This window comes from Corapipo altera, unplaced genomic scaffold (genome assembly GCF_003945725.1).
Source record: "Corapipo altera isolate COAL_440 unplaced genomic scaffold, ASM394572v1 2c, whole genome shotgun sequence".
Classification (NCBI taxonomy): domain Eukaryota; kingdom Metazoa; phylum Chordata; class Aves; order Passeriformes; family Pipridae; genus Corapipo; species Corapipo altera.
Genome location: NW_020884923.1, coordinates 4,832,902 through 4,904,990, shown reverse-complemented (window position 1 = coordinate 4,904,990; position 72,089 = coordinate 4,832,902). Strand labels below are relative to the sequence as shown.

At 40.2% G+C, this 72,089-nt stretch overlaps 3 protein-coding genes across 17 annotated transcripts in view; all 3 read left to right on the top strand.

Moving 5' to 3' along the window:
- PLD5 (phospholipase D family member 5) overlaps positions 1-6,373 on the top strand; it is a 171,920-nt gene extending 165,547 nt beyond the window's left edge. For all 5 annotated transcript variants that reach the window (XM_027657223.1, XM_027657225.1, XM_027657226.1 and 2 more), the window contains exons 9-10: positions 3,940-4,054; positions 6,051-6,373. In XM_027657223.1, the coding sequence (XP_027513024.1) occupies positions 3,940-4,054; positions 6,051-6,286 (351 nt within the window). In that variant the 3' untranslated portion in view covers positions 6,287-6,373. The remainder of the gene's footprint in view (positions 1-3,939; positions 4,055-6,050) is intronic.
- A 23,151-nt stretch (positions 6,374-29,524) lies between these two features.
- Positions 29,525-54,052, top strand: LOC113953735. Of its 11 annotated transcripts, none has more exons than XM_027657230.1 (5): positions 29,525-29,614; positions 36,845-37,053; positions 43,302-43,423; positions 44,367-45,637; positions 46,270-47,947. In XM_027657230.1, the coding sequence occupies exons 4-5, from the start codon at positions 44,540-44,542 to the stop codon at positions 46,480-46,482; spliced, it is 1,311 nt and encodes a 436-aa protein (XP_027513031.1). In that variant the 5' UTR covers positions 29,525-29,614; positions 36,845-37,053; positions 43,302-43,423; positions 44,367-44,539; the 3' UTR covers positions 46,483-47,947. The 11 variants fall into 11 exon arrangements, with proteins under 11 accessions (XP_027513031.1, XP_027513035.1, XP_027513033.1 ...); XM_027657232.1 differs by having other exon boundaries at positions 29,598-29,618; XM_027657237.1 differs by lacking the exons at positions 29,525-29,614; positions 36,845-37,053 and adding exons at positions 38,918-39,195; positions 52,234-52,296 and having other exon boundaries at positions 46,270-46,380.
- Positions 54,053-64,836: 10,784 nt separating this feature from the next.
- Positions 64,837-66,816, top strand: MAP1LC3C (microtubule associated protein 1 light chain 3 gamma). Its single transcript, XM_027657348.1, has 4 exons — positions 64,837-64,950; positions 65,041-65,096; positions 65,221-65,327; positions 66,308-66,816. The coding sequence occupies exons 1-4, from the start codon at positions 64,893-64,895 to the stop codon at positions 66,516-66,518; spliced, it is 432 nt and encodes a 143-aa protein (XP_027513149.1). The 5' UTR covers positions 64,837-64,892; the 3' UTR covers positions 66,519-66,816.
- The last annotated feature ends 5,273 nt before the right edge of the window (positions 66,817-72,089 follow it).

Sequence of the window (72,089 nt, the reverse complement as noted above, 5' to 3'; positions counted from 1 at the left end):
GAAGCCACAATGGAGTGGCATGGAATAGATGTGTATCTACAGCACAAGTTATTCTTGAACCTCCACATGAATCTATTTTTGAGTTGTGCAGGTGTATTCCCACTCAGGTAAGAGGAAGGTAAAACTGAACCTTTCACTAATTCTCAGAAAGACAGAAGTGCTCTATGAGTAAACAGTGTTATGAATTAACTATGAAACCTTTGCTCCTAAGCACTGATTTAATTTTAAAGCTCACAACTCCTAAAATCAGAATGGAAAATATTAATGAAATGTTAGCAGTAGGTAGTGTATTATTAACACAGTACTTTTGCTGAAGGTGTGTTGGAGAACGTTACACTGTGCTGCTTAATGCCAGTGCTGGTTCACTTGCTCATCTAAGTGACATTTGTGTGTTCTGTTTGTGAGGGCAGATGAGTTTTCCTAACGGTGTCCATATTCCCAAGGAGTTAATGCCTTCTCTGCTATTGCTGGAGAACACATTACATTTCCAAGGCTTCTGTCCTTTCCTGCCTGAAATTTTCTCTCTTACAAAGTTATTATACAAGCAACACAGTAATGTGTGATATCTCAATTCAGCACATCTGCTCAATCTATCTCAATTTGACACCTCTAAGCTTATGTTATTATTGTGCTTTGACTTATTTTTACATCAAGGTATGTAACTTTTTGCTAAGTCTCATAATACTGGCAAGAAGACAGCTTGTTATGTTTTGTTTCCTAGCATTGAATACTTTGCCCATTTGCCTGTTTTAGACTATTCCCTGCGATGTTAGTATTAGTCACACTGTATCATCTGCATCCCTGTGAAGAGGTACTGCAAGTACCCCTGATGGATACCCTATGGCTGCTGGCTGTTTCCATTCCAATTTTGTTGTGCTGGAAAAAACATGACCATTTTCTTCTGGCTTTATCCAAAAATTTAAGACCCTTTCATAAAGATTTAGACCCATTTCTGGCTTGCCAAGTACATACTTTCAGTGTGGGTGCATGTTTGTAAGAGCAGTTCCTCAGGCACACAGTTGCAGTCTGAATGTTGTCAAAGGACATAATATCTAGCAAACTTTCCTTTATGGCTGCTAAGGTGGTTTGTTCTAATATTTTAAGAAGTGTGATGCTGTAATTATTATTGATTATAAAAATCTGTAATTAAAGGTGTGATTTCTCCATGCAGCTGAGTTAGGTGTGAATATACAATATAAATCTAATTTAAAGAAAATATAATAGACTTCTGGATAGAATAATCTTTTTTTTAATGCCCTTTATAAAGTAATCACTCAAACCGTTTGCATTGCTGTGCTTAGTTTTTAAATTCAAAACACTATCTTTGGAATTTTGCTAGTATTTGAACTCATTACAAAAATTAAGTGTGGAACATAACAATGCCACATACAGGTAAGTAAGCATGGAGTGGCATACAAAATTCAGAAACTTTAAGGTAACAACTCTGTGATAGCTGTCAGTCACAAAACTGCATCCCACAGCTATCCAGTATTTCTGCTCTGAAAAAATACTGAATTTATTTCTCATGCACTAAAAGCATGCTTCAGTGCTGTTGAACAAATTTATTTGCCCTAGGTTTACCTCAGCAAAGTCTCACACAACATCTGATTCCAGGAAAAAATAATTTAATAATTGAGTGGTACGGCAATAGGAACACCTCAAGCCATGTGCCTCCAGAGAGGGACCCAAAACAAGGGAATCCCTGGGCTTTGATACCCTTACAGACTATGCATCCGTTCACATGCCTGGCACACACCTCTTGGTCCAATGGTGATTTTTGGTCTGGGGTCTTCTAATGCCTTATTGGATTTTTTCTCTGTGCCCAAGCAAGCAGGCTGCTAACTCTTCTTATCTTGTGGTACTGCAGCCTCCTTATCTTCTAGTTTATACTTCTTGTGCACTAGCTTAGTTGGCAGAGCACAGGAAACTGAAAAGTTCTCGATTTAGAGTAGGCTCTGCTTAGCAATAACTAAGACATCAGTGTTATCAGCATTATTCTCCTGCTAAATTCAAAACATAGCACTGTACCAGCTACTAGGAAAATTACTAAGAAAATTAACTCTATTCCAGCCAAAAGCATGTATCTAGGTGAAAGTTCACAGTTTGCAACCCAAGGCTTCAGCAGATCTTAGCTAAGCTACTCATACTAAGCAAGTAAAGCTTACTAAATCACACAATATTATAACTCTGACTTAGTTAAAACTTACTTATTAAACAAAACAACTAATATTTCTCAACAAGCCCTAATAAACTTCCATCAGGGCAGGTAGGGGGGATATGTGTCAGTCCAAGCACAGTGACTCTCCGTAGCGCTGAAATCAGCAGGAGCCTGGATTGGTCTTGGTATTTTAGACAGAGTCCTTCTAAGCAGTTTTGGTACAACCTCTGACAATATAAAATTTACCCCAGTATATTTTCCAATGGGAAGAGAGAGATTCTGATGGAGTCCACAGCACAAAGTGTTAGATAAACAGCAGCCTCTGGGCTACTCTACCTTTTGTCTGCAACTAAATCATTTTAGATAGCTTTGGTAGTACTAATTGCAGATAAATCTGGTCAGAACTTAAAACAGAGTTCTCCAAGGAAAACCAAACTGTAATGATCTTGACTCATGATTAAGAAGATTTTCTGAATGAGTATTTATATGCAGTTCTGAAGCAACCAGTGGTATAAAACATAAACCTGGTGTTGCTGTTAATTGGTAACAGCACATTTTGCAATAGTCAAGCAGTTTACTGCAAACAAGCTTGAAACCCACCTACATTATCAGCTGGGTAAAGAATGCTTTGTAAAACTGAGGACCCGTGTGCTGTGCGTACACCCACGTTTGGGTTAATTGAACTGATGATGTCGTGTACTGCAGAGACCACTACATTGCAATAATGAGTTTGGTGTTGGACAGTTGAGTTTTCCAATTTAGTAAGACTATTCTGAAAGACATCGCCGTAACCTAAAAGGATTTGTTCAAGGTTTGTATCAAACCCAGCACTGGTTTAAGAGATGAATTGTGGAAAACAGACCCATAAGAATGATTAAGGAGTTTTGGGATGGATTCTTTTCCACCCCAAAGTGTGTGCACTGTATAGTCAGTTACTTTCACCAGTAATCTATTGTGAATTAGGTTTGTTCTGAGGATCTCACCATCAGTTCAATCAAAGTTTTCCAGTCAGGCAGTAAATGTTTACCTTCACCTTCATCATGTTATTCTCTACTTCAGGTTTTGGAATCTAGATTTAGCTATTAGTTTTCTTGCTGAAATAAACATTACTTATATATTGTTACTGATCAGAAAAGGAATGCATATAGCTCCAAAATGAAAAATAAATAAATAAATAAATTACTAAATAAATAAATAAATAAATTTTGCTCTGACTTCACCCTCCAGGGTAAAACATGTATTTTCCTCTTGTTGCCCGGTAAATTTGATCTCTTCATATCAAATTTAATCCTGAGAAGCTTCTAAGTTTCTGAAATGGGCAAGTTTCCTGTTGGAAACTATGCAATGTGTGATGTAGAGGTATTAACTCACCTATTGCTGTGCCTGCCAATACGGATCCTGAAGCAGACTTCAAATCCCAATGTCCTTTGACAAATGAGGAAGCAAGCTAAAGAAAAGCTCCTGGCTCCATGCAGAACACAAAGATGGGCGTTTTTTGTTCATTTCACTGCCTTTACTACCTGGCACTGTATTTCTTTTGGCATGCAGTAGCCATATACTTTGCATAGTTTAGAATGCCAAGGCAAGAGTATCATAACCTGTGAGAATTTACTAAGAAATACAGTGTGCAGTGTTTTATAAAATTAACGGTTGGCTATAAAAACTCAAGCTGTTCTGTAGCACTAACTCATTTTCAATAAAAATTAGAGAACAAGCCATGCTTTTTCTGTCTCTTATAGAGCAATGCTCATTAACCTGTGCTCCATTCTATTTTATGGCAGAAATTCTTTGACCTTGAGGAAGAGAGTGCATGCTTTCTTAAAGAACAGAAGAACACTTCCCTTCCCAAATTAAATCGTAACAAATATATGGTGACTGATGGAGCTGCATATATCGGTACGTAACCACATCTCAAGAAATTCTAGTTAGTATCCAACAGCCTGAAATAACACCCCTTTGTAGATGAGCAATCCACAGCTGATATATTTGTTAACAGTTCATTTCTTTGGGAAGCTGGATGAAGACTGAGCTTTGGGCCTCTTCCCATTTAAAAACTTTTCTTCCCCTATGAATTAGTTTCTCAAAACCCACATTCTGCTTTCAGTATTTTAAAACAGACCGAAAACACAAATATAACACCATTTATGAAGCAGGAACAACTTGGATTATTAACATATTCTCTTGTTTCTGCAATCTAGTGAAGATGGACTGTTCTCCATTTCCCATGTTATTACTATGGTCAATGCTGGTAAATACTGTACAGATGCCTTTCATCCTCATCTTCTGAAGTCTTATTGCATTTTGCTATAATGGCATTTCAGACACCCTCCTAACATTAGGTACATGTGTAACTGGTATTTTGGGCTAAAGGTGTATTTAAGTAAAGTTGCTGTATGGCACCTAGTAAAAGTTCGTTACCAGTCAAATGCGCACTGAATGCAGGCTGAAAACTACCTTTTAAAAACTCTGAGTTGTACGTAAGCTCACAGGATGAGAAAACCATTATTGAATTACAAAGCAACTCATAACATTTTAAAAAACCAAGAGAGAAAACATGCATTCTGATATACTGCAGCTTGCTGCTTTAGGGATCTTACTGACCCACTGCAAAGCTCTCATAGCCCATGATGGCAGAGGCAGTGGGGAAGGGCAAAGGCTGCAACCCAGAAGCACGGCCCATGCACACACCAGCAAGTTGTACAGAGATACAACTAAAATCTACTCTGGAAGGCCCACCTTGATGGGCTTTAAACACATATACCTATCTTAAGCTATCCAAATCTTAATTTTGACTGCAAATACTGTAGCTCATTCCATTCTCATCTCCCAAAGGTTTTATGAGCTCTCCCAACATTATTTTTCCACTCCATTTTAAATCCCTTCACACAGACAGATCAAATCTCTGTACCTTGGAACTCATCTACACAGCATGAATTCTTAACCAACTTGTTTTTTTTCTTTCCCATTGTCCTTGGATTCTTAGCTGCAGATAAATAAAAAAAAGGAATTATCAAAGCTTTGTGAAAGTAGTACAAATGCATGCTAAGAACCTGATATATCTTTTACTTGAAATCACAGAAAAAAAGTCTCTTATGATGAGGTTTCAATTTACCAACCTTGACAACTTTAGAATTCTTAGCATTTTCTGCTGAAGTAGCTGAAATAATGCTGAAAAAAGGGTATAAATTTCTCAGATACCTTCATGTTTTATGTATGCTTAGACACTATTTTAAAATATGATCTCTAGTTAACAGCATTGTTTCTCCAAAATACTGCATGTGTTTTACATATATAATTTAAAATACTTACAGTTCTAATGAAATAAAAAGAAGTAACTGCAACAGTTAGTTTTCCATTAGTCCAATTATCCTCCTTGCCTTGCTATCACCAGGATTTGAAGTGCTCATTTGTTACCTTAGATTTCAACACAGGTGGTAATAACTGGCATAAAAATGTAACTCATATTTTTCTTTCCTGAAATAGTATCTATCAGTGGGTAACCTGTAAAAGATCTATTGGTTTGGAACTTTAAATTGTTTATACAGCAAAAAAAAATTTCATTCTTGGCACTGAAAAGGCTGATGAGGAAAGGAAATGGAGTAATAATACAATATATGCAAAAAGAAGAACAAATTAGTTTTGAATAAGTAGAGGAACCTGTTTTCTCTTATGAAGGCTTAAAGCTGTTAAACTTCCAGAAACGACCTTCACTATGAAAGGTATTGTAATGGAGTTTTTTCTTTCCTGTTAGTATAAAAAGCTCATTTCTGTCTCTGCCCTGGGGAACTGATAGTGTTTCATGCTGAATTGCCTTTAGGGAGATGGGGTTTTTCGTTTGGTTCTTTGTTTTTAATGTTAGAAACTCATTGTATATTCCTGCCTTTACTTGTAGGTAATTTTGATTGGGTAGGAAATGCTTTCACGCAGAATGCTGGAGCTGGCCTTGTTATCAACCAAGCAGACGCGGGGAACAGCACAAGCATCATTAAGCAACTCAAGGCTGTTTTTGAAAGGGACTGGTATTCACATTATGCCAAAAGTTTACAACCAACAAAAATCCCAAACTGCTTTAATCACAAACTTAATAAAGGAACTTCAAATAAGACTGCCATGAGCAGTGTGAATTAGAAAGACTATTTTACTGTTTAGTATGGCAATGAAGAATTACATTGGGGTGTAGCCTTCTTTCATATTTACAGACAAAAGACTTAAAAAGCAAAAAAAAAAAGTTTGATCGGGGGGGTGTTTTTAGGAAAAAGCACACTTATATTAAAACTGTCTAAACTATATTCTCTATATTGAATTATTTAAGACGTTCAAATTTGTTACTTCTGACACTGAATGTCATTTCCGCTTCCATGTTAATTTTAATGTTCTGCATTTGAATTTAACAGCATATATCAATGTTTCTGTTTTAGGACTTTCCCTAATTGCCATCCTGGCTAGAACAAACCTTGAGGCAAAATGAAGATTCAAGCTATGAAATGGCATTCTAAGATCAGTTATTATTGACATACAAATAGATGGTAGGTTTACTGTATTAGAAAATATAAAGGAATAAGCAGATTTTCACCCATTTAAATCATTCCTTTTAAATAACTACCTAGTCATGCAAATACTTCCTAGTCTCAAGCATTTAGTTTGAGTATCACTATTCCATGTCTTCTAACTAGCCTTAAAATACATTAGAGTTAGGACTGGTAATTCATTCATCTCCTAACAGAATGAGAAGGTTTTGAGGGATTGGGGTTGGCCTGATCAAATTTGTTACATTCCCTAAAGCCTCTCAGATAAATGGATTTTGTATCAAAATAATGTGGATTCCTTTCAGCATAATAGTTATTTCCAATTACATGCATTTCATCTAACAATGAAAATCTCTGGATTAATAGCAAAGACCTAGGACTGTTTTTTTTTATTTTTTTGTAATCTCAAGAAAATTTCTTCCCTAAATTAAAATGTGAGTCAGCAGTTGTGTGATGACTCATTATCAAACCAATGCACATCTAAAAATCAAATACTGCGTTTTTTAGAAAGGTCAAGGCTTATGCAAAATCACGCAATAATTGTTGTTAAATGATCATATAGAAATTTTGTTTGATTTTTACACCTGGAAGTGTCTTCTAACTTTTAGTTTAAAAAAAATAAAACTTGTGAAGTGGCTATTTTTGTTAAAATATCATCCATATAGATAAATACATCTGCGTGGACAGAAAAGCGATGCCTTCATTTAGGCCACAGTTTCAATTGATGTCAATAGTGTGCCTCTACAATCACAACTCACTTGCACCAAGAAGCAACTGAGAAGTTCTGTAAAAGTGTGACTTTGCTCTTTAAAGAAATACACATAAATGTTTGACAACAGATTTTTCTCCATTCAGAGATGTAATATCATAATTTCAGCATAAAAATGTTCATTCTGCTTCCATTGAAGAAATACAGCTATGAAAGCAAACTGCATTCTGCATTTTGTTAAATATTCACAGAACCTTTTCCAAAATGACAACTTTTCTTTCTCACCTACTGAAAGCACACTTTGAAAGCAGTGGGCAAAAAGAGAAGGAAAACCAACTATATTCCAATGTATTATTTTAATCTTAAGAAGAAGTTAAAAATCTACCTTGATTTTAAAAATATAGGTTTTACTTACAAGGTAAAAAATTCAAATTTATTTTATAGTGAGCACAGCTTAGGAAATTCTAATTAGGCAACATATGCAAATTCAGATTGTCAGCTGGAGAGACCCCACAAAACTAATTATGACCTCAAAAGGCACACTTTTGACAAAGAATGTTTGTTTCTTTTGCAATCACGAAGATTTACATCATCTTAATGAAAATAATGATAAAAGAAAAAAATTTTTGAAGTTGTCAACTTTTAGAGAAAATATTTTGCACAGCTGTAATACACAATAACATTTTCTAGTATTCAGATAAACACATGCCATATATTAGCCTAACACACCTAGAAAAGTGTATATTCTGGCATTCTTATAAGAAAGAAATATTTTAAATGAAAAGGTTTTCCTGAGTTGCTATGAGGAAAGATCTTTGTGAAGAGAAATTTCTGGATTTTCTTCCTTCTGTATATAACTTAAGAGTATGCATAGCATACTCTTATGCTATGGGAGAGAGATCCTCAGCACTTAACTTACTTGTTCTGGGGTTTTTTATTTGTTTAAGGAATTAATATTAGTCTAGATTAATTTATGGTGAAAATTTCAGCCAAGTTATACCACCAGTAAATTTAGTCTTATGAGTCAAAGGTGAAAAAAACAAAACAAAGTGAACAATGAAAAAGCCCACCACATTTTTAAAATCCAGTTGAGATAGTTGTACAGTTTCTGAGATGCCCATGGATGGGTTATTTTAAAGCTTCAGATAAACTTCGTACAACATCCTTACATAAAACAGAAAATAATTCAAGCAAACAAAAAACCCCACTGTCTGGAGTTGTTAATCGTAGCACCTAATGGCAATAATATACAGGAATGAATCAATGTAGGGTTTTTTCCCTCTTGCATTATGAATACTGGAAATGTGTTAAGTTTTTTAAATGACATCTTGTATAAATAACGAAGGATCTTAGTGGAACAGAAATTTGTCAGATGATAAAGCTAAGCTATATTTTTACAAAGCAGGATTTAGTAATGAAATCAGACTGTGGAGTTACCCCTGATTGATTTAGTATTCCAAATGAATGGTTCAGATATGGTAGTTTTACTGGATAGATCCTTGGGAAATACAATCATGAATACTAACAAGATCCATTAATTTACAAATGCATTCTTATTGGCTTGATAAACAAATTCTTGATGCTTCAATGACCCCCCTCAAAGAGATGATACATAAAAGTGGTAGTATGTTTTGGTTTTAGTAATGGAAGAGTTTGGGTGTTTTTGAACAACTTTTAATGCGAAATACCCGTTAGCCATCCTACAAGCAGACTGGCAGACTCGAATTGCATTTGATATAAAATATGGATTGATACTTTAGTAACTGTTTAGAATGGCATCACCTCCAAAGTAGTACAGAAATTTTTGTTCTATTACATTAGCCAAAAGACAAAGTGCATCCTTGGACTTCAGCAAATAGGAAACTTAAAATATCAGATTCTTTTTTGAAACTGTTTAAGGGGATTATAGCCAATTATTTGGTTTGTGTCAGTGCTGTTACTGCTTAACTAGATTTGCCACAACAGCCTCAATTCTGGCTTCAGATCCTTCTACCACTGTAATAAATCTGGAGCAAATCTATTACAGTGATTTCACACTAGTTTAGCAGGGATCAGAATCTAAACTAGTTTCCTCTTGCTTCAGCTCTCCTGAGTATCACCATTGCACAGGCTATTTCCAAACTTGATGGAGATTTGCATTCAGTGGTTTCTCACAGACTTCACAGGCATAATCCAAAAGATGCACTTTCTCTAGGCCCCTTCTAACTGGCATTGGTAATTGTCATATTAAAGGCATTTCCTAAACAGAACGGTTTTGTTCTTAAAGAATATAGACTGTAATTGTTGTTTGCTGCAAACATTTACTAGTGCCTTATTTATACAAGCTTTTGTTTAACTGTTCCTCACGTGAAGTCCTGCTAAAGATCTTGTATCTAGTACTGAGGCATACAGCGAACTTCTTAAGTAAGAAGACTAGATATTGTGATGTTTACAGTTTAGTACCTAAAACTAGAGTCACAAAAAGACAAAAACTGATTGTGAGATGTTCATCCAAACCACAAGCACATCTAAACCAGAGCATTTTTATCCAATCCCAGCTCTAGAACTGAATTTCAAAAATTACTCTTGGCTTCATTATCAATTTATCTACAACACCGTTGAATTATTCTGTCCTGCCAAGGTATAAAACTAAAATCTGAATTCCACCAACACCTGGCTGATATTAAAAACATAACCACAGAAATTCCTGCAAGCACAGGTAGAAGTACAAATACCACATAGTGGCGACTTTACAGATCTTGCACGTTATGTCTCAAGTTGCTTTGCGCCAGCCACCACTTTTTTCTGCCTGAAGTATGAACCAGTATCCACAACTACTCTCACCTTCTCTTTGAAGACCAGAAAGGCATAGATTATGTGCATAATGGCTGTAGTGGTACCCTAACAGGAACAGATTTACATTTTACACCATACAGGGCCAGGTGTTCCTCCCAGTAAATTCAGGCTCCACTGGTAGTTCAGGGGAGAACTTGAGAAACAAGTGGAAAAGCCTCAGAATACTACTTCTAAGACCTACCCATTATTCACTATACTACTAGATACCTAAATTCTACTACATAAAAATTGAACAACTAAGCTCTGTATTACATACCATTTAACCCATTTTCCATCTACAGAGAAATCCAGACAAAGAAATTATAGGGGGTTTTTTGTGACTTTGGTGTGTACTTTGTGAAAATAGTGTAGGCTTTCTTATCAAGATGGTAAAAGACATCAGCTGGCTATTCCAGTTCTTCAAACTGAAGTCCTAAATATCCCTATCTTGGATTATCATGCACTTCACTCCTGCGAATGACCTTATAGAGTGCACTAGTTATCTTAAAACCATTTTGGTCTTCAAAATTAACTTTTCATTTTAGTACAAAAACATTGACTAAATGTATAGTATGTTTCCAGACCATAATTTCCAGCACTGTATTTTTCTTCCACTCTTACCCTTTCTCTATATATATGGGTATATATATATATAAAATCATTGGGTTTTTAGTCACTGTTATTCCAATGCAATCTATGTAAAAAAACCAGAATGAATTATTGGTATGTTTGAAATTCACAATGATACCTCCTGAGTTCAAGGCACCAGTAAACATACTCCACTTTTAACACTGCAGGGTATAGTAGCTCAACTGATTCTGTAGGATAATTGCTTTACTTAGCTGTAGTTTTTCACTTTAATTACTGCTGGATGTTATTTATGAATTTCTCAGTATTGAATCAGGTTGCTCTTGCATCATCACTTTGCACAAATGCCTTAGAAGCTTGCCAAACTAGCATGTAAAAGAGACCTCATTCAAAATAGTTTAGACAAGAAAAAAAGAACTCATGTGCTTTACACTCTGTGGATGCTGAAGTCAATAGATAAACTCCAGTCTTATAATGAAGTGGAGCTTTCTGTTGCACCTCCTGTTTAGATTAGTTCTGCAAGGGCTTCAAAGAAAAAATCTGTGAGAATTGTGTGTTTAAGTTATCTTGTGATCACGAATTTACAGAGACTCTGAATGAAGAATCCAGCTGTATTGAATAGTTCAACACAGTAACTTAAATTGGGCTTTCATGAAAACACATTTATATTCCATATTCATATGATACAACTGCATTAATATGCTAAAGTTAGGTTTTTCCTACAATTCAAAAAACATGCAGGACAAAAATGAAGCTACTGCAGCCTATTTCTGAATTAAAATCAGATTTTAAGACCATAATTGAATTCTGGCTGCAAATTATTCTGCTATAGTAATGGAGTCGGCTCTGTTTTGTTCACAACAAATTCTACACTGCAATTTTACAGGAAGACTCAACAATTCTTTTAAATTCTGTAAAATGAACATGGTCATTTCCCCTTTAAGAACATAAAATATAATAAAATGGCTGGCAACTGCAGTATTCCAGAGGATTATTTTGTGTTCTTTTATGTTGCATGGCCACAAACGTGAACAATATAAATTACATGTATTGCAATGGTGTTGTGTGAGCACATTGTGGGCATTGCATCTCACATAGTGATATTCCTCCCTCCTGCAGCAGCATAAAATGTAGTAAGGATAGAGAGGAAGGGGCAAAAAGAGCTAGAGACAAACTAACTTGGATTAGCCTGAGTTAACGGACTGGGTGCTGGCCTAAAAGCTCTGGGCTGTATTCTTATTTTGTTCCTTTCCCTGCAAAATCCTGTATTTCTTATGCATCCACCTTGCTCGTCTTTATATGAGTGAACTCCCATGACTGTTTTCGGACTGAGGAGGGAATCTCTAACAACTACTAAGCTATGGTTAACAGAATAAAAGAAACATGAATAAAAGCCCATCGATTTCTATGTAGCAGGTACTAAGTAGTGAAGCAGTATTTGAAACAGGGCTCTTCCTTGTACATTACAAATTCCTAGTGTAATATAAGCAAGGATTTACAACACAGCACATGCCTGCAAATTGCACATCACATGCGGCCTTTGCATATGTTCTTTCAATGTAAAAATATAGTCGTCAGAGAGACACCATTCTGAACTTTTGAACTAATAAAATCGTGAAAACTAAGCACAAGTCTCAGGCAATCAAACTTCACAAATTATTCACACTCAAATGAGGAAAGGAATTCCCCCCAAAAGTGATAACTATTTAAATTTTATAAGTGAGAGAACCTGGAATTATTTTCAAATGTAACTTTGGGGGAATTAATGGGGAATTTAATGGGGAAGGAATCCTTCTGTTAAAGATTAAAGGCAAGCACCAATATATGTAGCGTTGTTTAAGCAAGCAAGTATATAAAACATAAAATGAGAAGCTTTTCAAATGGGAGTGTGTGGACCAACATTTTATTGACTGACTTGCTAACTAATATTTTCAAGTGGATGTGCTCAATATTCAATTACGTCAAAACAATCTCTTAAATTACTACACAAGCACTCCTTATTTGTATTTCCTCAAATGACAAATTCAGTATTCAAAATTCAGTGTTTTTCTTGAAACTTGACAGAAAATCAGGATGCTTCTGGAAATGACAGCTGTATCTTTCTAAAGATCAGAGGCCCATTCTAACTTGTCCTCTTACTGTCTCCTACTTCTTCAGTAACTCAGTCCAGGTTTACACTTGTCATTGCCTGAGGAACAAAGAAAATGAAGTATTTTTAGCTACCTGCTGTTTCTGGAAACTGCTGGCTGCTCAACATACTTTTGCCCTATGAGACATCCCTCATCTAATGAGATACTAAAAGTATAAATGGAGGTCAAACACATAATTCCAGGTGCCTCACATAATTTTTTACCTGGAAAGATACATATGCAAAATCTGGAAAAAGAGATGGGGGATGAGGAGAATGCTTGGCAACCTCTAAATGAGGTAGAGGTTCTTCTGTTGATATAAATACCTCTTCTGGTGAACTCATTCTAGGGTAAACCATTCTTTACCACACAACCAGATTTGCAATGACTAAAATGTGTGGCTGACTTTAGCATGAAAAGGTAAGAGGTCAAATGCCCCTTGTCTTTATGAATTGAACTAATTTCTTTACTACGTAAGAGAGGTGGAAGAAGCAGGTGGAAAAAGAAAATACATTGTCTCCTCTTTTGAAAGAATAGGCCAGGTTTCTACTAGAAATAGAGCTAATAAGGTTTCTAAAAAAAGGCAAAGATCTTAAGCATCCATATTCTGTTAATTCTCACAGGATGGTGCATACCTGTGGGAACTTTGGACTCAGCTTAGTACCAACTTCTTTGTGGCAAACTATCAGACTTCTCAGGAGAGCTCCTTTTCTTCCTTCTCACTATAATCAAGACAGCTGTGACATCTGCTTTTAACAGCTTCCAGAGTCTTCAAAGACAATTCTAAACTAGATTATAAGAATTTTCCCTGTGGAAAGAAAAAATGAATGGCAGGTCCACTGAGGACCTTCTTCACCAAAGAACTTAGTACAAATATTAAATTACATAAGAAATCAGAATCAAAACCACAAGGCATTCTCATTTTTTTCAACATTAAAAAAAAAAGATAATTGGAAAATGAATAAGAGGCTAATGCAATACCTCAGATGAATGAAACTGAAATTTATAAACCAAAACACTCTTACTTTTGAGGACAGGACAGTCCCCACATCTAAACTGCAGCTCTCAATATGACAGAGATACAGTGAAGAATCAGTGAACCACTACTTTTGATATGCTGTACAAAGGTTTCAGCATTCAAAGTGTTATGTCCATCTGTCTGTATACAGCTTAAAAGTTAGGCAAAAAAAATGGGATTCTGTGTATATTTATACAGCCCTTACTGCCAAATAATCATTAAAAAATAGACACTTCTCACAGCATTTGCGTCTTGAGGTGTCACCACAGAGATCTTAGTGAACAAATCTGGAGAAATGCAGAAAAGAACATCTGTGGTGGCAAGTAAGCCAACTAAAATAAACTGTAAGCCCATTTTCCAAGTGGTAGTTGATACAGCAAAAGTATTCAGATGCCCCCATATCCAGCTCAGATTCAAAATGTCTTTGTATCAGATTCCAAATGCAGAGTTGAGGCTCCTCACACACATACATACAAAGACATGTCATCAAAGAGAAAATGAATATCTATGTCAGGAGAGCTTGGAATATCTCTAGCACAATGACACACTGCTGTCTTAAGAGTAAGACTGACAGGAAGTAGTACAGCTTTATGGAAAGGGCTACATATCCTTCACCAGAGAATAGGAATATTCACACAAAGTGACTCAGAATAACGAATAACAAAAGTGAACTCCTGGCTGCAGCACAGAAATACATCAACATCACCATCCCTGATAGCACACACCTTTTCATTCCCACATTGCATGGGTGCCAAAGCTCACTTTTCTAAAAAAACGAAGGGCAATGTTTCTCTCTAAATGAAACATTCCAGAGAGGATTATACCTTTTTTTTTTTTAACAGAGAGAACAGCAACCACTGCCCCACTTAGCTCTTCCTTTTCCATGCTCCACTTTTCCATTAACAAATGTTTCTGCCATCTCTTCCTCATCTGTCTTTTCCCTTTTCAAGCTATTTCCTACATGCTGTTTCTGAATCCCTTGCTGCTTTGTACACAGGGATGAATCCCTGCAACTTGGATTGTTGGTGCTGTAACATCCTACAAGGTTACTTCCACTAGCTTTACCTGAAGTGCTCAGAAGAAGGAAATGCACGCACACAATGTTTTTAGACACACAAATTACTGTGTAGGAAGACAAGGGAAGTCAGGGCAAAAGCAGAATGCAGGCACTACTGGAAAAATACCTGGATGGGGAAAGGGTTTGATGTCATACTCCTCAATCCGATTTCACCTTGGCACATCCAAAACCTGTATCAGGATGTAGGAGCTCAATTTTGCAAACCTTGCACAACTAACACAAGCCTTGCCTCCAGGTATTTTGCTTGCTGTTGTCCTGGAGTCACATGCCAGGTTAACCTGCCAAGCTAGGCAATAACAAGCAGGTCAAAACCACAGACAACTTCAAGCCGCATAACCTCAGCTTTATCCTCCAAGTGGCATTTAGCCACACAAGGGGTCTAATCTGGGTACTGTCATCTTGTGATTGTTAAAATGGTCCAAGCTCACCACTGTATATAACAACACCACCTTCAAAACAGCAAATGAAGAAAGAAGATCTCTCTGCAAACAAATTTTAAATCTCTGACTGTGACTTTGGCACTGCATTGTATTTTCCTACACAATCTAAAAGTAGCAGGAGTCCTTTATAAAGTTTGCAGAGCAAAAAGGATATGTACTATATAAGTTTACTACTATACCTCTTCTGATGGAATAAATATCAAATAGAAAAATCTGTCTAAACATATTTTGAAAACTGCATGGCCAGCTTATGCAGTAGCTAGATATGTGGCAAGGTTACAGTGTTACTCTCTAAGGAGAATACAATTAATATGCTTATATATTTTGTTCAATTCAAGCACTGTGTAGTCTCCAAGTTCTGCTATGAGAAGTATGGATAACTTCTCATTATCCTTCCTATTCCAAAACACAGTATTTATCACAGATATGTACAATACAGCAGCATAGCTTAGGCCTGTTATATAGGTCAGTATCTGCAATGCACACAAGAACATAGTTTGCCACTGCAAAGGAGAGTGGCTGCAAAATCTATTTTGGATAATCCAATTTATATTTGAGGAAATCAATGTGTGGTCATTTCTAGAACTGTGAATATAAGGCAACTGCTGCATGCTTGTATATTTGATAAGTTTTATTATACTATATCCTTATATGAATGCCTATGCAGTGTAAATGCTTTAATATAAGATACTGAATGGTTTTTTTACACATTATTTTCTAAACGTTGCTACATTTTACTGCATGTTTATTCACTTTTTTGTGTTGGTACAAAGTGCAAGCAGGAAGACACATGATTTTAATAATTTACACAGCAGCTATTCAAATCCATTATAAAAACATGTTCTTATGTAAAGATTTTTAATTTGGCAAGAAATGTGCTTCCTTTAGACAATGGGCTTGGTTCACAGCAATGCCTGTGTAATTAATGTTTATTTATTAAAAAATAAAAAACCTGAGTCTGTAAATGTGGCTATTGACCCTGCTGCAAACCACTATGTCAGCATATTTTGATACCTTTGAAAACGTAAATCATCTACATTTACTAGGAAAACAGATGACCTGTCCTGATTCAAGCTGAAAAACAGTGCTGTAATTGAAAAAGACCATTCTTGAAAAAGAATTGTGTTTGGTGCTGCAGGATGACAATGTAGCAATCTTTTTTTTCTTTAAACAATACTTTTTCATGACTTTAATACAAAGAGTTCATGTTACTTGATTGTGAACTGGGCCCACTGTTTACAGTGTTATTATACATAACCAAAGTTCAGTGTAATTAACAAAACTGATCGAATTTGTTCTTTTGGAAGAAACAAAAAAGAGGCTGACTGCTTTTGCTGAGGTTTTGGAGAGCTGGCTTGGTACAGTGTTGCTTCTGTACCAGTGCATTTTAAACGTAAGGAAATCACTGGCTGAAAGGCTGATGGCTAAGACAGCATTGTCAGTGGTAACATCTGATACTGCTGGAAACTAAGCTACCAATGATACAATACTAAATCAAGGTAGTACTGCATTAGTTTAAAGCTATGTAAATATTTATTTTAATGCTGCAGCATCATAGTTATCATTTTTCACTGCTTTGATATCCAAGGATTCCTAATACTACACAAATGTATTTTATGTGCTTCATTTTTCAGTTTCAGCACTTTCATTCAAAGCAAATATCTCCCATTTCTTTGTACTGCACTGAAATAAAGACTCTTGTTTCAGTACATAATGCTTTTCCTGTTCTGGTCTGTCTCTGTCAGTGTTTGTTTCTATGAGCACCGAATCATAGATACCGGCCCCTAGTGTCTAGCTCCAAGTATCCTTTCTCCCAGTTTTCTGTACCCTTTCTCCCAGTTTTCTGTACATGCACACACCAAAGGCAAACCAGGCAACGCTGACAGACTACCTGGTGCCTCCATCTAAGGCTCTGTGGGGTCTGAGCAGCACTGACACTGGTACCAGATCACTATGACTTCTGCAATATGATCTTCTTTTCTAGTAGATTGATTCAAATTAAGATTCTAGGTGGAATCTGGGAAAGCAGGCACTACCCTGGATTTCTCATTTCTCAGGAGACTGCCATAGCCATTGAGATTTTCTGTTGCAGGGACATTCTGTCACATTCTGTTCAGACTACAAGAGTCCTAAACAAATGAACACAAATCCCCCTCTGATTTCCATCTAAAAAGCTTCTAACCAAGTCTACTGCTAAGTAATTTTCTCTGTGGAGAGAGACTCATATTCCCTTAGTTTGAAAATGAGAACACACTGCAGCAGAGAACATTTAAACATAAAAAGTAAAGACTGACAGGAGATGAGAGAAAGCTGAATCTCCTGAGATAAACACTGGTCTTAGTAGCATGTGCTTTTCTAAGAGTTGTTTTATATGTTGTACCAGAAAGGTAGCTTTTGACTGCACAGGACACGGTGAGGTAAACAATAGCTGCTGCACTTTGACCCACACTGTTTCACATACAACACCTGAACAGATTTCAGGTGCAACGGGAGTGATGTGTTCAGAACAAGGAGAAAGAATCAATTCCCATGAAGACCAGCTTTACCTTAATTCCAAAATTACTTACGTCCCCATTTTATTCTAACAGTATCAGAGCACCTCACTTTCACATTTTGCATGCTTTTTGCAAGACAATTATTCTACTTGATTATTATTTTAGTTCCCATTTTCACAGTATACACTTAACAAAAATCTGCATCTAAGAACTCAATATTCTTTTCACATATGCAGCTTCATAACCATCACATGAAGTAGGAAACAAAATCTTAGTCCTGCTTACAGACAATGAGCAACTTTAATTGCTTACTGTGTACTGTATCACAAAAATTTAAATTCAGCTGCTGACTGCTAATTTTCATATTAGATTTCCTTTCCAAATATACATTCTCTCTAGAGAGATATGCATGGAAACGTTCAGATGCGTTCCACGACAAGACAAAAAAAATTTCAATCCCAGTAGCTGAAAAGAAACCAGCTGCAATGTCACAGTTACAGTGCAGGCCACTGCCGCTGGACTGATTCACTGAGAAGGAGAGGATTTATCCTATTCCTTGCCTTTGATTGCATCCAATCGGGTTTGTGCTCCAGTGGAATTAGAGGGTGATGGTGACATGGACGGGTCCCCTCCATTCAGAATCATATGCACTAGTATATAACAAACAACTGCTTTTATTAGACTACCTACTCCTACACAGGCCACATTTCAAATAAAACAGATGATACTTACTTAAAATACTATAATGTTTTTTAATAGAATGCATCCTTTTCAGACTTGATCCCCACCTCCAAAGCAGCACCGATGCCAAAGTAGGAGGGCACTGATGCCAAAGATGTTGACATTTCCAACTCAGAGTTTTGCGGTTCCCTACAAAAAGAGAGCCCTTTCCTAATCTCCGATTAGTTTTTGAGTACCAATATTAATTTCTCACTGAGTGCCACATGTATTCAAGCAGTACACTGCACTGATAGAACCCAGCAAGTGACAGCACATGTAACCCAGTAAGAGCAACAGCAAATCAGCTGTGGTACGCTCTTAGACTTTGCTAACACCTTTGGTGTTAAGTAACATAACAAAAAACTTAAAAAGACATTCTCTTTCACATACTGGTTTCTTAACAGTACTGTCATGGTTTAGCCCCAGCCAGCAACCAAGTCCCACACAGCTGCTCACTCACTCCCACACTAGTGGGATCAGGGAGAGAATGGAAAGGGTAAAAGCCAGAAAACTTGTGGGTTGAGATAAAGACAGTTTAATAGGAAAAGCAAAAGCCGTGTGCACAAGCAAAACAAAGCAAGGAATTAATTCCCTGCTTCCCATGGGCAGGCAGGTGTTCAGCCATCTGCAGGAGAGCAGGGCCCCACAACATGTAACGCTTACTTGGGAAGACAAACACCATCACTCCAAAAATCTCCTCCTCTTCCTCCTTCTTCCCCCCACTTTATATACTGAACATGATGTCACATGGTATGGAATATCCCTTTGGCCAGTTTGGGTCACCTGCCCCCTCCCAGCTTCCCATGCACCCCCAACTTCCTTACCAGTGTGGCAGCATGAAAAGCAGAAAAACCCTTGTCTCTGTGCAAGCCCTGCTCAGCAATGACAAAAACATTTCTATATTATCATCTCTGTCTTCGGTGCAAATCCAAAACATAGCCCCATAGTAGCCACTGGGAAGAAAATTAACTCTACCCTGGCCAAAACCAGTACAAGTACACTCTTTAAAGCAGCTGAAGTGCATAGCATGCTAATAATGTGCTGAGACACGCTGTCCCTGGTTAAATAACTCCTGAACAGCATATAGTTGTTGGCCCAACACAATACTCCAGTCCACTTAGAGAATTCTGCTAAATATAGCCTAGGTTTTGGAACTGTATTACAGAGAAGAATATTTGGAACAGGTGTTCAGCTAATTACAATGAATCTTCCAAATCACTTTATCCTTACTGTCTGACAACCGATGGTGAAACAGTGCCCTCAGTATGATGCACAGGAAGTCTGAAAGAGTGCACAGGAATCACTGAACAGCAATAACCCACTTCGCAGAGCTCCCGTGTCTCAACTTTTTCTTTTGAACAAAGTACTATTTTGAGACAGAGAAAGGATGGCTTTCTTCAGCCCCTGTACAGCCTCCTTCAGCTGCAGTTTAAAACTCAAGATGCATACACTAGATAATGCAAAGATGAAACCACAAATCATGGTGCAGTACCAAAGAGTCACGTTCCAGTCCATACCCTGTATCCTCTTTGTGAATATAGCTGGTATTGAACCAGTATGGCAGTAAGCCCTTAGATGGATTTTACTGCTGGTGTAATATAATACTCCCAAAGGCTATGTTCAGCCTGCCAACAGCATGCTAGCACATCTCCAAGGGTTTTATGAGCTACCAGAAAGGTCATGTCTTCTGTAGCAGAACCAGTTAGTGAGCTCATTTTAAAGTTTTATAAATGCTTAAAGCATCTCAGCTCACGTAGGACTATCACAACAATACAGTCCAAGAATATCTGCAGGGTAAAACTTAGAAGTTAAGGACCTGGTCATACAAGCTCATTTCTAACCAAAAGTGCCATTTAAATAAATGAGATAATCCCATAAAGCACAGAAGGATCAGCACATTCATTTCTGTTCATATCGATACAGTATTTAGAGAGTTGCAAATACTCAAAACCTTAGGGATGGCTCTTTCAAAATGTACCAAGGTTATACTAGTGGCACAGCAAATACTTTACAGACAAATAAAGAAGCAAAGTCTACATCCAGCCATTTTAGTCCAAGAATACACTCTTGAACACCTTCAGTTTTACAAAAAATGTCTTCTGATCTACAAGCAGAGAAAACAGAGATGGGTAAGGCTGTGAAATCAGCTTAAAAAAAATAAAATAAATAGGTAATCAAAATAGCATTCCAAGCTGTGGCCACCATAACATTCTGGAAAGTCTGGCCCCCACCTTTTAAGTATCAAACTGTCTGTAGAATGATCTTTTAAAAATATGATGTTCTTGATCACCTGACTTGGAGAAAAAGATTGTTCTAACTAAATACAAGGGATTCAGCCATGTCATGGGACACCTAAAATAGACTGAATTCTGCAACCTGCCCTCTTTAGTTCTGCGCTTGCAAGGAAACAGTGCAAAAGAGTAAAAGTCTGTACCTCATCACTGATCTATACTCTGACCTAAGTCTGTACAGCAGAAGTTAGTTTTCACACTGAAGTGTGAAATTTATCTCTGTGTCTCACACTGTTGCAATGCCTTGTCAGAATCAATGCCTCCAGAATGTTTTCTATATAGAGGGAGGTGCCTTCTTGCCCAGCAACTTGATAACAAGTCACTCACACAAGTAAGAAACCTGTATGTTACAGGGCAAAAAACATGTTACACTTCAGTGAAAGAGCAATCCAAGAAAGTAAGTTGCATCCTACACTGCACCATAAGTGCAAAGGGTATGGCCAGCTAACATAAGCAAGAAAGTGGAAAAAATAACAAACTCAGAGGAAAAAGTTGTACATCGAAAATTCCTAGCCCCAGTCTGATCTCCTGGCAAGTTTTAGAAAGATGGAGGTTTCTTCAAACCATCTTCTTGGAGAATTTCCGTACTGGGAGTCATCGCAGAAACAGCAGCACGGGACTAAACACTGCAAGATGAGGTTCCACAGCCACAGAACAGAAGCAGTAACATTTTGACTAATGAACTGATTAGCAGCAGCTCCAACCCCAGCAATGCTGCTTTGACAGACTTCAGCAAAGACTTCTAGATATTCATTCTGCCAGTAGGTTTCAGACCCACCATGCTTGGAGTCCCAAGCCTTCTCTAAGTATCCTGAAAGCTCTTTAATTCAAATATTTTATGGAATGAGCCAAGTAAGAAACAGGCAAAAAGACAACTACTTTTCTATTTTGACTATAACCATATCTGCAATACAACAGAAGATGAAGTAGAGACTTAAAATATTGGTAAGGATGAAATACTTTGAAGATTGTGGCTTATTTACCTTTAAATAGTCAAATTTAAGGTTCAGAACAGCAACTAAAAAGCATGCTTTACAGGAAAATGTTTTTAAATGGTCTGGTTTAGCTGTGAATCTACGGTAAAAAATATATCAGAATTATCTAAAAATTAAAAGCAAACAAGGAACAAAATGGTAAAATTATGATCTTTAGTACTTAAAATGCATATTGTCAGGAACGTACATTGCTGCCTTTGGCACACTGTGACCAGACACATCACGTTAATAATAAACGCCAGGACTAGAAATTCAAACAAGTTGGAACTTGTTCCATTGCCATATTTATAAGGAAGAAACAGAAAAGTCAGTTGTCACAAGTTTTTTTTTTTATACCCTATAAAATTGCTTATTTGCAATTCCACTAAGTTTTGTTAGCCTTTTAGAATTACATTAGATCAATAATGGGGGAGAGGAGTTTACCACCATTATGGCTTCTGGAATGTGTACAGGAATTGAACAGGAATTATACTAATAGCAAAGAAATTAATGAGAGAATCAGGAGCTCCCATGTGCAAGTCAGAAGCATTAAAGATACTGCCCAAGTGATCCCTCTTGGTCTCTTCCCCACGTGATATTGTGCACTTGTACACAAAAGCTTCCTTCAGAATAAAGCAAATTATGTAACAAAGCCAAGACCTGAAGAAGGAAGTGCACAGATCAGTCCTGACATAAATTAGGAATTCCACAGGACCCATACAAGTTTACAAGCAACAAAGGAAATTCTTTGCAAGGACCAGAAAGGTTTCACTTGCCAGAGTCAGGTATTACAGTGCAGTTCTGGATGGGTGCTGAAGAGTCACCATATATCATGGCAAAGGGCCTCAGGAGATATGGTTGCAGTCTGGCCAACCACCAAAAGACTAATTTGTGATGTTAAATACTCAGAGCCCCATCAGACACATTTCCTTTGAGTCAGTGGCTAGAGAAGTGTGCATCAGTAATGGCTCCCTCCAGAGGCAGAACCCTCTCCTTCTGCAGCAAAGGCACCTGGTAACATAATTTGAAACAATTGGTATACTCCACATAAATTTAATATCCCTCTCTTTGTCTCAATTAGTGAAATTTTTCTCAGAACTGCATACAGGGTTCCTGATTTCATAGACATAGTGCCCATAAATAAGCCTGTCTGACCTCTAGCTAGCAATTTATTAGCAAAAATAACCATTTTAACATTTTAGCTCAGCTCTGAGGTCAAACCAAAAATCTTGATCTTGAGCATCAGTCAATCAAAATCAAGTCTCAGTTGCCCAAATGATCTAAATATGCACAGCAACTGCAAGCCCCAGTGAGATTGTATACCATTCTGCCAGATCAGGAATTGTTTGCTCTGAAGAATAACACAAGACATTACCAACAGCTCAGATCAGGAATCTCCATCAGTTCTCCAGAGAACTCAGTGACAAAAGTCTGAATAAATTCACACCACATCCTTTAATTTATGTGTCTGTGCTAATTCTAGGCTACAGTAGGTCATAAAAAGCATGAGGTCAGAACCCAAACAAAATTTACCACATCTCATGGTACCAGTCATTAGAGATCTGACTGTAATTAGACAGATGGAAGCAGAGAGCAAGCTTTTAATGCTCATTTAGTCTCTCTCATGAATACTTCAAGAAATTGTCTCTTCTTTCAAATGAAAAAAAAAGAAATGCTTGTACACTCTGAAAAAGGAATGGTAAAATGGTACCATCAGAAAAATAAACATTTGTTGTAGCAGCAGTGCATATAAGAATTACCAAAATGTCATGGCCAGTACAAGCGGAGCAGTTTAGCACGCTAAAGTGTTCAGCTACTCCCAGATGGCACAAAGATATTCTTCCATACTTTGCTTTACTCTGAAACTAGATGAAGTGTTTCATCTCATTTCAGTCTCTCCTCACCTTGCCATAGTAAGAGGTACCAGTTTTCTGACAGCTGTTCTAGACTTATACATAGCTAGTAAAACTCTTTTCCTCAAATTTGCTGGTGTTCCCAGCAGAAGCAAACATGCAGTTAACCAGAATTACTTTGTACCTGTAGCATCAGATGAAAGCCATTGCATTGGCAAAATGAAGGAAGCAAAGTCAACAACATCAGAAATCAATTTAGCCACAGTACCTTAGTATTAGAAGCCTGCACAGTCCAATTCAAGAGATTTGGTATTTTTAGGTAAAGTAATGCTCACCTCTTGCACACCTTAGCGCAAATTAAGCTCACAGAAGTCTGCAATGTCCCTGAAAGTATATTCTGCACTGAATGATCTTCTAATGCCTCAGCTCTCCTACAAACACACAGAATATTAATCCTATGGATTTAGGAGGAAAACAACCTCTCTCTTGGGGTAGGCCTGATTACCACTGCTGGGGAAAATGTGCACATCACAAACCCCAGCCCTGATAGCTTCCTTTCACTCCCATGCAGTGCTGCTGGGGCCAGCCAGGTGCCAATGTGCCCACCCCAGTCTGCTCCCCCACTGTGTGGCACAGATAAAAACTGCTGGTCCTGCCCAGCTCTGATTCCATTACCAGCACACACGGAGCAGACTGACTCACTGTGCTGCCCCACACTAGGCTGTGGAAGATTCTGTGACCATGCAGCAGAGCTGAAGCATTGTGTGCAGATGCTGCCATGTTACACAGCCCACCCCAGCATCCTCCTTGCAGGTGCTGAGATGGCAGCAGGTGACTCCAGTGGCCATGACCATGTACATTGATGCTTTTCAGCCATGGTTCCAGGGCTCCAGGAGAGAGTGGAGGGATGCTTTCTTTTGGCTTCTCAGGTATTTCCCGTTAAAAAAATGCAGGTATTCTGAGAGGTAGTTCTCAAGTCAAACAAAAAAACAGGCCAGTCTCAACCTTGTGCCAAACTTTTCCTTCTCCTGCCAAGCTGCTGAAAACTGGCTTTTATGGCAGAAACTTTCTGTGGAAAATGAATGATTCTCACAGCACGGTTATTTGCCATGCAGAAGAGCAGCTTGTGCAGTCCACCAACCTGGGTACACATCGCTGTAATAAAGAAATCCATGCCATGGGAAAGCTTGGGATCTGAATCAGAAACGTAAAGAAAGGAGAGATCTAAATGAACCTGAGCTTCAAAAAGGCAGCTTGATGTCGTGAGGGTGAGGGTAATGGTCACTTGGCTCACACGTTCCCTTCAGTGCCCAATGAGGGAGCAGAGAGCAAGGCATAGTAACTTTGTTTTTCATACCAGGGTCTCTCAAAGTCTGGAGCTGCATCCAGTCCTCTCATATCCCCCTGGAGAGGGACAGAGCACTGTCATACTGTCATTTCTCTGTGGGACAGGTTCCTTTGTTTCTGGCAAAAGATATATTTGTATTTCATTTCTCTGGGAAAGAGCAAAAGCAGTTTCTCTGCAGGTATTTAATTTTAGATCTTTTCAGTCCCTAGACTTTTCCAGGCTTTTGCTCTGGGCAAAAAATTCGTCTATGGGAGAAAGCGTAATGAAAAGCTGGCATTAGTGAGATCTATTACAATAAGCAGGAGGCCTGAAGGAACAATCCAAAAGATGAACAAAATACAAGAAAAACACAAAATGGGAAAAAACTTTTGTTGGCCAAGATAACACCATATGTCATTTGCATCTATGAATCTGTGGCCTGTGCAATCGTGGTGCTACAGGGGATAACATCATAGTAAGCCTGGAAGGCAACTCGAGAGGTTATCTAGAGCATTCTTCTTCTTTGTAGGATTAAAAGTCCCTTTAATTCACATGTGCAAGGTCAGAACGCACTACCCCTTCCTTTACCCCAGCAGTGACCAAACTAATCCCTGCTTATTCACACCCCTCAGTGTCTTGACTGAGACAGTCTGAAAGATTTAAGAGGAACTGGAGTGAATTTGTTTCATTAAGTAATTTCAGAAAGTTCAGCCTCAATTTGTAAACCCCTTTAATGACATTAATGACCTTGTTATGGCTGTCTGTGTTCACAGAATGACAGAATCACAGAATATGCTGAGTTGGAAGGGACCCATAAGGATCACTGAGTCCAACTCTTAGCCCTGCACAGGACTATCCCCAAGAGTCACACCATGTCCCTCGGAGTGTCATCCAAATGCTTCCTGAACTATGTCAGGCTTGGTGCTGTGACCACTTCCCTAGGGAGCCTGCTGCAGTGTCCAATCACCCCGTAGGTAAAGAATCTTTTTCTAATATTCAACCTAAACCTCCCCTGACACAACTTCAGGCCATTCCCTCAGGTCCTGTCACTGGTCACCGCAGAGAAGAGATCAGTGCCTGCCCCTCCTCTTCCCCTCATGAGGAAGTTGTAGACTGCCATGAGGTCTCCCCTCAGTCTCCTCCAGGCTGAACACACCAGGTTGACCTCAGCTGCTCCTCATATGGCTTCCCGTCAAGGCCCTTCACCATCTTTGTTGCCCTCATTTGGACACTTTCTAACAGCTTAATATCTTTCCCATATTGTGGTGCCCACAACTGCACACAATATTCAAGGGGAGGCCGTCCCAGTGAAGAGCAGAGTGGGACAATCACACTTGCTTTGCTTATCATTTAGATGTGGAGACTGATTTGCCTCTAGGTGAAGTTAAAGTCTGCACAGTGCATGCCTCAAACCAAAGAATGAGGGCTGCAAAAACGATGAATCCTCACACATTGTGTCCTAGTTACAGGGACCGGGTCCAGTTTATCACTATGTGGGTATAACCAAAACTGTGTATTCTACACCCTCTATGTCAGTTGTGATGGACTGTTAATAATGGATCATTTGCAGCAGCTGCCCAGGGCACACCTGGCACCTCAGGCTACAAGCTGGGTGTTAAAGAAATGCTGTGAGGCAGGGGCGTGTTCTTCTGTTTTCACACCAGTGACTCGGCTGTGATAACTCCCCCTAGGGAGGCATTAGCACTTTCACATCCAGTCTGAGGGGTCATCTCTCCTAATGGACCACCATGGACTGGCATAACAGGCACCTGCAACCAACTAGTGCATCAATGATTCCAAAAATATCCCATGACTCACAGAGTTAAATCACCCTTTGTGAAACTCCCCGTGCTGGGGGAGACAGTGGGCATTCCCATCTGAATTTGAGCGTAATAAATTTTGGGTTTTGGCACCACTCGTTGGATCCAGAGGAGGACTAGAACTCCAACAGGACTACAACTACCACTCTCGACAAGACTGTGATCATTACTCCAACAGGACTGTGACCATCATCTAGACCAATAGGTTTTCCTTTCCTTCTACTTTGCACCCAAGGGGGCCATGTGGTGCTCAGCACAGGGGTTGACAAACACTGTTCTATTCTTTTCCCAGGGTGTGGGGTTATACATCTGTCTTTGCGGGTTAAAATAAGTTTTTCTCTGTATCATTGTATTTATGGTAATATTTTTAGTAAATTATAACTCTGACTTGTAATCTCTCTTGAGATGGGTTCATTTCTCCAGCCAGTTTACTTTTAAACCAACACACATTGCTATTAATTAGATGCAACCTTTCTGCCGCGTTCACTGCAGCTGTCTCGGAGCAGTTATAAGAGTCTCAATGGCAGAACTGCCCTATGCAAGAATCTACACTTAGCTGAATGCCCTCTGCTACCCTAAGAGGGAAGCCCAGAAACCCTGATTGCTTTTCTTTCATTTACATGCATTGTCCTGCCTTAAAAATAGCTAATAGTGTACTTGCAGAACTAAACATGAGATTCTGCCATTTTTAAATTTCAGAGCAAAATTCTCTCCAACTTACTGAGCAGACTCAGATTTCATCCTTCTCAAGCACCTGAAATGGCTTTTCCATCTGGAAGGTATGCATGCATGTCTTAGAAGAGGTAAAACAAAGGCTCCTACCATTATGCAATTTTGAGTTGGAGTTAACACATTAAAAAGAAGAAAGCTGTTCAAAAGATATAAAAGGTTTCTATTGGCAGTATATCTTTTCATTTAACCTTTTTGGTTTTATACCATGCTTCTGTTCACACAGATGCAGGGAGACCCACAGATGGGCATGGTGCTGCTGTGATACAGACTATAACCAGCAGAAAAATGAGCTTTCAGAGAGGGTTCAGTGCAAACCTGTGCTGTGTTATGTGTAACTCTCTGCAAATGATCCTTAATAGTCATGGAAATGAGTTCCATTTGGCATGAATCACAAGAACTGCTAAGTGAAGGCTTCTAAAATGGGCCTGTTAGAAAAGAGAAATAATGAGCTGCTGTACTTTTTTTAAAACTCATTAAAGTGGGACAGCTGTTGTTCAACAGTTAACTGCAGGAAATAAATGCCAAGAGTCATAGATAACTGCAGGTAAGGCTACCTGCCCTTTATCTGAGCAATTTACATATCATACCTAAAGTATCACACAATCGAAGGTTGGCATTTTTTGAAAACTATCTCCTAATGACAGGTATCAGGTATGGTTGTCACTAAGAAGGTGGCAAATGGATCATATCAAGGACCCCGAAAGTTCTCATGAAGAATTTCCAGCTAGGCAGGTGCATTATAGCTAAGATATCATGTTGTGTGCTTGTTTCATATCCAGTAGAATCACCACGGCTAGAACCTCTGGAGTGATAGTCCCTAAAGCATATGCAACAGGCTGCTCATAATCCCTTAACCACATGTCCCATGCCACATGAAGCTTCTGCTGCAGGTGAATAAACACTGCACCTTCTTGCTTTCATTGCAAGTCAAGTCTCTGTGCTGTTGAGGATTGCCTCCTTTACCTTCTTGGAGAATGACAAACACAAGGCTGATTTATCTTCATAATATATCAGCTTGGAAGTTCAGCTATAGCTGGAAGGCAAGGGCTGTGATTTGAATCCTCACAGGCAAGGGCAAGAACCACAGCCAGATCTTCTCAGCTGCTTATGCTCTGGACATCAGGGTCTTGAATTAGAGTGTGAGGGAAGAGGCAGCATTACCCTCCCAGCAGCTGTTACCAGAAGCAGTGGGAGCTCTGTTCTGCACAAAGCACAGTGTGCTCTGAGCGTCCTTTCTAGGTCAGACCTCTGAGGAGGGAGAGTACCTAGTTTGAGATGTTTGTAGATGTGCAGTAATGACTAAGCTATTCCTCCCTAACAAAACTCAGGCAGCTGAGGCAACAGAAAGCATGAATTTATAATCCAAGAAGACTTCATAGGTGTTTTTAGAGTGGGGCCGGGCATTTTGAAAATCATGTTCCTGGAACAAACTGTTCTTTAAACCAAAAAATTAAATTGTTTATAAAACTGGTGTGCCTTCACCCCTTAACAGTGCTCTAGTGGGTGTGTTACAGGGCATGAACTGTTTGGTCAGCTTAATCCTAGCTGATTTAAATAGTTGAGGGACAGTAAGGAAAGGCTCAGGGTATGACTTACTTTTAAACTGAGACACTGGGTAATTATATTAATTATTGGCTCAGATCAACTCAAGTCGGGGTGGGGGGGATGGGGATAAAGAGAGAGGTCAAAGTTCATGGAGGAATGCCCTACCCCATATCCAAGCCCCTGAGAGCCTACTGGGGCAGCCCCAAAGCAGCTCTCAGACCTAGGACACCGGGAACACCTCCATTCTACGCTCTGGAGCCCCTAACCCAGCCCCAGATTGAATGGCACAGTGGAAGTCCCGCCATAGCACATAAAAGCAGCAACATGTCCTCTCCATTGGTTGGTTTGAACCCTCCATTTTCTGGACTCCTGTGGCTGGACCTATGCTGGTTCAAAGGTTGGTAGCTATAATTCTCTTTTTCTCTCTCTTTCTCTACTTCTTCTTCTCCTCCTCCTCCTCATCTCCCTTCTTAATATTTTGGGTAGCTTGAGACCAGGTGGGTTGGATTTTACTAAGTTATATGGGTTAGCATGTGCTAAGTCAGTGCTTTGTGGAATACTTTATTTTGGTTGAATATTACCCTTTAAACTTTTGCCAAGTACTCATATTTTCTAAAGCTTACCAGTAAAAGTACCTCCTGAGAAAAAATGCAGCTTTTCTCCTTTGTACTCTCTTTATGGTGTTAAAACTACTGAAGGCTCTTCTCTAGATCCCTTTCCCCCCATGGCGTGGGGCGGCCCAGTTCTAGTTCCATTTCCATCTGAGGAACCATTTCCGATGGCTTAATGTGGATAGGGAGGGGAGACTCCAGCACCAGGGGTTTCTTCAGGTCCTGAGCCTGGAGGGGAGAGGTGCTCTCCCTTCTCCCCACCCACGTGGCCCCATGGCAGGCACAGAGACAGCACACTGGTGTGGAGAGGAGGCAAGAGAGAGTTTATTGTTGGGGGGTTACATTTATAGGGTTAGAAGGACTCACAGAATAACCAATTAGAAGTCTCAAGGGGCTTACAGGAACACCCAATCACAGGAAGAGGTTAACAAGGTCCAATGAGAACAACTTAGGACATCTTCCCAGGACATTCCTGCATGGGATAACACTTGTCGTGGGGGGTCTTGGGAAGAAGAAAGCATGAGTTAGCAAAGAGACTACAAAAAGCCATTTTGAAACATGTTTAAACCACAGTTTTCTCATATACTGCAGATTTACTGCCACACTCTTCTAACAATCTGGAGGGTGAATATTGTCAGAGCCTTTTATATTTTTAAAGTAAAAACCCTTCAGTGAGTTCATAGCTTGGGGCCTGGAGTCTTACAAGCTGCTGCAATTACTTCTGACTGCATATAGTTTCTATGAGAATTCATATTTTTGCTATCTCTGTCTTTTGGCAGATATTATTCCACCACTCGCTCATACTGCCTAAATGAAGTGGAGAAGACGTGCCTTTCATAAAGACCTCAAGAAAATAAAAATGTTGCCATATAGTGGAGAAATTTGTCTGGAGGGAAACACCAGCATATAAGGCCCTCATTGCTGTTATCCACCATATTTGACAATATGATCAAAACAGTATTGTTTAAGGAAAAATTGTTTGAAGATTGTTTAAAAATTGTTTGCTATGACTCAGAAACCTTACCAACACCCTGGAAATCTTAAACAAATTGGAATTGTAATGAAGGCAGTCTCACACATTCATATGTTAACATTGACTGTTAGCTTGTAAGAAAGACAACTAAATGTAATTTATGAATATGTTTGTCCTTGCATGACCGCAAAACAGAATTAAGCAGAGTATACATTCACCATACACTGTGACCAAAAAATGGTCCAAACAAATATTTCAGACCAATAAACTGCTCTGTCTGTGTCTTAGTGTAATCAAAACATAGTTGACTAGGCAGGAGCAAACTATGTGGCAGCTATCAGCATTCTTGGGGAATAAATGCTCCAGAGCAAAATTCTCAGTTTAATTCACCAAAGTACAATACGTCATCACTCATGAATTGAATGTAGTTATGCCTTCAATAGTATGCTTGCAATGAATGCTTTTATGGGTTAAATAGTGTTTTGGATCTGTTCAACATCAGATCTCCATAAATAAATTCAAGTCTCTTTTAATTTAACATTTGTGAGGACAGAGGAGTTCCAACACACACATGTAACTTGCCACAGAAATGTAGGTGGTCCAGACAAGATGCTATAAGAAGTATTTTCTTTCTTAATGATTTTAAGCTCAAAGGAGCTGTCATCAAGCAACCTATTAGCCATCCTGAAGCAACAAATCTAATCAACCTGAAGCATTCAGCATGAGAAGTCTGTAGAGCGTATACTTCCCATGGGATTTGCAGAGTACAAAGATATTTCAAATCCAGAAAGATGCACAGCCATCCCAAGCTTGTTTTTAAGGAACTGTCAAATTCACAGTCAATATTAACACATCCATTACAGGAATGAAACAAGTTTTTTCTAGCACATGTAACATTCACAGGCAGTATGTAGTGCAACATGGTAGGCAACACATAGCAGGAACAGGATTCAAAGTCCTGTTTTTGAAAGAGACTGAAACCTCTACAGAGCATATTAGACTATTCAGGCACTGCCTGAAGCACTCAGCACCACTCAGGGCCACATCTCATCGGGTACACCAATGAGAAAGGATATTCCAAAATAGGAAAAAGAACATATTTCAGCCAACTGAAACAGCTGGACACTTAGAAAACTCCCAAAACCCCAAGCATCCAGGTTGCCTAAAACCATCCCTCCTCAGCAACAAAAAACCCTAAAAATACACCACCACCTGCATTAGGGGTAGTTTCCTCCCAGTTTGTTGCTATCAAACACAATCTATATGAACAAACCTCTTTCAGGAACAGTTGGGGGAAAGTTGCTAGCTCCTCATCTGTCTCATGGTACATGGCTGTCACATGTTAGGACAAGATTTGAACTCAGGTCTGGCACCAGCATCTTACACTTCCAACCATACAAGTGATCTCAACCAGCAAACAAGTCACAAACAAACAGGCCTCCAGCATCATACCTTTGGGAATCACAGTGAGTAGGAAATCCTACTTGCTAGTCAGAACATAACTTTCATGAACAGATCTATCCTATCACTGTCTGTCCACTGTATGAATGACAAATGCACTGCTCAACATTACTTAGAAGTGACACAGCAGTGAACCCAGCAAGTATCAATTTTTCTGTCATGACACAACATGTTTGGTTTTCACTCTAGAGGGAAAAGCTTACAGCAGCAATAGCCAGCCTGAACATTCTGTGGGATGTATATACACTGTCATACTCCATGACAATGTATTAGGCAGTAAGGAATGAAAAATCTCTAAAAACTGCTTCTGTTAAACCATACCTTGTTGCTAACTGCAAATGTGATCACATTCAGTCTGTGTTGACATGGCAGCATGCGTTTTCTAGCCTTATTGGACTTGTTTATCCCAAGTTCATTTGCACTGCCTCATCTGCTATAGCAAGTCCCAGCAGATGGCATTGTGTTACAAGGAAACATTACCCTGGTGCCAGTTGCCTTTCTCTCAGCTCTACAAGTTCAGAGGGGAGTTTTGAACTTCTCTTTCCTTGAGCATATTCTTACTTTCTTCTTGCTCCTGTCGTTTTGCCAAGCCTAGCATATAGTTACAACATTTCAACTGAGTGGAAATACAGAGGAACAAAGCCAGAAGGAGACAGGAAAACTTTATGTGACTTTTATCTTCATTCTTGTAGCTCTTTTTCAAAATACCTCACCTCCCTTTGCTCCCCAAGGCCAGAATAATCTTCATGTCAGCCCTGGCACTGTATACAACAGGCTGATAATAACTGTCATCTCTCCTGATATGCTGTGGTCTTGTCTTTTCTAGGAGACAGACACTAAGGCAAGAGTAAATTCAGTGCTGAAATATCTCTGAATGCAGGTGCCAGTGAGACATAAAAGGTTTAAGGACAGGCATGTCAATGCAGTTGTCTGTAGTTCGGTGAGAAATAATCCAGAATGGCAGATTGAAACAGGGGATTTCCAGACCTATTAAATAATGAGAGCTGGGGGTGCAGGTACAGCAGCCTCTCAGAACTGTTGTAACTGCTAGCATTAGTATTCAGTTCATCTTCATCTGCCCTTCCATCCATTTTCCCAATTCCCTGCTGATCCAGCTCTTTGTCTTCAGGACTTCTGCATGGCTGGCTTTGTTCCTAAGATTAGAAATCATATCATGCAGATGGAGCAAAGCCGTGCTGTGATTCAAGGTTACAGAGGTTACAACAACAGTCCTTATCTCAGTCCATGCTCTTGTATGCTACTGAGTCATGATGAACTGTTGTGCCCAAGCACAACAGTGTCCTATAATGCAGTAGTTCAGGGCCATAAAGGTCTGCCAGTGTGAGATATAATTCCCTCATCTTTATTACAGAGCTGGTGACCATGAAGCATCTAGCTCTCTAGTGACTGTAGCCAGGTAAAATCAATGAGAAACAGGCATCAGCAAAGAACTGGAATAAGTGGAATCACTTAAAAAGGAAGATATTTGAGTGTAATCAATCTGTTCAACTGTGGAAGATGCATAAAAACAATGAGATCAAGTTAATTCTGGTTCACTAAATAGAGCTTCTTCAGCATCTGCTTTGCTTAGTACCCTGCTAGTTTGCATGCCCAGCTGTATCAATGCATTTATACATTTGAGAGCCCTTATTCAATATGTCACTAACTGTTCCCGGTTTAATTGCTGGAAGGGCACCATTTCTGTGCATGAGATTCTGACTTTTGATAATTACTGACACAAGCAGGAGTTCCTCTATCACTCTGCTGCTTGCAAAAGAGCTGACATTTCAGTACCTTTTTCCTTGCGCTTTCTATTATCCAGTCACAGTCTGATCCATATGTAATCATGTCGTGTGTGTGTGTGTAAAGAAACATCACTACTGTGTCATAAGAAATCTGGAGAACCTTTGCTCCTGATGGAATACACTGCTGACGGTGTCGGAGCACAGACTCGGCAGCGACTGGCCAGACATTTTAAAAGTCGGTCGGTTTTAGTCTCGGCAGTGCGGGCAGCCTGCTCCGTCTCTTGTGTCACATGCTGGCAAGAGTCGCGAATTACAGCTTCCCAAGAACACAGACATTGTCAGCGGGTAGCTGGAATGTGGAGCTCAGGCGCTCAGGGTGGTGGGAAAATCCTGTGAGCAGAGGTACGGGAGGATGTGCTGGCACACCGCCGAGCTGTGCGGGGCACCTCGCACCCACAGAGCTCTCATCCGACACAGCTGACGCACTCCAGTGTCCGCACTGTGCTCTGCAGCGCGCTGGCAGGGTGTAGTTGCTCACATGAAATACTAGAGTACTGTATTTTTCTGGGGCCTGTGCAGACTTTGGCTGGCTCCTTGGAGGCCCACATGTCTGTGTGGTGTTCTCTGTTCTGGTGCTGCAGATGGTCATGGCTTAATCTCTTGGGCTGTACAGGCTATGGAGGGATGCTTGTCTTTTTCCATTCTTCAGCTTCCTCCTTTGAGGCTATGCATTGCTTCCGAACAGGATTTATCACAAGCTGAAGGGGGCCACCTCTTTTCAAAATCTGTGAAGTATAGCATTTTTATATGTCACAGATCAGCATCTGAAACAGATAAATAAACATAATGTATTATTAGCAAGTGCTTGATATGCTAGGACTTGGTCCAGAACCCACTGAAATTGGAATTTTTCCCTAGGCGTTTAGAGAAAATAGTTGAGGGAAAAAAAAATCAAGATTAAGTCTAACATCTGCTCAGTGTCTGTGACATGCTGTGTCATTGAACTGTTTCCTAACTGATTAGCAAGTTCCCAAATCAATGTGGAAAAGGCACATACGGGGTTGATATCAAAACCTTCTCTCCCCTCTCCAAGCTGTAAGCGGGTAAGGAACACAACTTGTTAGTTTGTAGCCTCCTTACCAGACAGGTAGTCACAGGAATTCACTAGAGAAAACTCTGACATTTCTTTCCTCTCCCTTCTTCTTAAAGTAATTTTTTTGGCAAGGACATAAGGCCATGAATGATTACAAGGGGATAGGTACCAAGTGCTGCGGGTAAGGAGAGAGGGTTCATTGCACCAAGTTTCCAAAGGTTATAACACAATAGTTCTCAAAAATCCTCATACAGCTCCCTACTGTGACTCCATTTCTGATATGTGAAAGATTGAACTGAGCTTTGAGTAGCACCAAAAGACAAAATTCAGTGTTTTGGGATGTAAGAAGAGGCAATGCTAGAGAAAGGTACTAGGTTTTTACTTAAAGGAATATACGGCAGCCGAGAGGTAACAGAAATTCTGGTACAGTGAAGGGACTGTTTCTTTAAGAGGTACAGATGATTTTTCCCCACATAATATTCCTCCCACACACATAATATTCCTCGCACACACACTTGTAAATAATCTGCACACCCACAGCCTTCTCGGTAGCCAGTTAGATGTCACTAGCTAGGGTTAACATCTCTGCATCCTTCTCTCCTGCGCTGGGCTTCAATACAGCTCTCATCCTCCCTAAAATGCTTTGAAAGCTGTAGGTGGGCAGATCACAGCCAGAGTGTTTCTCCTCCTTTACTTTCATGATCTCTCAGCTCGCACAAAAAAAAATTTGGTGGCAAAGAAGAGATGAGAAGGAAGAGCAAAATTGTCAGCAATTCACTTTGCTCTTTACCTCACCTTTCAGCCCATGCCTTCCTTTCTATCTTGCCTTTCTCACCTCTATTTGCTGATAAGCACATAAGTGGCTAATGGTGAATATCCTGTTGTACTCAGAGACAGTGCTGAAGGTCAGGGTGACTCCTGGGGTTGACCACAGTAAAGCATTTATATGTGCTAGAGCCACATATGTGCTTTATGCTCCTTGCTCCTCCTGTGTGTATCACAGCAGGATATCATTTCAGCAAAACTCAGTCATCAGGAACAGGGAACAAACCCTCTTTATTCTCTCACTAACGTTTTTGCTTCATAAGCTCTCTGGGGCAAGGACTATGTTTTTTATTATCTGACTGGGAGGAAGTGGCCTTGATTTCTCAGGCAGCTTTAGAAACTAAAAAAAGAACAAATACTGAACATCAGCAACCTTACAGGTATGGGCAGCCAGAGGTAGCAGGTCTTCACCTCGCACAACAGGTATGAAACATGTCCTCTAACTAAATGTAAAAATCCTCAGCAGGAGGCAGCTGACAATGAACAATCCCAGGAAATTCATGTTTCATGTTGAATTTAACCTAATGCCTGCTGGGAAAATTCAGTGAAGGTGATAGCACTTTAAAACTTGGAGTGCCAGGTGGTTATGATGTGGTGGTGCATTCCCTCTCCTCTTCCTCCTCCTCCGGATGCACTGTGATCTCAAAAATGCTCATGAGGCCTCAGCCTCGATGAACAGCACCTGGGCTAAGCCCCTCCTGAGCTTATCAGAAACACTGTCTACTCCCAGGAACTTAAGCTGTCTAATGAGCTTCTGATTTTTAACAAACAGCCTTGGGAACTTCTCTTGCCTGAAAAACAACCCAAGTGGAACAACATTTTTGTTATCAAACTTCCAAAGAAAGTTACTGACCCAAATTGTGGCCAGGATGAAAAATTACTATGACTAAAGCCAACTCTCTTGTGATTCTATAAACAGTGGTCCTTAGTGAGATCCTCTGAGCTCTCCTGGACCACAGGAGGTTGAAACCAACAATCTTTCTCTGAGTAGGACTATCCTCAGACCTAGTGGACTCTCAAGTTTGCAATATTGGAAGGACCGCCATCAAACGCCAAGCACAGAGCCTGGGCTGATACAAAGGCATCCTACACGAGTCCTTCACTGAATTTGAGGAGAATTTTTCACAGGTATGTACTTTGTACATACTCTTTAGGTCTGTGTGCGTGTGAATGTGAATATGTTGTAGCGAATGTACTATGAAGGTTGCTCTCTTAGATTCTTAAGTACATTAGATTTGTAACTAAGGTTTTTAAGTGAGTTACTGTTGCGTTATAGTAAATTCTATATGACTGTGTTGCTAAATTGTTTAAATTAGGCTACTCATTAAGTGCTGTTAAGTGCTCTTGAACCTTTAGGCCTAAACTGTTGGTCAAGTCAGGGGCTAAGTTTGGCAAGGGAGTCCACTCTGAACCTTGTGACTCAGTGGGAGGGTCTCCCTTGTTCCTTTCTATCCTTACTTTTTCCTATCCATATGCTTCCCCCCACCCCTCACCCTGCCTTTCCTATCCTTACACTTCCCCACCCTCCCCTCAGCCTCCATGTAAATAATTTTTGGGTTGATTTTGGTTTTAGATTGATTGATTTCAGATTTTAGTTTGCTTTTCCTCTGTGTGCTTTAACCATCTAGTAAGTAGTAGAGTGAACCTTGCCAGTGAACTTTGTTGCGCTTTCACTTTTATATTAACCCTGCTTTTGCTGATGTCTTTGCTGTGATTCTTTAAGCAACCTAAAACACTCATTCGCTACATAAAGTTATCAACATGATGCATCTCACCAGCCACTTTATATCTCTGTTTTATATTACTCTAGTTTTATTTCACTCATTAGAGTAAAATAAAATTACTTTACTCTGAGCCATTTTCCAAGAGGAGCTACTAACAGGATGGCAACAATAAAGTCACTTGTGTATTTCCAGCCCTTCTGAAATTGCAGGCTGTTTCAAAGCTCATCCTGCTGCCAGGCCACCACTCATTGCATAAGTTCTTGTGCTGTAGCAGAGTGGGACAAGATGATCACAAGAGGACCCTATTAACATAAATAATTCTGTGCTTCTGTGAATACCTGATTAAGTATTTCAGATTAATTTGGCTGCTTATTCAAATGCTTTCTGGCACTGTTCCCAGTGTGGTGGAGCAGCAGAGCAACAGACCCTGGTCACAGAGTAGTTATGGTTGGAAGGGACCTCTGGAGATCATGTAGCCCAGCCCCCCTGCTAAAGCAGGGTCATCTAGGGTAGGTTACACAGGAACACATCCAGGTGGGTTTTGAATGTTTCCAGAGAGGAAGATTCCACAACCTCCCTGGGCAGCCTGTACCAGTGCTCTGCCACGCTCATACTCCCTCACATCCTTTGGTGTGTTGTGGAGTTGCCCCATGGCCATGCCTGGGGGAGGCCCCTGTGCCTGGCCATCTGCATTGTAGCCCTTCCATGGGAGTGACTCCTGGCCCAGGGCCTGTCAGCTGAGGAGAAATGGCTGGGACTCAGTTGAGCAGCACCTGTGTGTTGAGCCTTTCCTCAGCAGAAAGAGTCTGGGATAGGCTGGGGCAGCCTAGGTGTGCCTGGGATGGAGGGCTCAGCGCTCACCTGTGCCACAGTGGGATGGGTTTGTTTTTCCTCTGACTCCTGAGCACTGCCTGTCAATGGGGGGGAAACAGCACTGAGGAAAGGTCAGGAGGGAAGTTTGAGCCTGGTAATTTCTCCCCTCTGGACCCAGCGAGGGCCTGGCTGGAGAATGAGGACATTTGAAGGATGCCCTGGCCATGAGGGAATTGCAGCGAAGCTGTGCAGCGCAGTGGGCTCAGGGAGGGCCTCCAGGGCCCTTTCCCACAGGAAAGGTGGGGTGTGAGCCCGGTGAGTCACAGGGAGAGCTGCCACCCCTGAGCAGTGGGGACCTGTCAGCTGCAGCCCTGCAGAGGTGAAAGGGGCCAAAAGGTGTGGGAACGCAAGAGTTGGTGCCATGGCTGAGATGGTGTGAAGGGCCCTGTCCTTCAGAGGCTGTGGGCACAGGGGCACAGCTGGCTGGGCTGGCAGGGCAGGTGCAGCCATGCGGGCACAGCCCTGGAGCCTGTGGGGAGCAGCCGATTTGGCCAAGAGCACCCAGTGTCACTCGCAGCAGCTGTTGAAACTGCCGGTGCCCAGTGTCTGTTGGAAGATTCTAGCGGCTAGAAGGTTCTGGAAGGCTCTCAGCAGTTTTGGTAGTTGCCACAGCAGTTGCTGCAGCACTTGAAGGCTTCTCCTCTAGTCTGGCACCTGCGCTCTGGTTGTAATGGTAACTCTCACCTCCTTTTCCCATTCCCCCAGCCCACACCAGCTGTACTGGGAATGCCAGGGTTTGACCCCAAACCAGGGACCTGAGGAGGTTTTTGCGGCTGTAAGTGACCCAGCAGGCACCGCTGCGGGGTAGAAGCTGCTGGGGAAGGAGTTTATGTTACACAGCAGGGCTGGTGCCAGCAGGAAATCCATTGAGAAATCATTGCTGGCTCAGGAGGGCCCTGTGCCTCCCACTGTTGGAGACTGGGGGTATCCAGGAAATTACCACTACGTGCATGGCCTGTTCTCAAATTATTGCTGGGCCTCCTCTTTTGGCCACTGTCAGAGGCAGGGACTGGGCTAGAAGGACCTTTAGCACATGTTGTACGTAATTTTAGGAAGCTCTTCGAACTGCTCTCTCCCTGAACATCACAGCATTTTTTGACAGCCTAAGTGCAGGCCACCTGTTGCAAAAGGAAAGGAATATGTGTGTTAAACCGTATAACAGATCTAGTGGCCTGTGCCATACCTGTATTTTTTAACATACACCACGAAGTCCTAGACGATTTATGGACCCATTTGAGTTTCCATGCAGAACCAGTGTTGAAACAAGGGTACTTAACTGAGCAGATGCTGTGTTTTAAGACACTTCTGACGTAACAACTGAAAGGCACTATGTCTATACCTTGGATCAAATCCAGGCAAAAATAATATATGCCACGCTAGCAGCAGTCATGCCTGTATTTCAGGAAATCTAAGTTTTCTCAGGGCTAGCTTTGGAATCACCCTGAATTGTTGCTATATTATAAGAAAAAACAAACTAAGATGCCAAGCCAAAGTTTTACAAGTGAAAACCTAATTAGAATAAATATATTCCTACAAATTGATGATTGCAATTTTCATATGCACATTTTTATCAAAAGTAAGGAAATTTTAAATATGAATTTTATTATTTTTGTGAGTTCTCTTAAGACTCTTTGCTGTTGTTGTCTCTGGTGAAGATAGGGCAATGGTGAGTCATAGTCTTAAAAAGCAGATTGTAAGACTACTTGGGATGAAAAAGATTTGTATACATACAAATTTGCACTCAGTGAGTTTTAAGGTGGAAGAAGAAAGGAGGATTTCTTATAGATTTCTTTCATTGTGTGTAAATAAGGACATTTTAAGGTATGTGAATATGGTCATTCCTTTTTCAGTTCTATTGGGAACCTTGAGATCTGTGACACAAGTGGTTATCTTTTAACCTCAAGGGTCGACAAAATTACTCAACTGAAGTTACTGCTATATATTAAGATGTGCACTGTAAGGTACAGTACACTACATTTATAATCAGTGTGACTCGCTGCTATTTACCATCAATAAAATGCTGGAATTGAGACTCTTTGGTTCTTCCAGTGGTGATAGATAAGCTCAGTCTGCTGGTTGCTGTGCATAACTAAGAGTTAGGACTGAAGATATTCATAATTTTTGTAATACTTGCATTAAGACAGTCCTCTGTCTTGTGTGGGATTGTTAGAGTTGTCTTAAATTCACTACAGTCAAGCACCTAAGCTTTTGCTTTTTTGATTCTGAGGGACAGCGTAGAAAACTGATGCACAGACTTTCTGGCCAAACTAGAAATAGAATGTTTTCCAAAGACAGAGGAGGAGATGAACGTGCCTGAGATGACCGAAAAATTGTTGCATGCAGGCATGCCAGGATCAGAGTCCTAGGACTAGCAGGTTTAATTCACATGCAATATGTACTGCAAAAAGTACACACGTGTCCTGAAGTGCTCCCGAATTGCCCTAGGAAGATGGTGGATAGGAGCCTGCTGACACTAACAGAGGCTGTCTTCATGGTTCTCAGGAATGAAGAAAGGTATCAGGAGCAGGTTATAGGCCAAAATAACTTTAGGGACACAAGGATGATTAGAGGGCTGGAGCAGCTCTCGTACGGAGACAGGCTGAGAGAGCTGGGGTTCTTCAGCCTGGAGAAGAGAAGGCTCCAGTGTGACTTCACAGCACCTTCAAGTACCTAAAGGGGACGTAGAAGAGAGCTGGAGAGAGACTTTTTACAAGGGCATGTAGCGACAGGACAAGGGGGAATGACTTTAAACTAACAGAAGGCAGGTTTAGATTAGATATTGGGAAGAAACTCTTTACTGTGATAGTAGTTAGACATTGGAACAGATTGCCCAAAGAAGTTGTGAATGCCCTATCCCTGGAAGTGTTCAGGACCGGGTTGGATGGGGGCTTATGAGCAACCTGGTCTAGTGGAAGCTGTCCCTGCCCACAGCAGGGCGATTGGAACTGCATGATCTTTAAGGTCCCTCCCAACCCAAACCATTCTATGATTCCATGATAATTGATACAGTGACTCATACCAAGCTCACAAGCCACAAGTTCAGCACCATCAGTACAGTGACATTTTGTCAGAGCTATAGGTTACATTCCATGCTCTCTTAGTCGCAGTCCTTGAAGGGGTCTTGGCACCTCTATGATGAACATAGCAAAAAATATATCCTCTGCACTGTTGAGTGGTAGTGGCACAAAGTGTGCTTCTCTGTGTCTGCTGGCAGGAGAAACTAATCTGCTTTAACTGATACTCACAAGGCTTTTAGTCACCTGCAAAGAAGAATGAAACAGTTTGCCCCTCTGTGAGCCACCTTGAAAGACTGTGAACTCAGGAAACTTGCCTACACCAGAACTGTAATAGTTCAGGTTTTTTTGCTGGTCTCTTTGTCAAAACAGATTTTGTTTGCGTTTTTGTGCTTTCTGTGGGAATTGTTTGACAATGACAGCTGGCTAGAAGTCTTTAAATGGCACATAGGATTTTAGGGAGCAAAACTGGAGACTATGGCAATGAGCCCCATCACTACATCAATCAATTCAGAGCCTTCACAGTAGAGTTACAGCTTCTGAGAATCAAAGAGTCTTTCTTTTCTGCAGCTATATTTGTCTCTTTTTTAGCTGGTTTCACAGTTAACCAGGATTTCTCAGTCTCAAAACTTGAATCTTTTTTTTTATTTATTTATTTTTTAAATTTCAGTTTACTTGCTATGTCTCTGGGTTTCTGTTTTTTAAGATATGTGTCAACAATTCATGTTACTGAAATTCTTTTTAAATTTTTGTTTAGGGGTTTTGTGGCAACTCCCCCATTGCTTAAAGGATTATAGTAAATGCCTTATTACTCTGCTATCACTCCAGAGAAACTATTCCTTCACTTGGACAGCAGAAGATTTAATGGACTAATACTAATGAAAAGAGTGCGAAGGCTAATGCAGAGGCCAGTAAGAGACTTTCTGGGGCAGAAGACCAGTCCTAGCTTTATCATATGGCAATGCTGGATGTAGTAAAAATCCCTAAGACCAGAAGTAAAACCAAAACAAAACAGAAACCCCCTACTCATCAGATAAAGCAAAGGAAATCATTTGATTTACAGTCTGCTTCTACAGAAGGCCTCAATACTACTGTGTGTACAATCAGTGATTCAAATAACTTGTTGACAATCGATATAATTATTTCTAAATATTCATGATTAGCGTCCTGGAATTACGTGAATACACCTAGATGTATGCATCATAAATGCAGGAGGTACAGCCTAGATGAGGAGGAAATGTGATTTTATTTTTCAGTTTATTGATTTTTACTAGGTAAAAGGACTTGGAAAGGTTAATTTTCATGATCCTCAGCAGACATTCACTGAACTTGTCTTTATTACATTTCTTTTGTTAAGTAGTTGAACTTCCTCAGTTATGGAGGCGAAACTCACTGTGGTTTTTAATATTTAGGAAGACTAAAAAACACCTTCGAGTTGTGTGATTGACATGCAAGTAATGTGAGTGTTTATGTTTTCTTTCTACAAAATCAAGTCTGCAGTGCTAAGTAGGTTATTCCTAGAAGAACATAACCATTGGAGAAGCAGCAGTTAATTCAAAGTTAATTTGTTTTTAATCCATCTCAGCGTTTTTGCCTTTCTCTCATGATACAAATTTAAATTTCATGTTTTCTTCTACTGTAAATTCAACTATGTACTTATGGTTGTTTAGCATTTTACAATTACACTGGTGCTTAGAAGGTTTTAATAGGTATCAGATAAGCATCTGAACTTGATTCTTCTTTTTTTTTTTTACATCTTTATTAGAAGCCATGATGAAGCTACTGGATCTGATTCTGCTACAGCTGAGAGTAGTGTTAAGTTAAGATTGATTGCTGAAGTCAAATCATTCTCCAAGCGAAGTACAAAACTGACTGTAAAGTTCTTTGGTAAGACCATTTTTATTAAAAACGTGCATTGATTTTAGTGGCATTGTATCTTCTTACATGAGGGAATACTGCTTCTGAACAAAATAGATGCCGTCCACCAACAGCTTGCACTATTGGGTAAATTCCTATGGAAGCAAGCAGAAACTCTCTAGGAGACCAGAGAAATAATTACTGGCTCAAAGCAACTGAAGTGTGTATGGGGGGGGTAGGAATGCAAGTTCTGCTGGGGTGGGGCTGTACACTGCTCCACACCCTACCACTGGAGCCTCTGGTCCAGCTCCAACATGGCTACCAAGCTATTGGCACAATGAAAGCCCTACCTGGGGAGAGGGCCCTGGGAGACTAGAGCAGATAAAAGGCCGTGACACAGAGGTGACGCTGACAGGCCCCACTGCCCTGGACCTTACAGCTCCTGAGACCTTGCTGGATCCAGGGTGGTGACTACTGATCTTTCTCTCTCCTTTTTCACTCTTTTTCTCTCTTTCTTCTCCTGACGTCCTGTTCTCGAAATCTGGGTATCTTAAAGTCAGACTAAGTCAGTGCTTTCTGAAGTGCCTTACTTTGATTGGATGTTTGCTTTAAAATTCGCCAAGTACCTTATTCTCTAAAGTTTTCCAATAAAAGTTTACTATTCAACCTCCTGAGAAGTTTGTTCTTTTCTCCTGTGCACCGCCAAAGGAATCAAAGTGCCTAAGCCCCTTTAAAAACTTGCCAAGTGAGCTCAGGGTGTAACAAACTCATTGCCAATTTATGTCAAGATTGGAAGTATCTCACAACAAATTACTATTACAGAAGAATCCTACTGGCTAGATGAGCTTTAGGTAATACTTAAATCACAGATATATTTCTGTTTATTAATTTATTTTGAGTTAACTGAAAAAAAATCACTGTGCATTTACAAATATGTAATCACATTTTAATTTATATCCACTTTTATTTTAAGGATGTCAGGCTGCGTAAGTGAAGCCCTTCAGGAAATAGGTAAAAATAAATGAGACCTACTGGAACTCTTTTTTCATTCCCTTTCCTCTGGAAGCTGTCATTGTACACAACTGCCCAGTCACAGAAGCTCATCTGTCTAAACAGAATACATTAAGTCAAACTATAGCGCTTTTTATGGAGATGGATACCAGTCCTACATATGTTCTTGTGCTAGAGAATCAGCAATTGAAGAGAGAAGATTTCGACATACTAGAAAATACTGGCATGACCTCTGCTGGCAGAGGAAAGTTATCAACAGATTTTAATGCTCAGAGTATTGAAACCTCAGCTGAAAAGCACTCTCTGCAAAGAGGCTTCTCACTAACTCAGGCTGACCAAGAAGGCAAAACATCCATTTCTGGAATCTCTGATCCTCTTAAAGTTACTGAAGAACCTCAGGCGTGGAATTTAAAACCTGATTTAGAGATACCATATCAAGCCAAAATCGCATCAATACCACTATCTTCTTTCCCATCTAAACTACAGCAACTACTGTCAGCTGCAGCAAAAAATGTCTCTGAAGTAGGGCAAGCTACAGGAACAGAATCTGTAATTTATATATGGCCATTAATAAAGTTAGAAGAGGCTTCCAGCTCCTTTTGGAACGATTTTTCAAAGTCTTTAATACCAAGCAGCCAAAACTTTCCAAGACACTGTTCTAGTCCTGATATAACTGAAGATGTGAAATGTTCCCAGATAGCCCCAGAGAAACAAGAGCCAGCCAGAAAGACAGCAAGATCCTATCCTCTTATTGTAAAATCATCTAACACTGGTGTTTCAGAAATTTTGAAGTCACTCATCACTATGAAGAATAAGGATTATAAGGATATGTTACCACTTTCATCTATCAGTCCTATTGGAGAGCAAGTGGAAATTCCTTTCTTTAATGGAAATGCTCTAATGATCTATAATAGGCAAGTCTATCTTCTATATGTAATGAGGCATGAGGATCTGACAGCAGAAAGGGAAATGGTTTGCCGTCATCCTATGTTGCTTGTGAAGACCATGGTTTGGCTCATTACATGTGGTTCTATCCATAACCTACCTTTCAAAGTTCCACATCCACTGCTGCCAAGAGAGAATGCTGTGAAACAGAACATAAAATGTCTTACAACCTGTGCTACCCCCACACACCAAGACAAAACATCAAATGAAACACATTCCTCTTCACACGAGATGACTACCATCTCTCAGCCCAAGAACTGCTCCCCTTCTACTGCGAAAATGCAGCAGGTAGTAACCCATGATGATCAAGTGATTGTGTATGTACAGTAAGTTACTTTCCTCTTAGATATAGCTGAATGCAAAGTGCATTTTTCAGAATATCGCTGTGAAAGATGAGTGACCTGGTTTTGTTCACATTTTTGTGGGGAAGCCAAACACAAATCCAGTGGACAAAATCACTGTAGAGTAATCTGAATTAAGGCTTGCAGGTCTATAAGACTTTACTGTTTAAAAAGAAAATAAAATAATGCTGAAGAAAAAAATAAATCTTGAGATATATCAAGATTTTTCTAGTATTTGAACAGGACAAAAGCACTGCACTTAATGGGAGCAGCCTGTTGCTATTTAGAGAACACTAGAGCAGAATTTAGTATAATGGCAAGATATTTCCCAAGGGAGAAGGTGGGGTTTCTGAAAACAGGTGATGAGTGCCATCATGATCACTTTTTAAAGTAGCAGTAGAAGAATAGAGAAGGGCTGGCTTACAAGGTCCTTCCTGAATTAAATTCCTCTGGCAAAGCCACATCCCCAAGGTAAGAAAGACTGCAGAAGAAAAGCTGTGAAGATAAACTGGGGTGGGAGAAAAATTACTATCCAGCACTCACTTCCTAACAGTCAAGTTCTATTCTTTCCTGTTTCAGTTCCTCAACAAGACCGTATCTCCATCCAAAGAAAGCTTGGAAAAAAGAAATGAGGAAGAAGCACCTCAGGATAAAGACGAACTAAGAAAGAAATTTGGTATTGTTAAAGATGTAAGGGTCAATCTCACCAGGCTAAGTCCCTCTGAACTTAAGAAGTATAGTGGTAAAGCTCCTGCACATAAAAGGAAGGTAACCACTAGGGAAAAGAACTGATGAAAAGTGCCAAATATACTTACCTAGCCATGTACAAATACGAAGTATGCTTCACCTTGAAATAGTCATTACACAACATTAGCACACTTCTCAAAAATTTTGAGCATTTGACCCCACGATATAAAACATTTTCTATTTGAGAATCTCACCACAGTTACTTTTAAAATGTCAGGATCTGTCTGTCTTCTTTTTTCTCCCCCAGTTCTTGCAAAAACTGCAGACAGAATGCCAGCTGTTCCTGAAATCTTTTCTGGGTCTGTATTCTGTTTGGCACTCATACAACTGAAACTAGAAAAAGTGCCTTCTGACCTCTTACTGACAGTAATGGTTTGTAGTCGGTCTGTGCCAATGTGTATCTCATCGGCAGAAACAGGAAGCTCTTCATACCTGTGCTAGGCTCTTTCTGGTTTGGGCATATTGCTGTTCATTTTAAGGTGCCAGAAGCACAAACCACATATTTATAGTCATTGACCTACTTTTGAAAGAGTCTTGCCCTATGGCCTTGTTTAGAAGTATCTTTTGGCAGTTTTGTTTGGTATCATCAGAGACTCTGGGAATAGGTGTTTGCTTTCTCTAATCCCTCAGATTTTCAAACTCTCAGTTCAGACTGGCCTTTCGTATCCATTTTCTATTTTTTTACAACAAAGGTCTTAAGACTTTCAGCAGGCAGATCGGACATGAATTTCCAAAAAAACCTTTGTTCAAGTTCTTATTCTACAGATAAATTAATGACCAATAATGAATTGGTATTTCTCCTAGATCTGTCTGTTATCTCTTGTTCAGCATTAAACTTCCATTTCTGTCAAATGGATTTTAAACCGTCATGACCCAACCTTTCCAAGATCTCTGAGAATGTTCTGCTTTTGTTGTCCCTGAATGGGAGCATCATTGGTGTACTCTCAGCATTCATGAAAATATACTATATCTTTTCGTGAAATATATCAGGGCCAGGTAAAGCAAAAATTTCCAAAGAATATATTGAAAAAGCACAGGTAAAACACCTAGAGTTTTTTACCATTGTGCCAATACCCTAATGAAACATCCATTGCAAGAAAAATTAGCGTTGGCCATCATTTCTCCTAAATATGCTGAGGCAGACTCTGAGAGTAGTCAAATTTTTATGGTATTTCTCCATCTATACATACTATAATTTTTCAGCATATGTTCCAGAAATCAAATAGGATCAAACACCTAGTGAAACATTTTATGTTTGGATTTATTTTACAGCTGTTTTACACAGATGCTTCCACTTGCTGAACTGCAGTGGAGCACTTTCAGTTACAACAATGTTATTAGTAGTTCTCATTAACCTTAACAGTTATCGTGACTGCTTTTCAATATTTTCTGCTGCCATGTCTTTTTCTTTGCAGATTATATTCACTTTGTTACATTCTGTCCTTTTATGCAGACTCTGATCTTTGCAGTTATACTCGTTAAAGTAATAAAAAGATGCTGCATCTTTAAATTGTTCTTAATTTCTGTCTTTCTCTGGTTTGTATATGTAAAGGTTATGACAGTGAGATTAATCTATATTTGTTGAGTCTTGATGGAGGACCCTTCAAATGTAAGTGCCCCTTGCTAAAGGGAACACCTCTGCAAAATGTTTTGGTTTATATGCATTATTTACAAGAAGAGTAATTATCGAAGTAACTGGAATACTGGATCTTCTAGAAAGACAAACATCGTATTCCAATGTTGAATGCAATGGAAGAAAAATTGGTAAGGATATAACTAAATACATAATACATATACTGTTCAATATACAAAAAATAGTACTCAAAGTGAAGGGGTTGCTGGAGCAAAAGAAACATAGTAAGTAGGTTACGTCCAGAGGGCAAGAGAATGAGAGATACTAAAAGATTGTGGAACATGGTGATAGGGGAGTAAGAATTATAATGTATTGTGAATAGCAGATAGAAATGATGATTCAGAAGCTACAGTGTAACACAAAACCAATATCTAAATTGTTTTCCTGATTTTGGTATCCAGTATGATTATTAATTTTAGTGGAGGTAGTGTGCTGCTTCCCAGTCCTTCGGCTCAGTCCCATTAGCAAAGTACACAGGAGCTGATGGCAAATATAGTCATGTAGCTTTGTTTGGAACTCTAACAAGCATCCTGAGGGCAAGAGTCCTTCATTTTCAATCACATGATGATAAAGTTGAAAATACTGACATTAAAAATTACTGGGGAAAAAAAGTGATTTAAGATTGTGAAGTATTTTTTTTAAATTTTGAAATATTGTGCTGATTATCACGTCAGCAAAATTCTGAGAGAAACTGTAGCCAGGGAAATGCTAGGAATTCGACAGCTTGGGAAAATGAGAGTTCAAAGCTCAATGGATATTGGAGGGGTGGGGAAGGGCAGGAGAGCTGTATGGAAAAAAAAATCCTATAAAAGAGGAAGGTGAATGACTGACATATACTATACTCAGTATTTTGCCTTTTACATTTTCAACAAAAATGTGTACTTTGCTAAGAATTATTCTCCTTGCTTCAAGGAGTGGCAGAGCAGTGGCAGAGACTGTCACCAGGGTTTTATTTGCTTCCAGTAAACAAAGACTGATATTCATTCTTCTGTTACTCTCTTTTGCCTCTCAGAAGCCTCTACTTAAAGAACCTTTTCCACTATGCTGTCTCTGTTCTTAAGCTTCCAAATAAGATGATGTATACATCAGTGGAAAGCTTTATAAATAAGACAGAATTACAAGAGTAAAATGAAAGCTTTCTAGGATTTTTATGTTGACAACTTATGTTTCCAGGAAAGTACAAAGTACATGAATCATTTACACTGCATAAAATCAACAATAACTCTCTGGGTTTCCTAAATCAAAGTGTTGTTAAATCAAAAAAATTGTAATGCGCCTCAGTAATGACTCATGTATGTGCTTTCAGTTATTTGCCTATGTTTATAAATCCAGTCCCTAAGGCAAAAAACATGTGAAACACTCCCAAGACCTCCCCTCTGGGGAGTCACGAATGGTTCAAAATGAAATACTTAGTAAGTTCTTCCACATAAAGGGTTACTTCTGATTAGCCAGCCAGCTACTGGAGCTGATGACTACTGCCTCTTGGTGCTAACGTGCTCATATTTTGTTGGTTTACGCTGCAAGAGCTCAGTACTGTGCAGTGTGCCTGCCTCTCCTCCAGCACAGCGCAGGAACTTTGAGACTACACGTGCCTGGGTGTTCTTCCCATTGTGACTTCTGTGACTTCCTTGGCTGCAGGACATGAATTTGAACAACCACACTGCCATCGGGATGTCATGGATGGCATTGAATGGAAATATTTCAGATGTGAACGGACACCATTACTGCCTTCAGCCATGAGCTGTTGTCAGGACTTTGCTGTTATTACTCAGACAGTGGCTCTCACCTTGAGGTGCCATGTGAAGCCTGACTGGTTACTAACCGGTTTGGGGTCATCAGATCTTCTATGCAAAGTAGTATTTAAGGTGTCCACAGCCACTCTCCAAACCATTTTCATTTCAAACAGCACATGAGAAATAATTTTTTAGCACATGGTTGATTTATCATTATTGATTATATTATCATCATTGGTATTAGCAACCTCCACCAGGATACCTGATGCCTGTGGCTCCTGCAGCTGTAGCCTCAGACTTAAGGAGAAGGCTGATATCTTCTTTCAAACAGAAACACAACCATTCTTAGTGTTTTCATGTCCATTTGCACTGTGGAGGTTCAATTATGCTGTGCATTCAGATCTAAAAGTGGACTGAAGGAGAATATGCTTAAATAGCAATGCCTTTTCTGTTGGATGACTGGAAAGGCTTTACTAAAGGAAAACATATTTCTAAAATTCCTCTGTGTCATCTTTCCCCTGCTTTAGAAGATGGGTTGAGGGATGCCTCTCTGCACCTTTAATGTTTGTCTGCTTCATTCAGCCTATTGTCCTTTAAACAAGAATGTATATTCTGGATCTTTTCTCTGGCATTCTGTGCCATTTTTTGGCCTTCATGTATACTGCTATGTGGCCATGATGGCGACTTTCTTCAGAAACCCCAAGAAATCCTGACTGTGTTTAGGAGGATGCCAAAGGTGAGTGCAGCTCAATAGTCCTTGCCTTGGAAGCTGACAATGTTCACATTGGGGGTGGGAAGTTTGACAAGCACTATGAAAAGGCTGATTTGGCCATAAAAGATTGAAAGGTGCCTTCCTCTCTCTTTAAGTGAGATGAGAGCTTTTGTATCATCGCCCTCTCACCTCTTTTCAGCTTTGGCTGAAAATCTAGTCAACGTGACTGACAAGCACAGTGGACACTGATATCTGGTGCTACCAGCCCCACTTTTTCCTCCCAGCTTGTCCTGAACTTAGCAAGCACTGCACCTTCTGAGTTCCCCCTTTTGGCCTGGAGGCAAGCTGCTGCCGTCTCCTCCAGTTACTCCTGCCCTGCTGTGGAAGGTCTCTGTCCTCTCCCATAGGAGCTACCACCTTCACTTTGCAGGAGCTTCTTGCTGTAAGAATGGGTGGTGCAGCATCAAGTAGAGCCAAGGTCTGCTATCTGTCCTGCCGAGCATCTTGAAGGAGCCAAGAGGCATTTTATGACCAAAGCCATTAACGCTGGCCACAGTAGACAGTGGTCTTAAGAAGTGTACCTGGATAAAACACTGTCTGGGGTCTTCTGCATGGTGCAGGGAGGGTACTTGGGGAAAACTCTCCTCTGGATTTTCCCATGTGATGATCCTGGAACTTAAGGCACAAAAATCCAGTTGAGTGAGAATTAGTAACATCTAGGAAATTTAAAGTGACATAACATATTGATCCCAATTTACCTATTTTGTACTCAAATTTACATACGCTAAATGTTAATGGGGAAGTATACTAAAGACACCACTTCATTACTCATTTAATTGGCCCAACAGAACAGAATTTCAAGCTACAGTTACAAAAAATTAATTACTTTTTTAAACCAAACTAAGCACAATACAACAGCTGACAGCCAGTCTGAAGTTCAGGAGTGGAAGAGAAACTCCTTTAATACCCTTGTTACTATGCTGGGAGGAAATGAGTGAGTTATTTCCTTGAAACTTGCACTATCTAATAATATGCTGCATTCTCTGTACTGATGACATTTGAAACATGCACAGTGCATAATAAACAAGAAGACCTGAAAGTTCAGTGAGAGATAAAACAGACCTGAAGAGCTACCTAATAATGTGGTAGAATCTGCTGACATATAAGAAGAGGCTTAAGACAGGAAACCAGGTGAAAATGTATTGCCTGTGTTACATGTGGTGTGAGAGTGAAAGACCTAACCTTTGCTTCTGGTCTACACATTGTATAAATCTATGAAATTGCCACATACATTTTGTTGACTTAAAAGCCTGTCTAGTCTCTGAAAGAGTAAATTCCCTTCCAACTACAGTATTCAGATGATTTGTTTCTGGAACTGCATATAATACCATCTATTAAAATCTAGTCTGATTTTCCCAGTGATTTAAGAGAGAAACAGTGTTAGGACACAGATCAGTAATTTAAATGTAGGTAATTCCCTTCTGCACTTCCCATTAACATCAATCATTATAATCAACTGTCTTTATATATCTCTTTCTTTGTACTGAAAATACAGAAGTCTAGAAGCACAAGCATTGTAAGTTCAGATGAGAGGATCAAGTCAGCCAGGTTAGAACGGAGGACAGCCAGAAAAGGGGGTTTCCTGCTAACAGGAAACTTGGTATTTTTCAGAATTGGGTTTCAGTTTGAATTAGATGAAATCTCTTTATTCTTCGCAGTCCTCCAGTCAGCAGGAAGCTACTCAGACGCTGGAACAGCTCAGCTAAGCTGCCTCTGTCCTAATACCAACAGTAAAACCAGGTATCAGTGTTACTGAAGGCTGGGGCTTCCCAGACTCCCTGACTCCCTGGCCAGTCTCCCAGGGGATGGCTGTGGGCAGACATCTGTGGAGAGGAAGATGGGGTTATCTCAGGACTCTGGACACTCAGCAAAAGTCCACTGAGTGCAAGAAGTTTCGGTTTCTAAAATGTGGAATCTAACAAATAAAATTTGTTCCATGCAAAAACTTTAAACCTAATCTTTTAATCTGAAAGCTCTGTCTAAGGCACCAGTTTTCATAACACAAAGGAGAAAGGTGATGGATACAGAATCATTTGTGCAGTTGCCATAGCACTAACAACAGTGGGAATTGAAGTTTTGATTTATGGAAACTCCCATAACATACCTCTGTATCAGCAGTCTTTTCTGGTCTCTTTTCAAGTGTGATACCTGGCTGCACTCCAAAACCATAGTCCCTCATAATGCCTAGAGACATCTTACTGCTTCTTTTGCTCCCTTACAAACACAGGTGACTTCTCCACTGTTCAGGCTGGAAAGTATGGCAAGATGCTCCACTTGTACAGGGTGTGTTTGGCACCCAGCACAAGACAGGCCTTTAGCACTCAGTTTACACTAATAAGAAGAAAATACAAATAATACCTCCCCCCTGCCCCCCGCTTAAAACCATTATCAACATATATAGTTCTGTAACAGGTGGTTATCATTATTATTATATATAAAGATATATAGATATAAAGGATTTTTTTGGTTTAATTAGCAGTCCAGCTTGTCTGTGATAAGAATATTACTCATTGGTATAAGAATGAGGTCCTGCAGATTTCTGACTTTTATGAAGCCAGGGAAAATTGAAGGTATTTGTTATTTTGATAGAGGTACTCAGAAATATTGCAAGATGATACTTCCAGTGCTTTCAGATTTTGCAGTGCACTCTGGAAAGGGAAAACTACCCTGCTGACCAATTATCCTAAATAAACCATACCTGAACCTTGGGCTACAGCACATTTGTCCTGGATTGTTTCAGCTTGCATCTGACATGCTGTATTGCACAAAAATTGTTTTGTGCTATGTCCTTAAAGACCTTCGTACAATTCTCTGCTAGGCAGACCTTTTACAGCCCTACTTTCTACTGTCATGTGGTGGAAAAAAAACATTACTCACTGCATGCTTGGAGCCCAAATCAGTCTGGAACACACTCACATTTTGTTCATATTTTTCTGGAGGTGCAATGACCACAGGGGATAAAATCCCAGGCTCTAAATGGTTTTCTGCCTATTAGGCAAACAAACAAATGTCCCCTGTAGGGTTTGCACAGAGCCAGAGGTTGCCTGAAGTTTTTCGAGTTGCCATTCTGGTCTGCCACAGTGTGGTTGAGGTGAAAAAACAGCTTATATGAAAAACTAAACCTTCTCCCTCTGCAGACATGCTTCTTGTGTGCCTGAGTCAGCACTGATAATGTTATGGAAACCCCAACTCTCCCTCTTTTAAAAAAATAACCCTGAAAGGCCACTCAAACAATATACAAAAATCTTATAAGTCGGGCACTCAAATTTATTAAAAAAGGACTATAACTTGTACCTAAATCAGCAATCTTATATGGAAGCTGTAAAACAGCAGGGCAAGCTGTGAAAAGGCAGGCCACTTCTTGTGCCTAACTTGATCATACAAGGTAGAAAATATTTGATTTAAACTTATTTCCAAGAATAAAATCAGTGTTTTGTTTTCACACTGCAGGAACATTTATAAAGATGAATGGTAGTCAAACTGGGTGATCAGGGGATGATTGTCCTTTCCTTCAGTACCAGAATGAAGGATCATTGGATGAAACTACTAACAACCAGAAGGTTCAGAATGAACAAATGGAGGTGGGTCCTCACACCACATGTAGCTAAGTTGCAGGAACCACTGCTAGCATGTTTTTGCAAATACTTTATGTCAGCATGAATTAAAAAGGCTAGTGGGCAGAGTCACAGAAGAAAGTACATCTGAGGGTATTAAGTACTATCCCCCCAGCTCAGGAAATTATTATGCTTCAAATAGCAGAGGATGGACAAGTATCATTTCATGTTCTCATATTCTACCTTAGACATTTTAGTAATTTTAGGACAAAAAAATGTTGGGTCAGACCAAAGGTCCATGTAGCCCTGTAGTCTGTTCTTAATATTTTTGGTAGTGAATGCATAGTTCAAATACAGTTCATTTATATTAGCTACATATGGCCATTTGTACTGGCCACAGCTGGAAACTGGAAGGGGGACTGGACTGAGACGGGGGTCTTGCTGCAATAAAGGCAAGACACCTGAGGGAGAGAGACTCAAACCTGCACTGAGCTGTCTGTAGGTCAGCCAGGAGCATCACTGACGTGTGCAATTCACACTAGTGATAACCAGGGACGTAAATGAAACATTGGGTTAAAACACCAAAACCAACACATGGTAAACCTTTAACTTGACAAATTGTGCTCTTGCATCTTTTCTGAATAGATTTCAGTCTCCTTGCATTTATTCAGTACTCAAAGCAATCTGACAAAAATTACCTAGTCCATAATGCGAAAGTACATGCACAAGTCACAGAGCACAACTCTAGCTTTTAATGGAGAAATAGATTTCTCAAAATCATTTTTCTACAGAGAATAGGGTTTCCCCAATTCTAAGCATAGTATGTCATAATACCTACGTCTTTCTCTTTGGATTTCAAGATATCAAGTATATTCCAGAAGAGGACAAAGTAATACTGTGCTAATCACTGCACAAAGTACAAATGAGGAATCTGGCACCTCTCTTTTGAAGATAGGTTGAAAATCCCACCAGAAGTGAAAGAGGCTCCAAAGGCACCCAAGGTGGCTGTGACACAGCTAGGAAATTAATCCAGAGTCTTAGAGTTCAGCCATCAGAAGATGCAAACCTTTCTTGTGGTAATTCTTCATTGGTAGAAAAAGTATCATTTTGTAATGATCACTTCTGAGTGCCAGAACACTATAGCCAGCTTACAGACAGCGGGCTGGAACTAGCCCAGGTTAGTTTCCTGTACTTGCAGTTATGGGAAACTTAAAAAAAAAAGAGCCACACAAAATCGGCAAGATGCCCAGCTCAACAGGGTTTAATGGTAAGAATATTTTCACCAGGAGTTACCAAACTGCATTACATTGGAGGTTGTGTTGGCATGAGAGAGGGGAGGCAGTTTCATGTATCCATATCATGATGAGTGGGACTTAACTACACATAGGACACTGAGGCTCTGAAAAAGAGACACTGAAAACAACAAAGGATGAAAACCTTCCACTTTTCTTCCTCTGGGCAGAGGCTTCCTCCTGCACCTTCTACATCCTAGACCAAGATCATGTCTCACCATCACATTGACAATCTGCCTTGCTCTGACCCACCCCAACATTTTGATTTTCTCAACACACATCTGTTTTCATCAAAGCTATAAACACAGTTTGATTTTGCTCCAGTTCAGGGGGAAAAAAAATCTCAAAAGTTGTTCTGCTTGAACAAGATCTCTTCTGAAAAGAGATTTAAGTGTTCATGGAAGAAGAGGATTTAGACTGGGCAGTTGGCTGCCTAGCTCTTCTGTGAGTCCAGCTCAAGTAATTCTTGGTTAGTGACTCCCTCACCCTGCTTCCTCTACTTTGTGACATTAACATGCTAGACACTAACTCACCACTCTGAAAGACATATGTTAGAGAGGCAAAATATCTAGTCATCTTTAGGCAGTTTGCCACCATCCATCACCAAGCCCATTTCAGAGACAACTGCAGAAAGTTGGATCAGAAAGCAGATTTAAAACCGCATTACACATGGGAAACAAATGCTATCCAGGAAACCTTTTTACAGGTCTAAATTATAAATCATTCCTTGGAAGAATTTTTATTTTGGAGAAGTGTTTGGTGAGATGCTGCATTTGACCACAGACAGCTGGGCTGTTTAATCATTTAGTATCATTTACATCCATAGCAACTTATTTAATCCACTGTTTGTATCTGACTACAAACCTACAGTGGAAAAGAAAAAATACATATATACATGTTTCTGTGTTTATAAGTATATTCTTAGAATCATATATACTAATAAACATTTATATATATAAATATACACACAAAAAACCTGACAATGTCTGATGTGATTACAGCTTCTCGTCTTACAATAAAGAAAATACAAGAACAGAATTAACTCGGGTCACAGACGATACTGAAATTTCAAAGGCAAGAAGAGTTCTTGTGTTAATAAAACATTTATTTTCAGCTTTTGCACTTAACAGTTGCTTGGAGCCAATGCCACATAAGGGACAATCAGCAAGAGTGAGTCTGAGTAACTTGGTTTGATCTTCCAGAAAAAAAAAAAACAGTGTAAATGAATGCCTCAGCTGTTGCAAAACTAGCTTGGTTTCCCACTAAGTTCTTAGTGATATATGGAAATACACTCCACTATTTGTATTTCAGGATACTATTCAACAGAATTCAGCATAGCATGATACAAATATTCACACAAGTAAATGTAAAAAGATGAAGAACCAATGGAAAAGAAAAAGCTGTTTGCAGGAGAGAATACTATAAACTCAGAAAAGCACCTGATGAAATATCGAAGGATATATTGAAAGAGAATAAGGGGGTGCAACTCTTGCTTTTTCTGTCTCGAAGTTCAATGTGTCCTTCTAAAATCTGATCACAGCCTTCTTGGAGTTGTTTGGTTTGAAGGAAAAATCCCAGCCTGCAAGCAGAGACAGTTTTAATGATGAACACCTCTGGCTGCTGAGCCCAAGAGACTTTAAAAGAGCAGCATAAAGCATCCATCATGCTGCTGTGAACAGCCAAGCGTGCACGTGAGGGGAGAGGATTTACATTTGACAGAAGGGTCTATGGACCTAATGTTTGTCCACAACCACTAGCAGGCAACTCCAGTGGTTCCCTCTTGAAATTTAGGATAAGGTTGTCTCTTCTGAAGGACCACTATTTTCTAAGTGTGGTTCAACCTTGTGTTCAAGAGATCCTCTTTAAAACTAGAAGAAAATTTACACTTGGTGATTGTCCTCTGTTAAAAATGATGCTACTCAGGGGGAACCGCACAGTAGAAACATTTGTTCCAAAAGTCTTCATCACAGACAAAGTGATATGAAATATTGACAATACACAAAATCCATATCAGGAACCTAGTCCTGAACAACCTAGATACCAATTCTGTGAGTCACTTGATCCTCACGTATGGGCTCCCTGAGGTTACCAACCATACATACCAAGGACCATTCAATATTCCACAATTGCCATCTACCATATCTACCCTGTTAATCTGTGTCTTTATGTAGGATGAAACTTTCACCAGGTCTCAGATCTGCTTTACCTAATCTTTAATTTAAAACATGGAAAAAATCCTCTTGAACAGTGTTTGCTATGCAGGATTCTTACTGCTCTGAGAAGTCTCCCCTTATAAACACTGAGGTGTCTAGGTAAAGGCCACTCTCTGTTGCTGGTGACCACTGTATGACCACAGTCACCAACAGTAACAATCGCAGATCTGTTCATGACTTCGGCTCTTGCTGGCTACACTGCAAAACTAGCAATGCACTGTTTTTCAAGACACTGTTTGAAAGAGGATAGGGAACATGAAAGCAAATAGGTAATGAAAGCTACCTGCTTTCCAAACTCTGCAAAATTTCTCTCTCTCTCTCTCTCTCTCTCTCTCTCTCTCTCTCTCCATTGACCATATACAGCACCTGAGAAGATGAGGCTCTGGACCTCATCATCTCCATTTGGAGTATCTGCTGATGTACACGTTTGGGCTATGATTTGCAGTAATCCCATGTCAGTCCATAGCAGTTGTCATCATTTTTATATCTAATAAATTGTTAGCATTTCTACAGACCTTCGTTAATAGCACATCAGTATTAGCTGAGCTCTGCAAAACATTTGTTATGCAGGTAAGCATGTGATATGGCTCGGGGGCTTGGCCATGGTTCCAGGATTTGTTTTAAGATCACGGAATTCAGCAGACCCACCAAGAATAGTTATCTGGGGTCCCTCTTCGCAAATAGCTGAGTGACATCCCTCTCATTTACATCCAGTAATCTTGGCCTTTTTCATAACATTTTACAAAATTCCCTAAAAAAGGATTTCTAAAACAAAGCAACAGTCTTGAATTTGTAGGACAGGCACTTAATCTTTCCTATATACTTAAACTTTTTTGCTAGAGTGTTGGGATTTGGAACTGTCTAAGCCTTAGACATTTCTGCTGAAAGCATTTAAAAGTCCTGAGAGCCACAGTTTCTGAGGACCTAAATGTGGGCACCTTAAGAGCCCAGATTTTCATTAAGGGCAGAGCAATTTCCAAGTAGGAATCACACCTCTTTAACAGGTACCTGGACAAGGAGGTATCCATGGGTCCCAGCCACTCTTGGAAACTGTGCATTGCCCTCCTGATGAGGCTTTCAACCCTGAAAAACAGCTTAACTCTCTCTTGACCCTTCTGCCAGAAGGGTCAAACAACAAAGCTGTCAGCTTCACAGGGACATGTTGAAGCTATTTTTAAAATCCTCTGCTCTCTGTCAGTTATAACACTCTTTTTGAAGGTTAAAATAGAAACTAGTTTCCAGAATCTAGAAATCAAAACCCAATAGATACTTTTGGCACTGTCTGACACATTCTTGCAAGTCTCAACAGGGAGGCCAAGAACAAGCTAGATATAAAGCCAAGTTGTTTTATCTGAAAACAACTGAGCTACCCTGGACAAAATACTTTAAACCCTATGTGGAAGGAAAACCACTTCAAACAATATTATCATCATATTTGGACAAAGAGTAACTTTTATATCCATTTTTGCAGAGCAAGTGATGCTGTTACCTCTTACCAAGGCATGAGCACTGAGATCTGTAGTCGTAGTAGGAGCACTACTAAAACCAGCAAAGGAGAATGTAAATGTGCTACCAAGTCAAACAGCAGACACATTAACATAAGAGGGAAATTGTGTCCCATAATTCCAGCCCATAATAGATATCCAAAAAGTCAGATTTATCAGATGCTTGGTTAATTCAAATCAGAGTTAAATTTGGAGGTTTTCCCTTTTTATCATGCTTTTGCATTAACAGTTGCTGGTGTGCATATGAAGTACCAGCAGTCCCTTACAACAAGCAATTATGTATGTTCTCCTAAAAAATGCCGATGATTCAGCAACAGCATGCATAAACCAGGCCCAATCCCAAAGAAGAGCCTTGTTATTAAGAAACTCTGAACAGCACTATTCAATTAATACTAGCTGTAAAGCAGCCATGACTATGGAAGGTCATGGTATTTTATGAAAGGAAATCCATTAACTGAAGCACTATACCTTCAGGAAAATTTATGTGTTTGGTCCACAGGAAAAACATTTCTTTGGTTTCTCAAAAAGACAACCAAGGAAACTGGCTAGCAACAACATCAATTCTGGTTCTTCTGTAGATAGAAAGGAATAATACACTACATCATAGCAATGATAACAAGAAATCAATATATTTTTCCCTTTTTAGCATCTTCCTAGACTTTGAGCTCAGCCTCTGTGGGACAGAAATCTGGTGAACCACTGGTACAGCAGAAAACAGAAAGTCAAAGATGCACTTGCAGGGACCTTGGCCAACAGGTTGCCACCTTATGCCAGTTCTCCTCAAAAGAGTCACTGATTTAGTTTTGGTTTTATGTCTAGTTAGAACCACCAGTTTGAGCAACACTTGCAGAAAAATACTGAGAATCTAGGTCTCAAAGTCTTGTAAAATTTAAACTGCTAAACCAGAAGCACTTACTATGTGGAAGAACTTGAAAGCTACTGAGGATACCTCACTATAGTTCAGCCTACTCAGTTATTTCAATATGGTTGAAAATGTAACAAATTAATGTTGAGAGTGGTCTTAAAAATCTTGATATGAAAGATAGAGCACTCAGGAAAAGCACAATTAGTGCACTTGAAACAAAAAACTAGTGTAAAGAAACTAGTCCATCACAATGAGCTGAAACCAGGCATAGAGTTAAAGGTAAGAAAGAGGAGAAATGAAATGAGTCTAACTGAAGTTTCTTTTGCAAAAGAGACATTTTAAGATGAAAATCTCAAGCTCTGGTGCAACACAGTCATGTAGTCTCTCATTTAAAAGTAACATAATTCACATCCAATCCTTGTGGCTACACCAAAAAGCTGTCAGAGTTATGATCTAGGTTCAATATAAACGTTAAAAAATCTGGAGAAAAAGAACCAAAAGTACATATAAAGTCTAGCCAATCAACCCAGAAACACCACTTTTGAACTTAGCATTTTGAGATAGGTTCATGATCTGAGTCTTATTAGTGGGTGAGTTTGGATCAAAATCAGAGATACAGTACTAAGCATCCCCTTAAACATAACAGTACTCCAGCTAGCCTTTTGGTATAAAGACTTATGAATTCAGAAATTTAGTTACTGGTACACAATTTGCTTCTGTATCACAGGAGGAGATATAGACAGACTCAGAGTTGCAGAAGGAAAGAAGGAAGCAAAGGATTCCCTATCTGTCACTACCCATGTTCAGGGAGCGTGCAAATATTCAGGATAGCCCTTTTAAAGCCCATTAAGTTGGCTGGCTGAGCCAGACTGCTTGAGGGCTCATCAAACTCTTCTTGACTATTTTTACTTACAGACAACCCCTGTGAAACCATGTATTTAATGTAACTATGCATAATACTGTAGAATTTCACAGGCTTTCACAGTGCATAAAATAAGCCTTCATTCTGCCATCACATTTTTTCCCTAGAACATCATGCTGAAATTTCTCTTTCTATTTAGTTAGGCTGCTTAAATAAATAAATCTCAGTCCCTCTAGCACTGTATCATTCATATTTAAATTGTTAGTCTATAGATAACTGTTTTCTGCCTTCTATACTTAATCCCTCTGCCTCTTACATATACACTTGTGTTCAAGATTATTAAATGCTGGATGGAATTTATAGCCAGAGCAAAGCCCCATCTGTCATCCAAGTTTTGCTATACTTGGATTAACTCAGTAGCACTTGCATACTGACTTAAAGAAAAAAACTAATCTCAGTTCATGCCATACTAGAGTGCTTTTCACCGTGTAACAGTGGAGCAAATCTCTTCCACTGGAACATGAATCGCTTCTAATGCCATCGAGATTTTTACGTTTATTGAGTTTTTCTGACTAAGTCTGACCCTTGGGTTTGCCTTCATTAGGTGTTGCACTGTTCAGCTACTTGGCAGTACAGACTAACAAGCTTCAATTCACCTTCAGGCTGGGAGCCCTGCTTCCTGAGCTCTGGCAAGAAATCTTTGGCTATTTAAAACATCACTGCCCTCACCTTACCGAAGTCCTGGATGTTACTGCTCTGGTGGCAGAGTGGCAGGGCGCTGCCTCCTTGCCTGTCCTTGGCCACTGGTCTGGGCATTAACCAAGCAAGGGATCAGCTTTTGGGGACTGGCACAAGCTGTGTCTGCTGGGGAGGCATCCCCCAATCATAAGGAGAGGCAGGCAGCCAGGTGGTTTGTTTTTACCCATGCTCAAGACTCCTTACAGGGCTTTTACCCATGATGGCATAGGAGCATCAGAGAGCACTGGCGAGGCTTCTGAAGGCAGAATGCATTGCAGCTACCAGATTTTAGCTGTATGCTTCCTACAACAGGAAAAAGCTTGGCCAGCCTCATAGCACTCACACATACTACTTCAAAGCCCTGATCAAACTACCTTGGTTTTTTGTTAATGTAGGCAGCTCTTGATCCTCATCTCCACAGTAGTTCAGAGATCCACCAGAAAGCAGTGCTATTAGTCTCACAACACTTGCAAAAAGTAGATGCCTGCCTTTGGGTATGTCTTTGTGTCCCTGGGATACATCTGAGTGTTGGAGAGCACTTGCAGAACAGATCACTTCAATACAGAGACAATGGATATATGTGAGAATTCAGTTACCCAGCTGCCAACCTGGGACTTCAGAAGAGGCTGTGAATGTGGCAGTGAAACTGGACTAGATAAGATATGCAATTCTGGGTTTGTACTTTAATACTGAGGGACTTACAGGATGCCTGTAAGTGTTGGCTTTGGACATTCAAGCAGGTAGAAACAGACTAACAGTTCACTTTGTTCCTTCCATTTCCATTTCTATATGGTGCTCTAAGTACTCCATTCTCTACACAAAACTGCTCTATCAGTTCATTAATTATGTGCATGTGAGAAAAACTTTCAAGGGAAAGGAAAGAAGAAAGAATAAATTCCACATTTAGGTCTGAAATTCAGGAGCAAGTGCGGGTGCTACACAGATGCTCGTTAGACATCCCAATCTCTCTGCCTCCAGAAAAGGTAACACGTTTACATTACTAGTTAGCATATGCTCACTAAAGCCATGGTTTGTGCTCACTCAGCTCTCACAGACATTAGTTCTGCAGCTGATCGCCAGGCTGGAAATTCATCTTCTTTGCCTCATCCTCTAATTAGGTATTCACTTTTCTCTCTAGAAGCTGCTACAGGAGCTTATGATTATGAAAAGAAACCACCTCTCCCTGAGAGCAGGGGTGCTGATACTTTTATGTAGACATGCTTTTGTACTTCGTCTGCAGTGAGAGGTGACACAGAAGAGCACTGGTGTAGCACGTTCCCTCTCCTATACACACAGTGGATCACAGATCTTTCTACTGGATCTACTGGGCAGAAACCAGCAGGAGCGTGTGGAAGAACCAGTCCACTTCCTGATCAGCTTTGGAAAGCACCATAGTTGACCACTCCAAAGAAAACACACTGTGATCTCCACACATCCTTCTGCCTTCTGCAGGCTTTGTTCCTGTGCTGCCCATTCTGTTTCTTTACCCATCAAGTTATTCTTCTGTTCCTTCATCTTCTTAAATATGTCTCACCATACTGAGTTATGGCATGATGTCAGTTCTGTGGCACACATACTCCTTCACTCATGCTTCCCCAGTCTGTCACCTCATCTCTACTCAAAAGAGCTTAAGCTAGACCCAGTTATGTAAGCAAACCCTGGGCTTACCTGCCCTGATGCAGAGGTCTACTCATAAGGACGAGCTGTACACAAACCATTCCAGCGTAGGCTCAAATCCTTTCTCAAAGTTCAGAGCTCTTGCTCATGAATCCCTCAAAGCAAAGCATTTTCTCTGCCCAATAAAATTTGTGGTGCCACGTGGGGGAGCTTGTGCTGTGGCTAAAGCTCATCACTTCCAGATCGAGAGAAAAGGGCAGCTGAGCAGCATTAACAACTTCAGCTGCTGAAAACTCTCTTCTGCACAGGCTGATTGAAAATCATGACATATGCATACATAGTGCACACTCACTTTAATAAAGATGTTCCTTTTCAAAATTATCATAGGTGACAGTCATTGACTTTGCCTTGAAAAAGCAGCCAAACCCATAACTCATAAACTGTAACTCATAAACCTGGCAACTTGCAGTTGCCCTTAGCCTGGTAGAATCATAGAATCATTTAGGTTGGAAAAGACCTCTAAGATCACTGAGTCCATCCATTAACCCAGCACTGCCAAGTCCAGCACCAAACCATGTCCCTAAGTGCCACACCAAATAAATAGTGAGCAAAATGATAGATCAAATAAAATGAAAATTCCTGTATTTTAAAGGGATAAGCAAAGCAAATGAGTAATGGGGATCAGTTGCAGATGTACACTGAGATGATTTATATAAACTACAACCAGCCTGGAGTTAACTTTAGTCCTTGCTGAGCTACGTTTGGCTGCAAAGCCATCTTGACAGCTGAAGTAAAAGCAAGTGAACAAGCAATCCAAAAGGCAAGGAATATGTCTCATTGTATTTAGGAAATAGATGGACCTGAAGTCTGCTTGGAAACCCTTAAAATGACAACCATGTCTTAAGAGACAAAGAGAGTTAAAACCTAGCTCTCCAAGTCATTCAGAAAATAAGCAATCTGGTAGCCTGAGATGAAAAACGACATGGTTTTTGTTTGTTTGTTTGTTTTTGTTTGTTTGTTGGGTTTTTCTTTGTTTTGTTTGTTTTGTTTTGTTTTGTTGTTGTTGGGGTTTTTTTGGTTTGGTTTGGTTTGGTTTTTTTTGGCGGGGGAGAGGAAGGGGGTGGTTGGTGGTTGTTGTTGTTGTTTTTGTCGGTTTTTTTTTACCAAATAGTTCAAGAGCAGTTTGTAGGTATGAAGAAGCCTGGCAATACGGACAGGGAAGACAGATGGGGGCAGTCCAGCCTTAAGCTTCACCCTCCAACCACCCCGCAGGGTAGTCGAAGACCTCTCACAAAGTATTTCATTGCCTTGTACGCAAAACATCTCGCAGTTTGGATAATTTACATCAAACAAAGCAGCGCACGGAAGGGACGCCGTGGGGCAGACGGGAGAGTCGGGCTCACCATCGGCACGTTCCACATTCCCAGCGCGCCCAGCTGACGGTCGGGCGAGGGATAGGAAGGCGGGCGAGGGAAGAAAGCGGGAAGCGGGAGGCACGGCCGCCACTCAGGGCCGCCCCGCATCCCCGGGCCGAGCGGGGCGGGCTCTGCCCGCAGCCCCGGGTGCGGCCGCCGGGGCGGGGCGGCCCCGGCCCCATAAGAGGCGCGGGGCGGTGGTGGCCGCAGCAGGATTGGGACTGGCGGCGGGAGGGAGGAAGAAAGGAAAGGGAGGATGCAGGCGGCGCCCGGGGCCATGGCGGCCCGGCCCTTCAAGCTGAGGAAGAGTTTCGGTAGTGGCGGCGAGGGGCGCGGAGGGTCTGAGCGGGGCCGGAGGGGCCGCGCCCACGCGTAACTCTGCTTTCCTCTTCTCTCCCGCACAGCCACCCGCCTGGAAGAAGTAGCAGGAATCCGGGCGAAGTTCCCAACAAAAATCCCGGTAAATCTCTATTTTGTTTTCGGAGGTTTTTGCCAACATTCTAAAAAGTAGCGTTGGGAACCTCTCTCTAAAATGTGGGAGGGGACGTTTTAGGTTTTGCTGAGTATGGCTCTAATTAAAACAGGTGATTGTTGAGCGATACCATAAAGAGAAATACCTTCCTCTCCTGGACAAAACCAAGTTTCTGGTTCCCGAGGAGCTGACCATGACACAGTTCATAACCATCATCAGGTGGGTAGCTGGGGCTGGCTGCTGCTCTCCAGCCAGGGTTTCCTGGCGCTGTGCTGGGACATCTTGCTTGCCTTGGTAGGGAGGAGGATAAAGGTGTTAATAATGTAATGGCTTCCCTTCCTTGCAGCTTTTCAAAGAAAATGAACAGTTGTTTTCACAGGTGCATTTGGGGAAAAAATGGGGTCTATGCCTTTTTTGAATCCTGAAGTCTTCTGTCTTCTCACTAACTGTAGTGCATAAAGACTCCTGTTCTGCTTTCTTCCTGCTTGATGGACTTGGTACTGGGGATCTGTGATTTTGTTCTGCTTATGACTGCCACTACCTTGCTCTCTTGCTACATCTAGCTGAATGTGCTCAAGTTCAAAGCACTCTTACATGTGAGTGGTATGAAATGTGCTTCTAAATTGATTTTAATGAAATGTTACAGGGAAGAAGTCTCCCAAAATACTAAATGTTATTTTCTGATAAAGTATGAAGGCTGTGTGCTTTCCAGCACACTTCTTAAAATATAGGAAAAGAGCTTTCTAGATTATAATTTCTGTAAAAGATGCTTTTGGTTCTTGGACAATTCAGATCCTGAGCCTTGTATGTAATGTGCTTGACAAGGTCTCTTCTTTTGAAGGTAGACTTTATAGTAGGTGTAACAGACTGCTGCTGGAATCCTTTACAAAAATCTGTACTGCAGAAGCTTTTAGGTTCTACTTGAGCTTTTCCCTGGTAGCTGTGAACTCAAAGCCCATGCTCAGTAGCACTCATAGTCTAACCATGTAAGCCTTTCCCCAGAGCACAAGCCTTTTGGCTTCCAAACATAGTTAACTTCCTGCTGATGGAGACATGAAACAACAAAATGACTTCATGCAGAATTTCTTGTATATAGTTCATGCAAACTGCTTTGCTTAATGTATTTCATACGCTGAAGTTGAAACCATAATACGTTTGCTAATGCTTATTCCTTTATTTCTCCTCCCTTTTTCAATTAGAAGCAGGATGGCTCTAACTGCTACACAAGCTTTCTACCTGCTGGTGAACAACAAAAGCCTGGCCAGTATGTCTTTGACAATGGCAGAAGTGTACAGGGACTACAAAGATGAAGATGGCTTTGTATATATGACCTATGCTTCCCAGGAGATGTTTGGATGCTTTTTGACCACTGCTCAAGGGAAAACTATGGAATGTTTTCAGAAAACTTAAGGTTGGGTCCATGTGCTGCAGCAAAGCAGTTTGCTATGAATCGTGCCTGTGACATGAACCTTGGAGATGCTCCTTCCACTGTGAGCTCTTGAGCTTTGTAGTGAGGAGTTATGACCCAAAAGCTGGCAGGACCAGCTTAAGGCAGAAAAGGTGGTACACTCTTCCTAGGTAATCATTTGGATATATATTTTTATATTTCAAGACACTATGGGTTTTTTTTTTTTGAACTGCACCTCCACTTTTTTGCAATATCAATCTTTGTTGTGTAACTGATTTTTAAGGTGCCCTTGAAGCCAAGTCTAAGAGTAAAATAAAGAAGTTTTTTAAGTATTGCATTGCATATTAGTTTTAATCTGGGGAAAGACTGTTAAAGTCTGTCTAGGAGAAGGTCTTATAATAATTCTGGGAATTTGAGTTCAATGCATTTTAAATGAAGCACTGCTTGTGTAGCTACTCTGAATTTTTGAATGGTGTGTCAAAGCTTAAGTCGTGTCACCCACAAGCAAAACCATACCTATAAATGGTTTATTAAGCTATGTATCTGAGCTGTGAGATTAAGTAGGACTGTACTAGTACCAGAGCAGTATTAAGTTTAACACCCGGATAAACTACTATCAGCTGTTACAGAAAACACTGTCTGTGATCTAGGTAACTACTTGTTTAAATAAGTAAACTGATTGCTAGTCAGCATAACATGTGGATAGCATGACTTAAAGAGTAATCAAGTGTCAGGAGTCTGTTCTTGCACCTGAATGTTGCTGGTGTGGTTCCTGTAGATATTGTTATATCCATCCCCTACAGACACCTTCTAGTCAGGTACCCAAAGGACTTCAGTGAGCCTTCTTTCACAGATGGGTAGAGTTAAGTAATGCACCTTGTGCTCAAGAGATATTCCAGTGTCTCTAGAAAATGTCAAATGTTATGTACTAAGATGCTGATTCATCTTAATGTACAGACTTGGTTCCTAAACATGTGTTAAAGGAACACTTGACATGAGTCTTAGTCTGAAGTATTTCTCAAGCTGTCTTTCCTGGTCCTCTCACACGTGAGGAATGTATTGCAAAGCTGGAAGTGCTCTGATCATGCACGATCAACGTAAAACACCAGGTAATTTAAAAATCTATCACAGTGTGCGGTTAATTAATCAACCTCTGGCAGCTTTAGTTTAGGATTGGTCAAATTGCTACAATATGATGCAATTCTTCTGTTCAGTACTAAAGTGATTTGCAGAATGATTAATATAGGAATTACTAGACTGCAAAGAAAGAAGTGTTGACAGTATTTAAATTATGCATAAGGAAGGAATGTATGTGTAAGCTTTTGCAGTGGTTCTCTTGCATTAATAATCTCTTGAACTTGAAGCTCTGAGCAGACCTGGGTTTGAGCCTCCAAACCAGGGGATTTAGAGGAGGACCTGCCTTAGTGAAGGTGGTGGTTGCCAACTCATGTTTCATGAGCTGAGGAACAAAGACATCATTGAACTGACCGACTCTGTGGAAAGGCTAAGGCTATGTCAGTATAGGTTATGAAAACATGTGGGCTTTGGGATCCCAGAACCAGTTGCTTGCATATATATTTCACTTCTGCTTGTCATGGAAACAGTTTCCATTGCACAAATTGAACTCAAATAGTCATTTGTTACCAGCCCTCAGGGAGGCAGAGACACCTGTTTGGCAGGAGCCCCACACAGCAATGTTGAACAGCTGTGGGAACCTTGCAGTGGGGAGAGCAAGGGGAGTCTTGCTGTGTTCAAGCTCTCTTGCCAGTCTAGAGGTGGGCTATATTTTGCTTCATTGGCTCCTGTCTTCCTGTCTTGTGTGGTACATGAAGAGAGAAGGACTACAGATTCTTGGCTGGAGCAGTTTTGTCTGACAGCCAGCTTTCTTTGGTTTGTAATGCGGTGGCTGAGGTGCAAGTGTTGATCCCTGCAGCACTTGTTGACATTAGGCTATGGTGTCTACAGGTTGAGTCAGATCCAGCCAAAAAAGTTACACAAGGAGAAGGTCAGTTAGAGGTAAAGAAGGTAAAGAGCATCATTATAAACCTGTTTAAACTGGCCTGCTGAACTTAGAGAAGTCCTGTGAACTGGGAAAACTTCATCACTGGGTAATTGTAATAGACTTGCCCTTCTACCAGATGTTGAAGCAAGTAGAGTATTAACCATCAAAGACAGCTTTTATGAAGTCTTAAAATAATAAACTAGGACTTATGTGCCCAAATAATTCTGTTTCCTACTTGTGAAGTTGCTTTGGTGTGCTTAGAAGCTTTGAATTCAGGCTATTCTCTCTTGAAGTACAAGGAACAAGAATTAGAAAAGAAGCAAACAAAAGCTTTGCTCTGATTGACGTGCAGCTGAGATAACTGCAGCTACTTCAATGTAGCTGCTGTTTGAAGAGCTAATGTTTGCTTCAGCAAATACCTACTGATAAGGGACAGGTAGATGTTTTTCCAATAAAGGACACAATGCCACAGTAAACAAATTTTATAACCCAATGTACCCCTAATGTAAAAAGAGAAGGCAGAGATGCCATTTGTTTTTAAAACTATCTTTATTTCTGAGTTATTATATGGACTTGTATTCATTAATATAAAAGATATCCACCAGAGGAAAGAAAACATTCTGAGGATACTTCTGTTTCTTCCATAGACTACCAGCTAAATCCTGGAAGGTGCTCAGTGCTCTGGGTTCGAAGCCAGTACATGGTCTGCTAAAGTAACTTGTTTGGTTGGGTCCACGGCACTGAGCCCCTTGTGAGACTAAGCACTGCCCTGATTTCAAATATAAACCCAATCAAACTCAAAGGACGCTGAATGTAAGTGTGGTATGAGGGCTGAAACTGCCCTTCCAGTTGAGATAGAAGTTTGAGTATTGTGTAAAATACAGTACTGGCAGAGTTGTGAATTTATTATAGCCAAGTGGAATCATAAAGAAAAATCATTAAACTCTGTTTTTTTACAATGTTACCAAGGTACTAAAGAAGTTCTCATGTCAGAAACCACTGACACTGCTGAAGTTAAGAGGGAAATACAAAAACATCTGAAATCTGAGGCTACAACCTTGCTGTGCTAAAAATGCTTTTTTAATGAAATGTGCCATTCATGTCTAATGTATGCCTTCACAGTGACTGCTCTGGGAACAGGATCATTTTCAAGACCTGAACAAATCTCACTCCTGAGGTGCATGCTCTAGGCTGTGTGCGCTCTGAATGCTCTTAGGGCAACTGGAGAAGAACACAGTACCATTTAAAAACAACAAAAAGAAGACCCATAAGCTCTCCTGGTCAAAAAAAAAAAAAAAAAAGCCTTACCAATGCATTTGAATTTCAAGTGAGTAGAAAGCAGTGTGCTTTTTCCCTATGCCTGCCAAGGTGAAGATTCAGCTATCTGTATTTTCCCTAAATGTCCTATGGCCATCTACAGTCACAGTACAACTTGTGTACAATGCTTTATGGAGTGCAAATTGGCATTTGTTGCTGCAAGGCAAACATCATAACCTCAGCTTGGGCTTTAGCACATAAGCAACAGCAGGAGCTTTCCAAACTGTTTGGATTTAAAAATGACTTAACATTATGTGTTGGTAGAATCAGTAAATGAATGGGGATACTAATCTTCTTGTTGAAGTATTGCAGGCAACAACTCTTGTGAATTTAGATGGGCTTTTTATTGTTTTCCCATGCTAACTATTTCCAGATGGTGGTAGTTTCAGGATAAAAATATTTTGAAAAGATACATGGTTAAATACACTTAAGTGACAGACTGTCCTCCTCTGCAAAGGAGTTCCTTTGTTTGTGTAAGATATAGTAAATTAAAAAGGTAGAATGAAATGATAGGACAAAATATAACCTTCAGTATCAAATTGCCCTACTCTATTCCTCTTTGAAGAAAGCCTGTGGATAAACTATAGGGGGGAAAACAAAATGACCTAAGCATGAGAAAAATGGTTTTTAAAAAACAGCATTCTGACTTAGGGAATATGAAGTAGGGGGGAAGAGAGGGATGATTTCTATGAAAAAACCTCCAGGGGATCCCTGAAGGTGATTGAGAAATGCAATTTTGTGTATGTTACAGTGCAACCTATAAACAAAACTTGTAACGGCACACATGCTTCCCTCAAGGATCACTGTTCCAGAAAGATTTCTAGACAAATCTTAAGATAGCATAATTTTGAATCACTCTATTAAAAAAAAAAAAGGCAACCAAAACCAGAATTCTGTCTGTGGGTATGTGGTTAGTTTATTTAGCTTTCCTAGGACACTTTGAAATAATTAGCTCTACCCACTTTTCTCCCATGATGTTTTTAGATTGCATCTTAGTTGGCTACTACTGTTTCTGTATAGTCTACAACATGCAAAGGTGGTTGAGTCCTATAATAAATAGCAGTCTGACCCTACTTTAGAAGAACATGAATATAATTTTAATGAAGGTAGCTAATGCCCTTAAAGTTCCTCCCCAGAAAGTCATGATCATATCACTTTCTTTCTGTTGTTTTTAATGTGATGCCTCTCTCATGACTGTAATGTTCTAAAACAAAATTGTGGCAGTGCAGTCCATGTGGGTTTTGAAGAACATAAAGCAAGTCTTGATGCCACAGTTTGAAAAGCATCACTGTCCCCTCCCCTGCAGCGGCAGACCCTCAGGAGTGCTGGAGTGTGCCCAGCTGGGTGCATGTAGAGCTTCCAGAGCAGGCAAGTAGGGACTGAGGAGGGGCTGCTTGGGTTGCTCAGCACTTACATCATGTCCATCAGGGACTGTAAAGGACCTTTATGAGGCTGCTCGTGATTTGTTGCAGGGTGGGCTTGGCTGCTGGTGCTTATGTTTGCAAGTATTTCAAGACCCTGGCTTCACTTTCTTTCTGTGTATAACAGCATGGTCTGGATCCTAATCAGATCTTCAGCCCAAGTGTCTCTGATGTCAGAAAAGCTGTCGATTACATGGTCCTTGATGGCAAAAAGAACCGGCTTCATCTGCTGTTGACCAAGAACGTCCCTAAAAATTTATGTCTCGTTCTCAAGAGCAGAACGAAGAGAGTCTGCCAGATTGATTTGTAGGGAAATCTTTAGGTCATCTAACCAGTGGGTGAGGAGAGGGGATAGAGTGAGCCAGGGGGTTAAGCATGAATATAAGTGTTTCCACCCAAAGCAGCTGCAGCTATGCACTTCATGAGCCTGCTTGTGACTGCCTGGAAAGCCTGAGCTTCAGTGTGACCTCACTAAGGCAACTATTAGACCCATTATCTCACAAAGAGAAGTTATGAGAAGGAAAACATGCACACGCATGCTCACAGATGGAGGATGGATACAACCTTTTCCTGAATAAAAAGTGAACTCTGTCAATGGAAAAAAACACACAGGAGGGTGCTGAAAGGAAGACATGGTGAGTAAAGAAATTCTATTCTTAGCACTGGCACTACTTCACAAGGCAACTTGGCCCTTACTCTGAGAACTTAAAAACATAATGTGAAGTGATGGATATGAGTATGGTCTCTGTCTGACCCTTCTCCCCTAAAATACTGCATCTGTGGTCAAAAATTATAAGTCGGATAGCGATGTGAGCTGCATATTTGAACACTGA

Excerpts from the sequence above, each read along its gene's own strand:
- LOC113953735 (XM_027657230.1), top strand. The coding sequence starts at position 44,540 with ATGGAGATGGATACCAGTCCTACATATGTTCTTGTGCTAGAGAATCAG. Across the intron at positions 45,638-46,269 it reads CTACTGCGAAAATGCAGCAG|TTCCTCAACAAGACCGTATC; the intron begins GTAGTAACCCAT and ends TTCCTGTTTCAG.
- MAP1LC3C (XM_027657348.1), top strand. The coding sequence starts at position 64,893 with ATGCAGGCGGCGCCCGGGGCCATGGCGGCCCGGCCCTTCAAGCTGAGG. Across the intron at positions 64,951-65,040 it reads CAAGCTGAGGAAGAGTTTCG|CCACCCGCCTGGAAGAAGTA; the intron begins GTAGTGGCGGCG and ends TCTCCCGCACAG. Across the intron at positions 65,097-65,220 it reads AGTTCCCAACAAAAATCCCG|GTGATTGTTGAGCGATACCA; the intron begins GTAAATCTCTAT and ends TAATTAAAACAG.